Source organism: Oncorhynchus mykiss, chromosome 6 (genome assembly GCF_013265735.2).
Source record: "Oncorhynchus mykiss isolate Arlee chromosome 6, USDA_OmykA_1.1, whole genome shotgun sequence".
In the NCBI taxonomy this organism is placed as follows: domain Eukaryota; kingdom Metazoa; phylum Chordata; class Actinopteri; order Salmoniformes; family Salmonidae; genus Oncorhynchus; species Oncorhynchus mykiss.
This window is the reverse complement of record NC_048570.1, coordinates 55,329,123-55,401,211: the sequence shown is the minus strand read 5'-3', so window position 1 is coordinate 55,401,211 and position 72,089 is coordinate 55,329,123. Positions and strand designations below refer to the sequence as shown.

The window sequence follows — 72,089 nt, the reverse complement described above, 5'->3', positions numbered from 1 at the left end:
GAGCTCTGAAGATAGATGGGGGCAATCAGTTCACATATGGTGTCCAGAGCACAGCTGGGGGCAGAGGGTGGTCTATAGCAGGTGGCAACAGTGAGACTTGTTTTTAGAGAGGTGGATTTTTTGAAGTAGAAGTTCAAATTGTTTGGGTACAGACCTGGACAGTAGGACAGAACTCTGCAGGCTCTCTCTGCAGTAGATTGCAACACAGCCCCCTTTGGCCGTTCTATCTTGTCTGAAAATTCAGCTAGAACATCCGGGTTGGCAGAGTGTGCTAAAGCAGTGAATAAAACAAGCTTAGGGAGGAGGCTTCTAATGTTAACATGCATTAAACCAAGGCTATTACGGTTACAGAAGTCATCAAAAGAGAGCGCCTCTGGAATAGGAGTGGAGCTAGGCACTGCAGGGCCTGGATTAACCTCTATCTCACCAGAGGAACAGAGGAGGAGTAGGATAAGGGTACGACTAAAAGCTATGAGAATTGGTAATTTAGAACGTCAGGAACAGAGAGTAAAAGGAGGTTTCTGGGGGCGATAAAATAGCTTCAAGGTATAATGTACAGACAAAGGTATGGTAGGATGTGAATACAGTGGAGGTAAACCTAGGTATTGAGTGATGAGAGAGATATTGTCTCTAGAAACATCATTGAAACCTGGTGATGTCATCGCGTTGGTGGTGGAACTGAAAGGTTGGATAAGGTATAATTGTTAGGGCTAGAGGCTCTACAGTGAAATAAACCAATAAACACTAACCAGAACAGCAATGGACAAGGCATATATATTGACATTAAGGAGAGGCATGCTTTGTCGAGTGATCATAAGGGTCCAGTTAGTAGTGAGGTTGGTTGGGGGTAACGGCGATTCAGACAGCTAGCCGGGCCATCGGTAGCAAGCTAGCGTATGACGGTGTTCGGTTTTTAGCCACTTTGTGCGTATCCGTTAGTAGATTAGTGGGGTTCCGTGTGGTAGAGGGGATCAATCCAATTGGCAAAATAGATATAGTAATAGTGACCCAAGAAAAATAGAGACCTATTCAGATAGCAGCCGATAAGACAGCTAACGATTAGCGGGCCGCAGATAGCCGTTCAGGTAACGTTGCGGAGGAGCCAGTTGGATAACTCCCTCGTGCAGATAACGGTCGGTAGTATAGTCGTGAAGGCCCGGTGGTAAAACGGGTCCGGATAGGTGATTGTAGCCCAGGAGTGGTTGATGGAACTCTTCAGCTGACTAGCTCCGTAATAATTTAAGTTTGCTCCGGGACCGACATAAGCCAATAGTCACACGGATAGCAGCTAGCTAGCTGCGAGATCCAGGTGTAAATGTTCAGAGCTTTCGGTTGAAATCCGGAGATATGGAGAGAAAAATAGGTCCGGTATATTCTGGTCTGAGTCGCGTTGTACAAAACTGGCGATAGCTTTTCGAGTTAAAGGATGATGATGACCATCAACCGTGTTTGGCTAAATACTAACGTTAGCCAGTAAACTGCCTAGCTCCTGGCTAGCTTCTATTGTGGATTTCAGATTTGAGGTAAATGATACTTGAATTTTTTTTTTAATTGGTGAGGTGGGTTGCAGGAGAGTGTTTTGATTGAGTTTTTGGAAAAAATTATATATATATAAAAGATATGCTATGCGAAGAAAGATGTAAATATATATACACGGGACATGACAAAATGAGGACAAAGGACGTCTGACTGCTATGCCATCTTGGACATAAGACCTTAAGACCACTTAAGACCTGTACCATAAGGCAGTATAGAATAGACCTTTCTACGCCACAGACAGTAAACCCTTACAACCAACAGAGTAAGGGAAGGCCAGAGAGACTAGTAAACAAGGTCTGAGGTTCAATAGCAGATTAAGTGGCTGATAAGTTTGAATCAAACCATAAAAGGTGATAAGGCATGGGTCAGATCAGATTTGTTTCCTGTGTATTAGTGGTTTCCAGTGTTATAGTGGTTACAGTGGTTTGGGCGGCAGAAAGCCTAGTGGTTAAGAGTGTTGGGTCAGTAACCGAAAGGTTGCTAGATCGAATCCCCGAACTGACAAGGTAAAAATCTGTCGTTCTGCCCCTGAACAAGGCAGTTAACCCACTGTTCCTAGGCCATCATTGTAAATAAGAATTTGTTCTTAACTGACTTGCCTAGTTAAATAAAGGTTAAATAAAATAAAATTCAAGAACCATAATCTCATTACAGAGACAAGTCTACATTAGAGACAAGTCAAAACAATTACAGTGCCTTGCGAAAGTATTCGGCCCCCTTGAACTTTGCGACCTTTTGCCACATTTCAGGCTTCAAACATAAAGATATAAAACTGTATTTTTTTGTGAAGAATCAACAACAAGTGGGACACAATCATGAAGTGGAACAACATTTATTGGATATTTCAAACTTTTTTAACAGATCAAAAAATGAAAAATTGGGCGTGCAAAATTATTCAGCCCCTTTACTTTCAGTGCAACAAACTCTCTCCAGAAGTTCAGTGAGGATCTCTGAATGATCCAATGTTGACCTAAATGACTAATGATGATAAATACAATCCACCTGTGTGTAATCAAGTCTCCGTATAAATGCACCTGCACTGTGATGGTCTCAGAGGTCCGTTAAAAGCGCAGAGAGCATCATGAAGAACAAGGAACACACAGGCAGGTCCGAGATACTGTTGTGAAGAAGTTTAAAGCCGGATTTGGATACAAAAAAGATTTCCCAAGCTTTAAACATCCCAAGGAGCACTGTGCAAGCGATAATATTGAAATGGAAGGAGTATCAGACCACTGCAAATCTACCAAGACCTGGCCGTCCCTCTAAACTTTCAGCTCATACAAGGAGAAGACTGATCAGAGATGCAGCCAAGAGGCCCATGATCACTCTGGATGAACTGCAGAGATCTACAGCTGAGGTGGGAGACTCTGTCCATAGGACAACAATCAGTCGTATATTGCACAAATCTGGCCTTTATGGAAGAGTGGCAAGAAGAAAGCCATTTCTTAAAGATATCCATTAAAAGTGTTGTTTAAAGTTTGCCACAAGCCACCTGGGAGACACACCAAACATGTGGAAGAAGGTGATCTGGTCAGATGAAACCAAAATTGAACTTTTTGGCAACAATGCAAAACGTTATGTTTGGCGTAAAAGCAACACAGCTGAACACACCATCCCCACTGTCAAACATGGTGGTGGCAGCATCATGGTTTGGGCCTGCTTTTCTTCAGCAGGGACAGGGAAGATGGTTAAAATTGATGGGAAGATGGATGGAGCCAAATACAGGACCATTCTGGAAGAAAACCTGATGGAGTCTGCAAAAGACCTGAGACTGGGACGGAGATTTGTCTTCCAACAAGACAATGATCCAAAACATAAAGCAAAATCTACAATGGAATGGTTCAAAAATAAACATATCCAGGTGTTAGAATGGCCAAGTCAAAGTCCAGACCTGAATCCAATCGAGAATCTGTGGAAAGAACTGAAAACTGCTGTTCACAAATGCTCTCCATCCAACCTCACTGAGCTCGAGCTGTTTTGCAAGGAGGAATGGGAAAAAATGTCAGTCTCTCGATGTGCAAAACTGATAGAGACATACCCCAAGCGACTTACAGCTGTAATCGCAGCAAAAGGTGGCGCTAGAAAGTATTAACTTAAGGGGGCTGAATAATTTTGCACGCCCAATTTTTCAGTTTTTGATTTGTTAAAAAAGTTTGAAATATCCAATAAATGTCGTTCCACTTCATGATTGTGTCCCACTTGTTGTTGATTCTTCACAAAAAAATACAGTTTTATATCTTTATGTTTGAAGCCTGAAATGTGGCAAAAGGTCGCAAAGTTCAAGGGGGCCGAATACTTTCGCAAGGCACTGTACAGTGGGACACATGGTGTGGTGTTACAGAGTGAACCAGGAAGTCAAAACATTTTGCTTGGCCTAGAAGTAAGTGAGAATGTGTATGAAAGAGAGAATGTGCTAAAGTGTGAGAATGTGCAAACCTGTGTGTGTGTGTGTGCACGCGCGTGCAGGAGATCTCAGGTGTGTGAGTTGGTCTCACTTTAAGTAGCTTAGACCCCCTGGATTTGTCTTTCAGACTATTTTGTGCCTAATAGAAATTAATAGTAAATAATGTAGTGCCGTTTGAGTCACTATTATTGTAAATAAGAATAGAATATGTTTCTAAGCAGTTTGTAAATGTGGGTGCTACCATGATTACGGTAGTCCTGAATGAATCGTGAATAATGATGAGTGAGAAAGTTAGACGCACAAATATCATTCACACAAATTTGTCACTTCAAGCACAAATGTATGATACTTTGACTAAAACTATGACTTTTTGACTTAAATCATTGTGCAACACGGGTAAGCTCTGGCCGTCATCTTTCAGCTTGAAAAAGTGGATTTCTACTGGTGTGGGCGTTTAAGCAGCTTACAGGAGAAAATGTGCCACACTTCACTTTATGGCTTTAGGTAAAGGCTTTAACTCGGTCACCCCACACCCAAATATGGTATTCGAGGCCGTCTGAAATAGGGCTGGGCATATTCGAATAGCTGAACAGACGTTAGTATTTGATTACTTGTGAGTATTCATTTAAAAAAATAATAATAAGTATGTCTATTTTAACAATGAAAATACTTTTTCTAAATACAATAAACATATCCATGTGACATTGTTACTTACAAGGATATAACCATGTCATTACAAATACTTAATTTAATAAAACAAACTTTTGAATGTAGTTTTTATGACACGCACCCCTTAAAATGACCGGTAGCCTTCTTTCTGTAGCTTGTTTTTGTCAGCCAATCAAAGCAGCACCACAGTCAAAGGCTCAATGTGTAACAAAAAGTGAGAGTTCACTAATGCAATGCAAAATGGAATTACAAGTTAGCTGAGTTAAATGAGAAAGAATAGGCTACAACGAGCAACCAACAGGTAGGATGTTGTTTATCAATCCCTGAATGGGGTTGGGGAGAAAGCACAGCATGTAGCCTGCAAATTAGCTTAGGTAATTAGCTAGTTTCTCTAGGCTACTCCAGTCAAGACAGGCACTGTTATATGGGATGATAAATAACATTGTGGCTGCTACAAGTTAGCTAGTCTTGGCTGTAGCTGAGTTGGCTTTCTTCCTCACATCCGCTCCACTCCCAGCTCCTACACACCAACCCCACCCATTGCTCCAGCAATAGAGCACAGGGTCTCTACCTCGCGCAGCAGTGCTCAGGTTAAAAACTGTGCAATAAAATAAACTGGATATCCAAAAACATTTCATGATACTATTTGAATAGTGACATTATGATAACACTGATCCATCCCTAGTCTGAGTCAAAGAGAGGGGAGGAGGGGGAGTCAGGGAGAAAGAAAGAACGTGGGGGGAGGATGTGAGAGAAACAGGCAGTGCGCAGTCGGCAGAAAGCCTCAATCTTAACTCTTGGACTAGCCCACAATGCACTACACACGCCCTTTTCATCTTTCTCAACTGGGCTATTTCAGAGCTAAATTACAGTGACACAGCAGGGAGGGACAGGCACACACACGCTTAATAACAGGTTAGAGGGTGGACCATCCCTGCCAGTGTGGCCAACACACCACTGATGTCACGCCACTAAAGATGAGGTTTGAGAGGAAGACGATGGGTGGAGAGGCAGCTAGACAGCCAGAGGGTGGAGAGAGAGAAAAGGGACAGAGGGAGGCTGTTGAGAAACAGTGAAGGGGGAAAAAGGGCTAGGGAGTGTGACAGAGAGGAAAGAAGAGTGCCAAAATCCCACAAGAGAGAACCCTGAGGTTCTGCCTCCTCCCCCTCTTCCGGTCTCTGTGCTCCGTCCCTGGTTGGCCTGTAACATGTTTCACTCTCAACCCGTTACAGCACATGGTTCGACCTTACAGACAAACAGGCGTGTGGAAAACCAACTTGCCCTTGCAGCCTTTTTCAACATATGTGACACACTTGTTCCTTCCTCTCATGGCTGTTCACATGCCAAGACAACTCCCACTCAAACAAACTGGTGATTAACGCACACAGGCCAGACTTAACTGCATATACTGTAGGTCTACACCATGAGCTCATGGCCAGAGGGGACTATGTGAACAACAACTGCAAAGCAGCACTGAGTGGCACACGAAACAGGGAATATATCAATCTCCAAGGTTTGTCTGGGCATCTACCATGGTAACAGTCAGGCTCACGAGATACTCACAAACTACATATTTCTGACTGACACACACACGGACATGGCTTAGTGCTGAGAGAGGGACCTTGGGCTGTTGGGTAGGGACTGTGTGACTAGCACCCATTGTCTCCCTCTCCTCCCTGCTGCTGCGACCACCACAGAACATCATGTGAAAAGCCATGAGAGGAAGGAACAAGTGTGTTTATCGAGCCGTCAGTGCTGCTGAAGCTGCAACATAATTACATCCATTTCTGACTGAAAAGTAATGTTACCGAAATCCCTTGTTTGTTTAGGAAAAACATTCCCTATTCCCTCAACAAAAATGCTCTCTTTACGTGAAATGTATGCATCAAATGCACGTGACCAATAGGGCCTGACCTGTAGCCTTTCATAATCGCATCAATAAATAAGTTATAACCAACTCAGAAAATCAAAACACATTGACAGAAACATTTATGCAGAGGACATGACAAATCAACTCCAAAACAAGGGAATGTTTACTGGTTGCTCAGGAGGTAAATGGGGAAGTCAGATGCGTGGAATAAATTTGACTAGTTGTAGAAAATACTGGAGATCAAGAAAAAGAAGGTAAGAAGCAAGCGCTGCATGCATATTATGTCTGTAATCTAACAGCACCTGTTTGGCAATCACATTTTGGAACCATGTAAATAGGGTTGCAAAGGGTAAGACTCCATCAAATCATCAGCGCTCCCTCCATTTCAATTCGAGGTGAAAATGATGAATCAGACACCTTATCGATAGCAACAGATCATAGTCCTTCTGGAATCAGGTTTTTTTGACTCAATGGAGGAACATAGTCAAATAAATGCTGATGAACGTCTTGCTCGAGCTGTGTATGCAACTGGTTCAACTCTGATGCTCATAGGCAATGAGTATTGGAATAGATTTCTGACTGTTCTTCGCCCAGCATACACCCCTCCAACCAGACATGATTTATCTACTAAATTAGCTGGATGCAGAGTTCAACATAGTTTAAGTGAAGGTCAAGCAAATCATAGAGAAAGCAGACTGTATTGCAATCACCTCTGATATGTGATCAAATGTTTGTGGGCAAGGAATAATTAACTACATCTCCACCCCTCAACCAGTGTTCTTCAAGAGCACAGACAAGACACACTGGTCTCTACATTGCAGATGAGCTGAAGGCAGTCAATGACCTTGTACCACAGAAGGTATTTGCACTTATGACAGACAAAGCCGTGAACATGAAGGCTGCTTGGTCTAGTGGAGGAGCCATACCCACACAGCACACCCATTGGCTGTGCTGCTCATGCATTGAATCTGCTCCTCAAGGACATCATGGTACTGAAAACAATGGATACACTCTACAAGCGAGCCAAGGAAATGGTTAGGTATGTGAAGGGCCATCAAGTTGTAGCAGCAATCTATCTCACCAAGCAAAGTGAGAAGAATAAAGGTATCACATTGAAGCTGCCCAGCAACACTCGTTGGGGGTGGAGTTGTCATCATGTTTGACAGTCTACTGGAGGGGAGGAGTCTCTCCAAGATATGGCCATATCACAGTCTGCCGATATGCACAGCCCCATCAAGAGGATCCTCCTGGATGATGTATTTTGGGAGAGAGTGGTAAGCAGCCTGAAACTCTTGAAACCTATAGCAGTAGCCATTGCACGGATTGAGGGAGACAATGCCATCCTGTCTGATGTTCAGACTCTGCTTGCAGATGTAAGAGTTGCCTCGTCACTGCTGACGTTGAGACTGGTGTTTTGCGGGTACTATTTAATGAAGCTGCCAGTTAAGGACTTGTGAGGCTTCCGTTTCTCAAACTAGACACTCTAATGCACTTGTCCTCTTGATCAGTTGTGCACCGAGGCCTCCCACTCCTCTTTCTATTCTGGTTAGAGCCAGTTTGCGCTGTTCTGTGAAGGGAGTAGTACACATCAGTGTACGAGATCCAGTTTCTTGGCAATTTCTCACATGGAACAGCCTTCATTTCTCAGAACAAGAATAGACTGATGAGTTTCAGAAGAATGGTCTTTTGTCTGGCCATTTTGAGCCTGTATTCAAACCCACAAATGCTGATGCTCCAGCTACTCAACTAATCTAAAAGGCAGACAGTTTTATTGCTTCTTTAATAAGGACAACAGTTTTCAGCTGTGCTAACATAATTGCAAAAGGCTTTTCTAGTGATCAATTAGCCTTTCAAAATGATCAACTTGGATTAGCTAACACAATGTGCCATTGGAACACAGGAGTGATGGTTGCTGATAAATGGGCCTCCGTACACCTATGTAGATATCCATTAAATATTTTTTTTAAGCAGTTTACAGCCACAAGTAATTTACAACAATAATGTCTACACTTTATTTCTGATCAATTTAATCTTATTTTAAATGGACAAATAAATGTGTTTTTCTTTCAAAAACAAGGACATTTCTAAGTGACCCTAAACTTTTGAACGATAGTGTACATACAGTACCAGTCAAGTTTGGACAAACCTACTCATTCAAGGGTTTTTCTTTCTTTATTTTGACTATTTTCTACATTGTATAATAATTGTGAAGACATCAACACTAATGAAATAACACATGGAATCATGTAGTAACCAACAAAGTGATACATCTAAATAGTTTTTAATATTTGAGATTCTTCAAAGTAGCCACCTTTGACAGCTTTGCACACTCTTGACATTCTGTCAACCAGCTTCACCTGGAATGCTTTTCAAACAGTCTTGAAGGAGTTCCCACATATGCTGAGCACTTGTTGGCTGCTTTTCCTTCACTCTGCGGTCCATCTCATCCCAAACCATCTCAATGAAGTGAAATAAAAGATCCCAGAAATGTTTTATACAGAAAAAAAGCTTATTTCTCTAAAATGTTATGCACAAATTTGTTTACATCCCTGCTAGTGAGCATTTCTCCATTGCCAAAACAATCCATCCTTCTGACAAGTGTGGCATACCAAGAAGCGGATTAAACAGTGTGATCGTTACACAGGTGCACCTTGTGCTGGGGACAATAAAAGGCCAGTCTAAAATGTGCAGTTTTGTCACAACAGATGTCTCATGTTCAGGGAGTGTGCAATTGGAATGCTAACTGCAGGAATGTCGACCTGAGAATTTTCAAGATAAAGCTCCTTTTCTCACACATTTCAAAACAGAGCTCAAAAACAAAGAATAAATAATTAGAACTTATTTTTATGAGCACAAGCTCTTCTTTAACTTCTTATGGCTGCAGGGGCAGTATTGAGTAGCTTGGACGAAAGGTGCCCAGAGTCAACGGCCTGCTCCTCAGTCCCAGTTGCTAATATATGCATATTATTAGTAGTATTGGATAAAAAAAACTCAAAAGTTTCTAAAACTGTTTGAATGATGTCTGTGAGTATAACAGAACTCATATGCAGGCAAACACCTGAGAAGAAACCCAAACAGGAAGTGGAAAATCTGAGGTTGGTCGATTTTCAACCCAGCCCCTATTGAATACACAGTGGGATATGGATAAAGTTGCACTTCCGAGGGCTTCCACTAGATGTCAACTGTCTTTAGAAACTTTAATGAGGCTTCTACTGTGTTGTGGAGCCGGATGGGAGCTGTTTGAGTCAGTGGTCTGGCAGAGAGCCAGGTTCTGGTCACACGCATTACACATGATAGCGACCTGCGTTCCATGGCTTCTCTACAGACATAGGAATTCTCCGGTTGGAACTTTAGTGAAGATTTATGATAACATCCTAAAGATTGATTCTATACTTAGTTTGACAAGTTTCTTCGACCTGTAATATAACTTTCTGAAGTTTTCGTCCGACGTTCAGATGGACCTGCACGAGCGTTTGGATTTGTGTGCTAAACGCGCTAACAAAAGTAGCTACTTGGACATAAAAAATGGACATTATCGAACAAATCAAGCATTTATTGTGGAACTAGGATTCCTGCATTCTGATGAAGATCATCAAAGGTAAGGGAATATTTATAATGTGAATTCTGATTTGTTGACTCCAACATGGCAGATCATTTTATTAATTTTCTGAGCGCCGTCACAGATTATTACTTAGTTTGCTTTTTCCGTAAAGTTTTTTTGAAATCTGACACAGCGGTTGCATTAAGGAGAGGTATATCTATATTTCCATGTCTAACAATTGTATTTATCGACATTTATAATGAGTATTTCTGTAAAATGATGTGGCTCTCTGCAATATCACCGGATGTTTTTGGAACTAGTGAACGTAACGCGCCAATGCATACTGAGGTTTTTGTATATTAACTTTATCAAACAAAACATACATGTATTGTGTAACATGAAGTCCTATGAGTGTTATCTGATGAAGATCAAAGGTTAGTGATTCATTTTCTCTCTATTTGTGCTTTTGGTCACTCCTCTCTTTGGCTGAAAAAATGGCTGGGTTTTTCTGTGAGTTGGTGGTCACCTAACAATTGTTTGTGGTGCTTTCGCTGTAAAGCCTATTTGAAATTGGGCACTGTGGTGGGATTAACAACAAGATGACCTTTAAAACAGTATAAAATACATGTATGTTTGAGGAATTTTAATTATGAGATTTCTGTTTTGAATTTGGCGCCCTGCACTTTCACTGTTGTCATATCATCCCGTTAACGGGATTGCAGCCCTAAGTTTTAATATGACACCACATTCATCTCAATAAGAAAAACTAAGTCTTCCATTGTGTAAAGACACTCACTATCAAAAACAATTAAAAAACCCTAGAATATTTAAATTGTAGTACACTTGCCTAAATTATTCAATGTACCAAGTATAACATTATAGTTCTAAATATTATTTACATATAATTAATACAAATATTATCCAAAATGTGACCAATGGACAATATTCAGAAAGTATTTTAAAACCCACAAAGTAGGCTATTTGATTAACAACGATTCTTACTTCTGTAATAACTATTCAGCGACTATTTAAAAAATGTAGATAACCTCAATTAAATTTAGTACAGACTAGGTCTGACAAAATGTAGAAAGAGTAGCCTACTTTGACAATTGAGTAAATTGGATTTGGTGTTAAACACCAATCTGAAGAAAGTAAAAAAAAAATAGACTGCTACCACTTTTAATAACAACTCCTAAACCCCTGGAACTGTACACTTTGGACCCAGACTCTGTGGTACAAGAGTGAATGGTGGGACTCCATGGAAATGTAGGCTCCCTCTCGGCTGTGCTTTCACTCTGCTTCCTCCTCTTCATGTTCCCTCGCTCCATTTCTATCCCTCCTATCTCTAAACTCCTCTTCCTCCCTGCTGCTGAGCCCCGACTCTCCACATCAATTCCCTCGCTTTTACTGACCTTGAGGAACAGACTAACAGAGGGAGAGAGAGCAACAAATAGGATACAATTGTGGTCAGGAACATCATCCCTCTCACTCGCTCTCTTTATGTCAACCATACACACACTCTTCCTAATAGTTACTTATTTTCCATAATAAATTGTGTTACACACCTCCAATTCCACCCCACACAGTATCATCATGATGCTATAGAGCACTTACAATCAAAATAACTTTATGAAGCCCTTAGTTAGTAACCAGATTGTTTCCCAGTTCATGTTGTGCATATGCACAGTCTGGCATATGCGTATGCCAGACTGATGGATAACCAGACAGGATAGAGCACACAAAAAGACGTTCATGAATAGATGGATCATATTCTAACCAAAAAGGCTATATACGGTAGAGGTCGAGCGATTATGATTTTTCAACGCCGATACAGATTGGATGACCAAAAAAAAGCCGATACAGATTTTAAAAAAAAAATATATATATATATATATATATATATATATCTCAATTTAAAAAAAAAAAAAAAAAAAAAAAAAATAAGAAAAAAAATCTGCCATTTTTATTTATATATTTATTTGTAATAATGACAATTACAACAATACTGAATGAACAATGAACGCTATTTTAACTTAATATAATACAGAAATAAAATCTATTTGTTCTCAAATAAATAATGAAACATGCTCAATTTGGTTTAAATAATGCAAAAAGTGTTGGAGAAGAAAGTAAGTGCAATATGTGCCATGTAAAAAAGCTAACATTTAAGTTCCTTGCTCAGAACTTATGAAAGCTGGTGGTTCAATATTCCCAGTTAAGAAGTTTAAGAAGTTATTTTTGTAGTTATTATAGGAATTATGACGCGTCGACTATTTCTCTCTAAACCATTTGAATTTCATATACCTTTGACTATTGGATGTTCTAATAGGCACTTTAGTATTGCCAGCCTAATCTCAGGAGTTGAAAGGCTTGAAGTCATAAACAGCGCATTGCAAAGAGCTGCTGGTGAATGCAGTAAAGTTTGAATGAATGCTTACGAGCCTGCTGCCTCCTACGACCGCTCAGTCAGACTGCTCTATCAAATCATAGACCTAATTATAATAAACACAGTAATATGAGCCTTTGGTCATTAATATGGTCAAATCCAGAAACTATCATTTTGAAAACAAAACGTTTATTCTTTCAGTGAAATACATAACGGTTCTGTATTTTATGGAATGGGTGGCAACCCTAAGTCTAAATAATCCTGTTACATTGCACAACCTTCAATGTTATGTCATAACGATGTACATTTCAAATTAGTTTGCAACGAGCCAGACGGCCCAAACTGCTGCATATACCCCGACTCTGCGTGCAATGAATGCAAGAGAAGTGAACATTTCCCTAGCTAATATTGCCAGCTAACATGAATTTATTTTAACTAAATGTGCAGGTTTAAAAATATATACTTGTGTATTGATTTTAAGAAAGGAATTGATGTGTATGGTTAGGTACATTCGTGCAGCGATGGCGCTTTTTTCGCAAATGCGCTTTTGTTAAATCATCCCCAATTTGGTGAAGTAGACTGAGTCAATGATAAATTAACATTGATTATATGCAACGCAGGACAAGCTAGTTAACCTAGTAATATCAGTGATTATGTGAAGATTGATTGTTTTTTATGAGATAAGTTTAATGCTAGCTAGCAACTGTCAGCCGGCCACACAGTTTCCTCATGGAATGCAATGTAATCGGCGTCCGAAAATGCAGATTGTTATGAAAACTTTAAAATCGGTCAACCTTTAACAGTACACACTTCAAGCACCAAGGTCAGGATACTTTTCACAGATGGTAAGAAGTCAAAGTATGTACCAACAGTTTACAGATTCAACACAACTATTGTTTATTTATTTAGGTTGTTGAAAGTAAAATATTACAAAGATGACACTGTGCAATTTAGCCAAACAGGTTTAGAATAATTCTTCATCTATTTTGATGGGGATAGTTAGCTGGTTGTCTTTATAGGGAGGGAGTGAGTCGATCAAGTGACAGCATCACAAGCGAAGCACAATGTGGCCCCCCAACTCTTGTTTTCTTGCCTGACAGACTAACTACAAATGTTGCCAATGTTAGCTGATAAGTTATGAAACTGGGACAGTTTCCAAATTAATTGCATCGGTGGAAACAGGTTAGCTGGCTATGTAAACTAATATCACTACAACTCAATAACATATGAGCTCCACTGAGCGGGCATCTACCTTAACACTACAGCTAAGCTGTCAGATAATAGGAAAACAAAACGATGTACAGTGCACTCAGAAAGTATTCAGACCCCTTCCCAACATTGTTTTTAAGTTACAGTTATTTTAAAATTGATTTTATTTTTTTCTCATCAATCTACACACAATATCCCATAATGACAAATGCAAATGTATTAAAATAAAAAAACAGAAATACCTTATATACATAAGTATTCAGACCGTTTGCTATGATACTCAATTGAGCTCAGGTGCATCGTTTCCATTGATCATCCTTCAGATGTTTTACAACTTGATTGGAGTCCACCTGTGGTAAATTCAATTGATTGGACATGATTTGGAAAGGCACACACCTGTCTATATAAGGTCCCACAGTTGACAGTGCATGTCAGAGCAAAAACCAAGACATGAGGTCGAAGGAATTGTCCGTAGAGCTCCGAGACAGGATTGTGTTGAGGCACAGAACTGGGGAATATAACCAAAAATGTTCTGCGGCATTGAAGGTCCCCAAGAACACAGTGGCCATTCTTAAATGAAAGAAGTTTGGAACCACCAAGACTCTTCCTAGAGCTGGCCACCCAGGCCAAACTAAGCAATCGGGGAAGAATGGCCTTGGTCAGGGAGGTGACCAAGAACCCAATGGCCACTCTGACAGAGCTTCAGAGTTCCTCTGTGGAGATGGGAGAACCTTCCAGAAGAACAACCATCTCTGCAGAACTCCACCAATCAAGCCTTTATGGTAGACTGGCCAGATGGAAGCCACTCCTCAGTAAAAGGAACATGACAGTCCGTGTGGAGTTTGCCAAACGGCATCTAAAGGACTCTGACCATGAAAAACAAGATTGAACTCTTTGGCCTGAATGCTAAACGAAACCTGGCACCATCCCTACTGTGAAGCATGGTGGTGGCAGCATCATCCCTTCTGTGAAGCAAGGTGGTGGCAGCATCATACTGTGGGGATGTTTTTCAGCGACAGGGAGACTAGTTAGGATCGAGGCAAAGATGAACGGAGCAAAGTACAGAGATCCTTGCTGAAAACCTGCTCCAGAGCACTCAGGACCTTAGACTGGGGCGAAGGGTCACCTTCCAACAGGACAATGACCCTAAGCACACAGCCAACACAATGCAGGATGGCTTCGGGACAAGTCTCTGAATATCCTGGTGTGGCCCAGCCACAGCCCGGACTTGAACCCGATCTAACATCTCTGGAGAGACCTGAAAATAGCTGTGCAGCGACACTCCCCATCCAACCTGACAGAGCTTGAGAGGATCTGCAGAGAACAATGGGAGAAACTCCCCAAACACAGGTGTGCCAAACTTGTAGCATCATACCAAAGAAGACATAAGGCTGTAATTGCTGCCAAAGAAGCTTCAACAATGTACTGAGTAAAGGGTCTGAATTCTTATTGTAAATGTGATATTTCAGTTTAATTTGAATAGATTTTCTCAAATTTCTAAAACACACTATAAATGGTATACATAAATGGTGTAAATCAATTTTAGAAAAGCTAACAAAATGTTGAAAAACTCAAGGGGTTTGAATACTTTCCGAATGCACTATTTAGTGCTCAATATGTTTGGAACATCAAATAGCAACAACAAAAAAAAAACACATTATCGAATCGCAATACATACAGATGAAGTCGGAAGTTTACATGCACTTAGGTTGGAGTCATTTAAACTCGTTTTTCAACCACTCCACAAATTTCTTGTTAACAAACTATAGATTTGGCAAGTCAGTTAGGACATCTACTTTTTCCAACAATTGTTTAGAAAGATTTTTTAACTTATAATTATTTTTAAAAATGTAGACCTCCACAAGTCTGGTTCATCATTGGGAGCAATTTCCAAACGCCTGAAGGTACCACGTTCATCTGTACAAACAATAGTATGCAAGTATAAACACCATGGGACCATGCCTCCGTCATACCGCTCAGGAAGGAGACGCGTTCTGTCTCCTAGAGATGAACGTACTTTGGTGCGAAAAGCACAAATCAATCCTAGAACAACAGCAAAGGACCTTGTGAAGATGCTGGAGGAAACAGGTACAAAAGTATCTATATCCACAGTAAAACGAGTCCTATATCGACTTAACCTGAAAGGCCGCTGAGCAAGGAAGAAGCCACTGCTCCAAAACCGCCATAAAAAAGCCAGACTACGGTTTGCCACTCCACATGGGAACAAAGATCGTACTTTTTGGAGAAATGTCCTCTGGTCTGATGAAACAAAAATAGAACTGTTTGGTCATAATGACCATCATTATGTTTGGAGGAAAAAGGGGGAGGCTTGCAAGCCGAAGAACACCATCTCAACCGTGAAGCATGTGGGTGGCAGCATCATGTTGTGGGGGTGCTTTGCTGCAGGAGGGACTGGTGCACTTCACAAAATAGATTGCATCATGAGGATGGAAAATTATGTGGCTATATTGAAGCAACACCTCAAGACATTAGTCAGGAAGTTAAAGCTTGGTTGCAAATGGGTCTTCCAAATGGACAATGACCCCAAGCACACTTCCAAAGCTGTGGCAAAATGGCTTAAGGGCAACAAAGTCAAGGTATTGGAGTGGCCATCACAAAGCCCTGACCTCAATTCCATATAAAATGTGTGGGCAGAACTGAAAAAGCGTGTGTGAGCAAGGAGGCCAACAAACCTGACTCAGTTACACCAGCTCTGTCAGGAGGAATGGGCCAAAATTCACCCAACTTATTGTGGGAAGCTTGTAGAAGGCTACCCAAAACATTTGTCCCAAGTTAAACAATTTAAAGGAAATGCTACCAAATACTAATTGAGTGTATGTAAACTTCTGACCCACTGGGAATGTGATGAAAGAAATAAAAGCTGAAATAAATCATTCTCTCTACTATTATTCTGACATTTCACATTCTTAAAATAAAATGGTGACCCTAACTGACCTAAAACAGGGAATATTTACTAGGATTAAATGTCAGGAATTGTGAAAAACTCAGTTTAAATGTATTTGTCTAAAGTGTATGTAAACTTCCGACTTCAACTGTATATAGTATCATATCGCAATATTATTTTGGTCGATATTATTGCAATACTTTGACTCCAAATATCGATTTGTAAAAAATGCTACGTTGGATGTACCTGCGGGGCTTGGCTAGAAGGGATATAACTTTTGTCAAATTAACCTTAAATTGAATTTTGGGAAATTCTGGCTAACCCTATTCTGTGCGTTGCCATTCCTCCAAACTCATGTCATTGTCACACCTCCCTTGGAGGTCTGGAGAATTTTGTTTTGCCAGAAGTGTGCTCTATACACAAAATTAACATACATTAACATCTTTTGATGGGGTTTTAAGCTACGATTTCCTGGCCATCCACACGCACTGTTGCGCCTACAACACTAGTTAGTACTATTGGAGCTGCCCCCAAGAAAGGCAATTTATTGATGAGTTGCGAGGCGTCAATGATTTACACTGGGTTCCCACCCCTATTTAGCTATCTTTCTACCATGGACTTCGCCAGGCTTCCCATTTTAGGGAAGCCTGTCATTACGAGACTAACCCTTTTCCTAATCTTAACTTACATTTTCCCAACCTGCTACATTAATTATCCTAACCTGCTACGTAAGTTCTGCTAACCTGCTACAAAAAAAGTCAAATCTGACAAAAGCTGAATCCCATCTAGTCAAAAGCGTACCTGCTCCAGAACTACAGTATTTTTCATGCTGCAGCTTGTTCTCCATCTTTTTAGTGAGCCAGCATGTTTTTCTCACTTTTATTTCCATGACTGATCAAAACGAAATTCTTATGCTCTCTCGTCTAGTGCGTAATATGTTTGGAATATCAAATCGCAAAAGATGAATACAATCGCAATACATATAGAATTGGGAGAATCACAATACATATCGTATCAGGAGGTCCCTGGCAATTCCCAGCCCCGACACACACGTCTCCCGTCTCCTCGCCTCAGAACACAGCCTGTCTCTCCACACTTTCACTCTCTAACCTACTGCTTGTGATTCCTCGCGGAAAGGCTAGGCAAGGAAAATCAAATCAAAGCGCCGAATACAACAGTTGTCGACGTTACAGTTAAGCCCTTCCCAATGATAAGGATTATATACGGAACAGAAATATAAAAACAACAATTTCTCTGACTTACAGTTCATGCAAGGAAATCAGTAAATTTATTAGGCCCTAATCTATTTCATATGGACTGGGCAGGGACTCAGCCATGGGTGGGCATAGGCCCACCCATTGGGGAGCCAGGCTCAGCCAATCAGAATGAGTTTTTCCCCCACTAAAAGGCTTAATTACAGAGAGAAATACTACTCTGTTTCATCAGCTGTCCTGGTGGCTGGTCTCAGACGATCCCGCAGGTGAAGAAGCCAGATGGAGGTCCTGGGCTGGCATGGTTACACATGGTCTGCGGTTGTGAGGCCGGTTGGACATACTGCTAAATTCTCTAAAATGACATTGGAGGCGGCTTATGGTAGAGAAATCAACATTAAATTGTCTGGCAACATCTCTGGTGGACATTCCTGCAGTCAGCATGCCAACCGCACGCTCCCTCAACATGTGGCATTGTGTTGTGTGACAAAACTGCACATTTTAGAGTGTCCTTTTATTGCTCCCAGCACAAGGTGCACGTGTAATGACTAATGATCATTATTTTTCATTAGCTTATTGATATGCCAAACCTGCCAGGTGTCTGGATTATCTTAGCAAGAAAGGCTCAAACAGGGATGTAAACACATTTCTGGGTTCTTTTATTTCAGACCATGAAACATGGGATCAAAACATTACATTACTAACACACGATATAGTTGGTGAACATATCGGAATCGGCCGATGTCTAGTTTAACACCCGATGTGCAAAACCGATGTCAAAGCTGACGTGCATAACCATATAACAAAGATACCGGATGTAATTACGCCACGTAAAATGTTGCGCTATATGTGAAACACAGCATTCCTAAACTAGCCCACAATGTCTGCTGTATGGATTGAGCAGTCAACAAGTAAAGCAGTCATTTGAAAGAGTAACAAAATTTCAGCGAGACAACTCAAAGGCAAAATCCATTAAAGCCAAGATAATGGAATTCATTACCCTTGACAATCAACCGTTCTCTGTCGTGGGTGATATTGGTGTTCGCCGACTGGTTGAGTACCGGTTAACACTACCAAGTGCGCTATTTTTCTGATGTTGCCCTACCGGAGTTAGACAGTAATAGCGTCACTGCTATTAGCTTCACGACATACATACTATGGAACGCCGTTTGGGTCTTTGCGTGTCAAAAATGATACAGTAGCACTGTCAAAGCTGTACAAAACAGTCTGCAAACACGATGTGAAAGATGTGAATGAATGTGATCAATTGTGATGTTGTGATGTGCAGTCATTCAGGTCCATATTGGTCAAATAGTGTTATTTGACACGTCAAATAGTGTTAAATAATACCTTTTTTTGACACGCAAAGACCTAAACGGCGTTCCATAGAAATCCTGGTTGAGAATGAAACGACTGACCAACGAAACAGCACAGCAAGTAAGTGAAATAGGTTTTGATTATGTTCTACTGGTAATTGGGATATACGTAAATGCCCAAAAAATAATGTTTTGGTCAGTGTGGTGTGTGTGTGTGTGTGTAACCTTTATTTAACTAGTAAAGTCAGTTAAGAATAAATTCCCCGGCCAAACCCGGTCGACGCTGGGCCGCCCTACGTGACTCCCAATCACGGCCAGATGTGATACAGCCTGGATTCGAACCAGCGACTGTAGTGATACCTCTTGCACTTAGATGCAGTGCCTTAACACACGCACACACACACACATGGACACAGCGGTCTAACTATTCAACTGTTCTAGAATGCTTAAAAGGCAGCAAAATGTTAAATATCGGTATTGTTTTTTTTGCCAAGGAAAATCAGATATCGGTATCGGCCAAAAATGTAATATCGGTGCATCACTACTTTACATGTTGCGATTATATTTTTGTTGAGTATAACAAAAAAGAAAAATAGTAACAAGATAATTAAAATACAAGAATGGAGCTATATTCAGGGAGTACCACTACCAGATCACTGTGCAGGGATATAAAAATATAAAGTGAATAGGCATCAGGATATATAATAAGAGTCAGAGTAGTAAGAATAAGAGTAGCAGCAGCATATGATGAGTGTAAAAGTGTATGTGTGTGCACGTATGTAGTGTATGTGTGTGGGTTTTGTTTCAGTGTAATTGAGCGTGTATATAGTGCAGGGGTCTAGGACTCATTTTGCATGGGGTCTTCAACAAGGTCTTCAACAAGGTCCGGAGGGCCGCAATGAAAATGGGTTACATTTGCTCGTTGTCAAAATGTACGAAAGAATTGTCCTCTAGCTATCGTTTTTGGAATTTGAGACACTCACTGTCATTTTAAAAGTATATTGAGTTTGTTCCACCCCCAAAACAAACTTTTAAATGTATTTACTCAAACCACCCGCAGGCCGTATGTTTGACACCCCTGATATAGTGTAATGTTCTAACCCATGCTCACACTTAAAATAGCCTAGCCATTTTCTTACTGTGTCTTTTAGCCATTATCATGCAGAATGAAGTTAGGCAGTAATCCACTGTGGGCAACATGGCATGAACATTTCCTAATATAAAATCTACCTCTCTTTCATACACAGTTTAATTGGGCCAGATTAGCTACAGCTGAACTGAGGCTCTGCTGTCGTTTCCACATCTTCTCTTGTTCAGAATCTAATCCGATTTAACAGTTGTGTTGAAATGACCATGAGACTAAGTAGGATGAAGTTGTCAGTTTCCCTAGATCAGGGGTGTCAAACTAATTTTGACACAGGGGCCGCATTCAGTCTTCAATGAGGTCCGGAGGGCCGCATTGAAAATTGGTTGCATTTCCTCACCATCAAAATGTGCAACAAATAAAATAGTACTTAATCCATCGTTTTTGAATTGCAGATGCTCCCTGAAAAAGTATATTTCACTCAACAAAAAAAAACACCCAGGGGCCGGATTGGACCCCCTCGTGGTCAGTTTTGTGATTCACCTCATAACGAATTGTGGGAAGATAAACTGATCCTAGATCTGTGCCAAAGGGTAACTTCTAACCTGAGCATGCCATCCATGTAGGCTAACCAACATCAGTGCCAAGAGATTGTAGTCCATCTATGTGACAGACACTGCAGCAAACAGCACCACCTACTGGTTATCTGGTAATGTTCACATTCTATAATAATATGCTTCCAATCAGAGCAGTTACATAATGCCTGAATGCATGGAGAAGTCACAACATGCCATCCTTTATATGATGAAAGGGAAAAAAAGTGGTTCACACGCCCCACTCCCTAACCTCATCTCCACTACCGCAGCAAAACAAGTCAAACCATCCAGGACTTATTTAACAAACAGCCTACAATAGAGCACCAAACCAGATACTGACTGTGATCCAAACAAACACTATCCTCATGTGTGAGCTCACGCACTTTTGTGCAAACAGAGACATGGCACGTTTCGGAACAGATTTCCCTATACAGTGTCTTGGGCAAATATTTTATGGAATACATTGTCTGATGTGTAGCTAGTAGCTACGCACGCACACACACACACACACGGTTGGAGCTACATAATCACTCTGCATGACATGTAATTTCCACGAGTAGTCTCTTATTCTCTTTACAGCCTGTGACTCAACCAGCCCATCGTCCGGAAACCACACAGACTGTGTGTGTGTCTGCTCCCTGTCTCCACACCCTCCCAAGCTACACTGGTGTCTTGTCCAACTATAGCTTGCTTGGGGGACCAGGATTATTATTTTAAAAAATAATGATTTAACTAGGCAAGTCAGTTAAGAACAAATTCTTATTTACAATGATGGCCTACCAAAAGGCAAAAGGCCTCCTGTGTGGACAGAGGCTGGGATTAAAAATGCATATAAATTAAATAAAAATATAGGACAAAACACATCACGACAAGAGAGACAACACAACATAAAGAGAGACCTAAAACAACAACATAGGTACAAACATTATTGGGCACAGACAACAGCAAAGAGTAAAGACAACAAAACATTAAACAAAGCAGCCACAACTGTCAGTAAGAGTGTCTATGATTGAGTCTTTGAATGAAGAGATGGAGATAAAACTGTCCAGTTTGAGTGTTTGTTGCAGCTCATTCCAGTCGCTAGCTGCAGCGAACTGAAAAGAAGAGCGACCCAGGGATGTGTGCGCTTTGGGGACCTTTGACAGAATGTGACTGGCAGAACAGGTGTTGTATGTGGAGGATGAGGGCAGCAGTAGATATCTCAGATAGGGGGGAGTGAGGCCTAAGTTCTAGAGGGGGGCAGAATTGTGTCTCCATCTATGGGAGTACAACATAACATATGAACTGTCTAAGCAGTTCCCACAATAACAGTCCGAACAGCTAGAGACTTAGCCGACATGCCCTGACCATCTTCCCTCACATCAACATGAAATTGAATTAAAGCTGCATAATTTTTCTCAGCTATGCAGGTCTAACAGAGAGGGGTAGGGTCAATTTGTTCTGCTCGTGACTCCTGCCTCTGGAATGCCATGCCAGTGATGACGTGAGGAGTGGTACTGTTGGGAACATTGAGAATAAAATGGAATGTCCCTGTACTCCCTGTGCGTGTGTGCTCTAGCGGTATGTATTTTACAAACACAGCCCCCTCTGGTGCAGTAACAACTGGGAGGGCTTTTAAAAACAGTGGTCTGTCAAAATAAGACCACCCCACATTGAGCTATTACATTTTCTAACAGTAAGAGGGGAAGGATGTTACACAGACTTACAGTTATTCCTGAAGCAAGATTTGTAACAATCAACAGGCTCTCCATTACCCAGCGTGTAGAAAATCTGCTCCGATGCCAAATCAAGATTGCTATTCCTGACACTTGTCTGTAATTGTTTTTAAGGATAACTCATAAATCATCTAAAAATATCCATTCATTGGCACGGTCTGTAAAGATGACGAGACACACCCTGGTCTCTCTCAACAAACAGAAATAACTAAATTACATACGTACTAGCTCAGGTGCATACGGTTTCCATCCTTGAGATGTTTCTACAACTTTATTGGAGTCCACCTGTGGCAAATTCAATTGATTGGACTTGATTTGGAAAGGCACACACCTGTCTATATAAAGGTCCCACAGTTGACTGTGCATATCAGAGCAAAACCCAAGCCATGAGGTTAAAGGAATTGTCAGGCAAGCTCCGACGAGACAGGATTGTGTCGAGGCACAGATCTGGGGAAGGGTACCAACACATTTCTGCAGAATTGAAGGTACCAAACTGGAAGAAGTTTGGAACCACCAAGACTCTTCCTAGACCTGGCTGTCTGGCCAAACTGCGCAATTGGGGGAGAAGGACCTTAGTCACCTCCCTGACCAAGAATCCGGTGGTCACTCTGAAAAACCTCCAGATTTCCTTTATTGAGATGGGAGAAACTTCCAGAAGGACAACCATCTCGGCAGCACTCCACCAATCAGGCCTTTATGGTGGAGTGGCCAGACTCAAGTCACTCCTCAGTAAAAGGCACGACAGTCTGCGTGGAGTTTGCCAAAAGGCACGTAAAGGACTGACTGAGAAACAAGATTCTCTGGAGGAAACCTGGGACCATCCCTGGGACTAAACACATCCCTCTGCAACTGGATCCTGGACTTCTTGACAGGCTACCCCTAGGTGTTAACGGTAGGCAACAACACATCTCCCACACTGATCCTCAAAACTGGGGCCCCTCAGAGGTGTGTACTTAGTCCCCTCCTGTACTCCCAGTTCACCCACGACTGCGTGGACACAACAGTGGCAGGCCTGATCACTGACAATGATGAGATAGCCTATAGGGAGGTCAGAGAACTGGCAGTGTGGTGCCAGGACAACAACCTTTCCCTCAAACTGAGCAAGACAAAGGAGCTGATTGTAGGCCCCCATGATCATCAACAGGGCTGTAGTGGAGCGGTCGAGATTTTCAAGTTCCTTGGTGTCCACATCACCAAAGAAGTATCATGGTCCAAACACACCAAGACAGTCGTGAAGAAGGCACGACAAAACCTTTTCCCCCTCAGGACACTGAAAATATTTGGCATGGGTCTCCAGATGCTCAAAAAGTATTACAGCTGCACCGTCGAGAGCATCCTGACCTGTTGCATTACCGCCTGGAATGGAAACTGCTGGGCATCTGACCATAAGGCGCCACAGAGGGTAGTGCATACAGCCCAGTACATCACTGGTGCCAAGCCTCCTGCCATCCAGGACCAATATAATAGGCAATTTCAGAGTTAAGCCCATTCAATTGTCAGAGACCCAAGTCATAGACTGCTTTCTCTGCTACCGCACGGCAAGCAGTACCAGAGCGCCACATCTAGGACCAAAAGGCTTCTTAAGAGCTTCTACCCCCAAGCCATAAAACTGCTGAACAATTAATCAAATGGCCACCGGACTACTTACATTGACACTCCCCTCCATTTGTTTTGTACACTGCTGCTACTCGCTGTGTATCTATGCATAGTCCCTTCACCCCTACCTACATGTACAAATTACCTCAACTAACCTGTACTGCCACATATTGACTCTGTACTGGTATCCCCTGTATATAGCCTCGGTATTGTTACGTTATTGTGATAGTTTATTTTTTTACTTTAGTTTATTTGGTCAATATTTTCTTAACTGTTCTTGAACTGCACTTTTGGTTAAGGGCTTGTAAGTAAGAATTTCACAGTAAGGTCTACACTTGCTGTATTCGGCACGTGACAAATAAAGTTTGATTTGATTTACTCCAGAGTGCTCAAGACCCCAGACTCTGCAAAGCTGTTATAAAGGCAAAGGGTGGCTACTTTGAAGAATCTCAAATATATTTTTGGTTACTACATGATTCCATGTGCCATTTCAGTTTGTCTTCACTATTATTCTACAATGTAGAAAATAGTAAAATAAAGAAAAACCCTTGAATGAGTAGGTGTGTCCCAACTTTGACTGGTTACTGTACATAAATGTGATTTCAGTTTTTTTTATAAATTAGGGGGAAAAAAATTATATAAACCTGATATTTGTCATTGTGTATAGATCGATAAGGGAAAATACTACTGAATCAATTATAGAATTAGGCTGTAACAAAATGTGGAAAATGTCAAGGGGTCTGAATACTTTCTGAAGACACTGTGTGTGTGTAATGTGTGATATATATTTTATATGAGTGGGCGCGCACACACACACACTAACCCCGTGCACTGTCCCACAGCTCAGCACTGAAATGAAAACGCTGGGAACATTTGTTTGACAGAAGAGGGAGGCTTTTTGACAAGCGTGGAAACGTCTGGAATGGTGTGAACCACGGGTGTTTTCAGTGAATTGGATGTGCCCCGTTGCCATTTTCTGTAAACACCGAAAACAAAACGAGGCAATTTGATAATGTGGCTTTGGGCTGTAGTCTAGGGCGCCTTGCCAAGTAGCCTAATATTGATAGTCAATATCACTAATTAAACAGCACGACCACAGTGTGCAACTCGCGGTTTGAAAAAATTGTTAATGCAAACCAACATTATTTTGACAAGGCAACTACAACTTATTGTGTAAACAAAAACGCGTGTGCAAATTTGACAAACAATTTACTATAAATTGCGAAATGGAAAGCAAACAATGTGCTAGAAGAAAGGAAAATAGTGCAAAGTTTGTAACTCTTACCTCTCGGTCCAACACGCGAAACCTCGCCTTGTTATTTTATCCGTAAATTTCCCGAATTGACGAAATAAATCAACCTCACATCAAGAGTCTCAATCAAAAAGCGGTTGGACTGTGTTGTAGAGTCCAAAACCCCGAAGTAGCCTATCCAGAGTTCAGTGGAGCAAATATTTCCGTTAAGTTTTTTTTTTTTCCGGCTACGGCCGAAAGTCAAGTCTCCTCGCGATTTGGAGTGGAATTCACCAGCTGACAGCGCTTCAGAGACCGTGACGTAGGTCAGACATTGTCGCGTTCAAACCAACTCGGAAATCTCAGACTTCTGACTTTAGTGCGTTCAAGACAACTATGTACTCGGGGAAAAGACAAGCTCAGAATGGGAAAAATAGTTTTGAACGGTCATCCACGTCGGAATTCCAAGTCGGGAACTTGGACATCTTTCGAGAGAGCTTCAACTTTCCCAATGACCGAGGTCATGATTTGACCAAGGTTATTTTCGAGTTCCCAGTTGTCTTGAAAGCACCAAAAGAGAGAGACTTTTGACAGATGTTTAACCCGTTGACCAATCTCACACAACAGTTTGGAGTAAATAGCTTAACGTTATACTCGTTTATCCAAGAGAAATACTTGAAGAAGCAGAATGCAGTTACAGTATATACACACTAACCTAACATTACAGGCATAAATACACGCCTGAAACTAGATTCCCTACACATACTGGTCTTGACGTAAGAAGAACTAAACTGGGGGGGAACGGTTATATTCTGCTCTGTTCCACCAATCCAGTGGATGCGGAGTTAAACTGGAGTAACGCTTTGCTAACGTTCAAAAGCGGAAGTCGTGTCACAGGCTCTCGTTCCATTTCACCTGAAAACCGGAACATCTGGTTGTTGTGGACTCGAAAATGATATTTGTCAACAGAATATATTTTCCATCAGCTTGTTCCCTTGACTTTCTCATTGGTCCAAAAAACTACAGCACAATGAATGCATTTTTTTTTTTTTACTAATCTGCACTGTGGTTTACTCACGCTAATGTCCTGTTTAGCAGACCAGTCAAAAGCTCAAAACTTAAGCAAAACAGTTGTCACTATGCTCTGAAACGTCTTAATTACCAACCAGTGGTCTTAATGCAAATCATGAGAGCATTAAAGATGTATATCAAATAATCACTTTGTCGCCTTTAGTTTACCACAGCTCTGATCTATAGCGGCTGGCAGACTGGCAGTAGGATGCAGGTGGACAATCTCTTTCTCTCTCTTTACCCAATCTTCATTAAGCCAATATTTTTTATTATTTACGAGTTACTTACACATAATGCATTCACCCGCATACCTATAACAATATTAAGCAAATCATCTATAAAACATTCCTCTTATTCATTGTCAAAAATCAATCTGAATCTAACAAGGGAGCTTACGTATCCAGTTGTATTCAGCTGTTGGTTCCAAATATATTATTTTAAACAATATATATATATATATATATATATATATATATATATATATATATATACAGTTGAAGTCGGAAGTTTACATACACTTAGGTTGTAGTCATTAAAACTTGTTTTTCAACCACCCAAAATTTCTTGTTAACAAACTATAGTTTTGGCAAGTCGGTTAGGACATCTACTTTGTGCATGACACAAGTGATTTTTCCAGCAATTGTTTACAGACAGATTATTTCACTTATAATTCACTGTATCACAATTCCAGTGGGTCAGAAGTTCACATACACTAAGTTGACTGTGCCTTTAAACAGCTTGGAAAATTCCAGAAAATTATGTCATGGCTTTAGAAGCTTCTGATAGGCTAATTGACATAATTTCAGTCAATTGGAGGTGTACCTCAAATCAAATCAAATTTTATTTGTCACATACACATGGTTAGCAGATGTTAATGCGAGTGTAGCGAAATGCTTGTGCTTCTAGTTCCGACAATGCAGTAATAACCAACAAGTAATCTAGCTAACAATTCCAAAACTACTACCTTATACACACAAGTGTAAGGGGATAAAAAATATGTACATAAAGATATATGAGTGAGTGATGGTACAGAGCGGCATAGGCAAGATACAGTAGATGGTATTGAGTGCAGTATATACATATGAGATGAGTATGTAAACAAAGTGGCATAGTTAAAGTGGCTAGTGATACATGTATTACATAAAGATGCAGTAGATGATATAGAGTACAGTATATACATATGAGATGAATAATGTAGGGTATGTAAACATTATATTAGGTAGCATTGTTTAAAGTGGCTAGTGATATATTTTACATAATTTCCCATCAATTCCCATTATTAAAGTGGCTGGAGTTGAGTCAGTGTGTTGGCAGCAGCCACTCAATGTTAGTGGTGGCTGTTTAACAGTCTGATGGCCTTGAGATAGAAGCTGTTTTTCAGTCTCTCGGTCCCAGCTTTGATGCACCTGTACTGACCTCGCCTTCTGGATGATAGCGGGGTGAACAGGCAGTGGCTCGGGTGGTTGTTGTCCTTGATGATCTTTATGGCCTTCCTATGACATCGGGTGGTGTAGGTGTCCTGGAGGGCAGGTAGTTTGCCCCCGGTGATGCGTTGTGCAGACCTCACTACCCTCTGGAGAGCCTTACGGTTGTGGGCGGAGCAGTTGCCGTACCAGGCGGTGATACAGCCCGACAGGATGCTCTCGATTGTGCATCTGTAGAAGTTTGTGAGTGCTTTTGGTGACAAGCCAAATTTCTTCAGCCTCCTGAGGTTGAAGAGGCGCTGCTGCGCCTTCTTCACGGTGCTGTCTGTGTGGGTGGACTAATTCAGTTTGTCTGTGATGTGTACGCCGAGGAACTTAAAACGTACTACCCTCTCCACTACTGTTCCATCAATGTGGATAGGGGGGTGTTCCCTCTGCTGTTTCCTGAAGTCCACAATCATCTCCTTAGTTTTGTTGACTTTGAGTGTGAGGTTATTTTCCTGACACCACACTCCAAGGGCCCTCACCTCCTCCCTGTAGGCCATCTCATCGTTGTTGGTAATCAAGCCTACCACTGTTGTGTCGTCCGCAAACTTGATGATTGAGTTGGAGGCGTGCGTGGCCACGCAGTCGTGGGTGAACAGGGAGTACAGGAGAGGGCTCAGAACGCACCCTTGTGGGGCCCCAGTGTTGAGGATCAGCGGGGTGGAAATGTTGTTGCCTACCCTCACCACCTGGGGGCGGCCCGTCAGGAAGTCCAGTACCCAGTTGCACAAGGCAGGGTCGAGACCCAGGGTCTCGAGCTTGATGACGAGCTTGGAGGGCACTATGGTGTTAAATGCCGAGCTGTAGTCGATGAACAGCATTCTCACGTAGGTATTCCTCTTGTCCAGATGGGTTAGGGCAGTGTGCAGTGTGGTTGAGATTGCATCGTCTGTGGACCTATTTGGGCGGTAAGCAAATTGGAGTGGGTCTAGGGTGTCAGGTAGGGTGGAGGTGATATGGTCCTTGACTAGTCTCTCAAAGCACTTCATGATGACGGAAGTGAGTGCTACGGGGCGGTAGTCGTTTAGCTCAGTTACTTTAGCTTTCTTGGGAACAGGAACAATGGTGGCCCTCTTGAAGCATGTGGGAACAACAGACTGGGATAGGGATTGATTGAATATGTCCGTAAACACACCAGCCAGCTGGTCTGCGCATGCTCTGAGGGCGCGGCTGGGGATGCCGTCTGGGCCTGCAGCCTTGCGAGGGTTGACACGTTTAAATGTTTTCCTCACGTCGGCTGCAGTGAAGGAGAGTCCGCATGTTTTAGTTGCGGGCCGTGTCAGTGGTACTGTATTGACCTCAAAGCGGGAAAAAAAGTTATTTAGTCTGCCTGGGAGCAAGACATCCTGGTCCGTGACTGGGCTGGTTTTCTTTTTGTAATCCGTGATTGACTGTAGACCCTGCCACATACCTCGTGTCTGAGCCGTTGAATTGAGATTCTACTTTGTCTCTATACTGACTTACAGTGCCTTGCGAAAGTATTCGGCCCCCTTGAACTTTGTGACCTTTTGCCACATTTCAGGCTTCAAACATAAAGATATAAAACTGTATTTTTTTGTGAAGAATCAACAACAAGTGGGACACAATCATGAAGTGTAACGACATTTATTGGATATTTCAAACTTTTTTAACAAATCAAAAACTGAAAAGTTGGGTGTGCAAAATTATTCAGCCCCCTTAAGTTAATACTTTGTAGCGCCACCTTTTGCTGCGATTACAGCTGTAAGTCGCTTGGGGTATGTCTCTATCAGTTTTGCACATTGAGAGACTGAACATTTTTCCCATTCCTCCTTGCAAAACAGCTCGAGCTCAGTGAGGTTGGATGGAGAGCATTTGTGAACAGCAGTTTTCAGTTCTTTCCACAGATTCTCGATTGGATTCAGGTCTGGACTTTGACTTGGCCATTCTAACACCTGGATATGTTTATTTTTGAACCATTCCATTGTAGATTTTGCTTTATGTTTTGGATCATTGTCTTGTTGGAAGACAAATCTCCGTCCCAGTCTCAGGTCTTTTGCAGACTCCATCAGGTTTTCTTCCAGAATGGTCCTGTATTTGGCTCCATCCATCTTCCCATCAATTTTAACCATCTTCCCTGTCCCTGCTGAAGAAAAGCCACCACCATGTTTGACAGTGGGGATAGTGTTATCAGGGTGATGAGCTGTGTTGCTTTTACGCCAAACATAACGTTTTGCATTGTTGCCAAAAGGTTCAATTTTGGTGTCATCTGACCAGAGCACCTTCTTCCACATGTTTGGTGTGTCTCCCAGGTGGCTTGTGGCAAACTTTAAACAACACTTTTTATGGATATCTTTAAGAAATGGCTTTCTTCTTGCCACTCTTCCATAAAGGCCAGATTTGTGCAATACACGACTGAGTGTTGTCCTATGGACAGAGTCTCCCACCTCAGCTGTAGATCTCTGCAGTTCATCCAGAGTGATCATGGGCCTCTTGGCTGCATCTCTGATCAGTCTTCTCCTTGTATGAGCTGAAAGTTTAGAGGGACGGCCAGGTCTTGGTAGATTTGCAGTGGTCTGATACTCCTTCCATTTCAATATTATCTCTTGCACAGTGCTCCTTGGGATGTTTAAAGCTTGGGAAATCTTTTTGTATCCAAATCCGGCTTAAAACTTCTTCACAACAGTATCTCGGACCTGCCTGGTGTGTTCCTTGTTCTTCATGATGCTCTCTGCTCTTTTAACGGACCTCTGAGACTATCACAGTGCAGGTGCATTTATACGGAGACTTGATTACACACAGGTGGATTGTATTTATCATCATTAGTCATTTAGGTCAACATTGGATCATTCAGAGATCCTCACTGAACTTCTGGAGAGCGTTTGCTGCACTGAAAGTAAAGGGGCTGAATAATTTTGCACGCCCAATTTTTCAGTTTTTGATTTGTTAAAAAAGTTTTAAATATCCAATAAATGTCGTTCCACTTCATGATTGTGTCCCACTTGTTGTTGATTCTTCACAAAAAAATACAGTTTTATATCTTTACGTTTGAAGCCTGAAATGTGGCAAAAGGTCGCAAAGTTCAAGGGGGCCGAATACTTTCGCAAGGCACTGTAGCTTGTTTGATTGCCTTGCGGAGGGAATAGTTACACTGTTTGTATTCGGTCATTCTTTCCCTTATTAAAAGCAGTGGTTCGAGCTTTCAGTTTCACGCGAATGCTGCCATCAATCCACGGTTTCTGGTTTGGGAATGTTTTAATCGTTGCTATGGGAACGACATCTTCAACGCACGTTCTAATGAACTCGCTCACCGAATCAGCGTATTCGTCAATGTTGTTGTCTGACGCAATACGAAACATATCCCAGTCCACGTGATGGAAGCAGTCTTGGAGTGTGGAATCAGATTGGTCGGACCAGTGTTGAACAGACCTCAGCGCGGGAGCTTCTTGTTTTAGTTTCTGTCTGTAGGCAGGGATCAACAAAATGGAGTCGTGGTCAGCTTTTCCGAAAGGAGGACGGGGCAGGGCCTTATATGCGTTGTGGAAGTTAGAATAGCAGTGATCCAAGGTTTTTCCACCCCTGGTTGCGCAATCGATATGCTGATAAAATTTAGGGAGCCTTGTTTTCAGATTAGCCTTGTTAAAATCCCCAGCTACAATGAATGCAGCCTCCGGATAAATAGATTCCAGTTTGCAAAGAGTCAAATAAAGTTTGTTCAGAGCCATCGATGTGTCTGCTTGGGGGGGAATATATACGGCTGTGATTATAATCGAAGAGAATTCCCTTGGTAGATAATGCGGTCGACATTTGATTGTGAGGAATTCTAAATCAGGTGAACAGAAGGACTTGAGTACCTGTATGTTGTTATCATCACACCACGTCACGTTAACCATGAAGCATATGCCTCCGCCCCTCTTCTTACCAGAAAGATGTTTGTTTCTGTCTGCGCGATGCGTGGAGAAACCAGCTGGCTGCACCGATTCCGATAGCGTCTCTCCAGTGAGCCATGTTTCCGTGAAGCAAAGAACGTTACAGTCTCTGATGTCCCTCTGGAATGCTACCCTTGCTCGGATTTCATCAACCTTGTTGTCAAGAGACTGGACATTGGCGAGAAGAATGCTAGGGAGTGGTGCACGATGCGCCCGTCTCCGGAGTCTGACCAGAAGACCGCTCCGTTTCCCACTTTTACGAAGTCGTTTTTTTGGGTCGCCGGCTGGGATCCATTCCGTTGTCCTTGCGTGAAAGGCAAGGACTGATGGTGAGTTGACGCTGCTCTTATGTTCAGTAGTTCTTCTCGACTGTATGTAATGAAACCTAAGATGACCTGGGGTACTAATGTAAGAAATAACACGTAAAAAAACAAAAAACTGCATAGTTTCCTAGGAACGCGAAGCGAGGCGGCCATCTCTGTCGGCGCCGGAAGTCCTTGGTAGAGTTATGGATGTATTTCAAGGCCTACCTTCAAACTCAGTGTCTCTTTGCTTGACATCATGGGAAAATCAAAAGAAATCAGCAAAGACCTCAGAAAAAAAATTGTAGACCTCCACAAGTCTGGTTCATCCTTGGAAGCAATTTCCAAATGCCCAAAGGTACCACGTTCATCTGTACAAACAATAGTACCCAAGTATAAACATCATGGGACAACGCAGCCATCATACCGCTCAGGAAGGAGACACGTTCTGTCTCTTCGAGATGAACGTACTTTGGTGCGAAAAGTGCAAATCAATCCCAGAACAACAGCAAAGGACCTTGAGAAGATGCTGGAGGAAACAGGTACAACAGTATCTATATCCACAGTAAAACGAGGTCGATATCGACATAACCTGAAAAGCTGCTCAGCAAGGAAGAAGCCACTGCTCCAAAACCGCCATAAAAAAGCCAGACAGCGGTTTGCAACTGCACATGGGGACAAATATCGTACTTTTTGGAGATATGTCCTCTGGTCTGATGAAACAAAAATAGAACTGTTTGGCCATAATGACCATCCTTATTTTTGGAGGGGGAGGCTTGCAAGCCAAAGAACACCATCTCAACCGTGAAGCACGTGGGTTGCAGCATCATGTTGTAGGGATGCTTTGCTGCAGGAGGGACTGGTGCACTTCACAAAATAGATGGCATCAGGGGGTTTGAAAATTATGTGGATATATTGAAGCAACATCAAGACATCAGTCAGGAAGTTAAAGCTTGGTCGCAAATGTGTCTTCCAAAGGGACAATGACCCCAAGCATACTTCCAAAGCTGTGACAAAATAGCTTAAGGACAACACGTCAAGGCATTGGAGTGGCCATCACAAAGCCCTGAACTCAATCCTATAGAAAATGTGTGGGCAGAACTGAAAACGTGTGTGTGAGCAAGGACGCCTACAAACCTGACTCAGTTACACCACCTCTGTCAGGAGGAATGGGCCAAAATTCACCAAATTTATTGTGGAAGGCTACCCGAAACGTTTGACCCAAGTTAAACAATTTAAAGGCAATACTACCGAATACTAATTGAGTGTATGTAAACTTCTGACCAACTGGGATTGTGACGAAATAAATAAAAGCTGAAATAAATCATTCTCTCTACTATTATTCTGACATTTCACATTCTTAAAATAAAGTGGTGATCCTAACTGACCTAAAACAGGGAATTTTTACTAGGATTAAATGTCAGGAATTGTGAAACTGGGTTTAAATGTATTTGGCTAAGGTGTATGTAAACATCCAACTTCAACTGTGTTTGTGTGTGTGTGTGTGTGTATATATATATATATATATATATGTGTCTTCCAAATGGACAATGACCCAAGCATACTTCCAAAGCTGTGACAAAATAGCTTAAGGACAACACGTCAAGGTATTGGAGTGGCCATCACAAATATATATATAGAGCTTTCATTTCCAAAATGGTTCAATGTGTCTGATACTTTTTCAGTTGAAAATGACACCAAAAGCACATCCAGTCGACTGAACCATATCCATGTTAAAAACAGTCTCATAAAAACATGAACTATGGGCATGATCCCTGAGTGTTTCACTTAAGGGCTGGATTCAATCCGTATCCCGGAAGTATCTAGGAAGATCTGCGTTAAAATGTAAAGGTCATTTTTGATTGAGCCGACATATACCGTGAATCTAGTATCCGAGAATGCGGGAACATTGCCTTGAAATTGAAATCAAGCTATAATGCAGATCTTCTGCAATTTCCTACTTCTCCGATAGGGATTTAATCTAGCCCTAAATCTTCTAGTAGCACCTAGGCGTCTATGCCATGGTGTTTAAAAATAACCCACTCTGACAACCCACTGTGTCTACGACCTTAGGTCACTGATAGATATGGGAAGGGGTTGTAAAGTTAACTTGAACTTAAGTTAAAACGTGACTCCTACCACAAGTATGCACACACACCCACAGCCTAAGATGTAGCACAATGTTGGACAGAGGTTAGTTCTGAGGCTTGCTCAGCATTGTTTTATTCCCGCCTTTTTTTATTCTGCCTTTTCCCGTTTGGTTGAGACGGACACAATGAACACTTCCTCTGGCTTTCTGCACCTCTTCCTGCTCATACACACTCATTTCCACATCTTACACACACACACACACACACACACACACACACTCATTTCCACATCTTACACACACACACACACCTCGAAACTCAGTAACTCAGTAAAATCATTGAAACCCATTTGTGCTCCTGCTGTGTCAGACAGGAGGACACATGGCAACGACCCTGAATTAGTCAATCAGATATCGACCTGTGTGATGCATCACGGCGCCATGGAAACCAACACAGGACCACTCACTCTCAGAGTTCAGATAAGAAAATGTTTTTTTCCCATATTCCTCAGATAAGAGAAACAGATGTTTTCCCAACAATTAAATGCTAAGCATTCTTTTAGAGTGAAAGACTAGTGTTCACTCTTGTGGCACAGACTACAAAAGAAAATGGCCTCTCTTTTAAAAAGGAATGGCTAAAGAAATATAGAAACCAGCAACGTCTAGGTTTGGTTAAGGCCATATTGCCTCTGTCACAGGTCCTTGGGGAGAATGGCAGTACATAGAAGCTGGAAGCAGTAGCAGACCTGGAGCTAAGCCCCCTGGGTAATGGAGTTCTATAACCATAAAGGCTCCTTAGGTTTATGAAGCATCAATAAGGTTGCTACATACATTTTTGGACATATAAATTAATGATATGTACCCATTGATTCTTGAAGAATATAACTTAGAAATGTCTCATGAGTTTAGTTCAACTGTCGTACCATTTCACAACCCCAAATATAAGCTTGTTTTACTTCAATGTTTATCAGCAAAGTAAACGTAAACAAACGCTATATAGCCTCAAAAGAAGCATAACACTACATTTTGATATCATGGATGGTAATTTTATTGATAGTGGTCACATTTCTTCAGCCCCATCCCTCAGCTTTTTACCGAAACAGGGGCGGAAGTACACTTTCTTATTGTTTCAACTGCTAATTGCCACTAAGGTACTAAAACGTATTTAACACACACAACATCAGTGAGACGATGAGGGAGTGAGGGACAGAAGGGGTACACAGAATATCCCAGAATATTAAAGGATAACTCTGTAAAGGGAACTTTTCCGAGGGGGACATATGTCATGTTCACGTCTTGTTGGAAACTCCAAAATTTCCGACTTGCTTTTTTTTAACCATTTCGGTCTGAAATCTCAATGTCAATATATACCAAGAAGAGCATAGAAGAGTAGTGGTGGACCACAACATTTCTTCCCCTTCTCTTTCTGTCTATTTCCTTTTCAGTCTCCTTCTCCATCTCCTCCTCTTCATCTCCAGGCTTCTGCTCGACAGACAGGAGCTCCTCGCTTTTGTGACGGCATGTCATGAGGATGAGCATCATGCTGTCGGTCGTCTCGGGAAACCGCATCTTCGTCATCCTCGACGCGAGGATGTGTAGGGGGGATGGGGGAGCGACGGTGCACCCATCGGGGAGGGAGGAGGTATGGGGAGTCCAGAGGACTGGGGGGAGAGGGGGTTGGGTGTGAGAGAGAGAGAACAAAGATTGATTTCAGACCCATTTTTAATCCACCCACAAAAAGAGAGAGCGAGAGAGAGAGAGTAAGAGGGAGGGTGTGAGAAGGGAGAGAAGGGACAGACACAGAGGTAGCTGTTTATGACACTAGGTGTGTGCATGTAAATGCATGCGTGTACTATTTACCTCAGTCTCAGTAGGTTTGTAGCCCTCTTTCAGCTTGGCAAAGGTGCCCTTAATGCCTGCCTGCTCTGTAACCACCAGGGCTGCTTTCAACAGCTTGGGGGTCTCTGGCCTGTCTGGGATCACCTCGGCAGTCTCCTTCGCCTCTGCCTTTTCCTCTGGCTTCTTATTCTTAGTCAGAATTTTCCTAGAATGGGAGAGAGGTAGGGAAAAGTTGTGGTCAGGTCAGTCAGACTGAAGTGAACCTTTTAGATAGGGTCTCACTGTGCATATACACTGTGTACATTGATGTATTTTGTGGGCTTGAAACATTTAGGCACACACACACACACACACACACACACGCCCTGTCCTCACTCATGAGGTAAATTGATGCCACGGATGAGTTAGAGTAGGTCATGAGACTGTCTGTTTATCCGGATCTGATTCCCTCTGAACTTCTGCCTGCCTCTCACTTAAACCAATAATACTTCATCAGGAGCTCAAACTCCTCTTAACCATTATCAAAGAGAGAGAGAGAGAATTACAGCAGAGAGGGAAAGAGATCGAGATAAAGAATGGATGAACAGATAGAGGGAGAGGGATACAGATGGATGAAGAGATGAAGCGGAGAGATAGAGGCTTGGTAAAGTGAGAGAAAGAGAGAGAGCGCACCTTTTGCCTCGCCATCACGTGAGCAATCACAAGATCGGTGTACAATATGTAGTGGGATATGTGTTGGCTGTGTGTAGGTTATCCATCCCCTCCACCCTTCCCTTCTCCAAGACTCATATCCCACAACCCAGCCTTTCCATTTGACCTCCCTCCTCGGGCCTTTTGGATGTGTCCTGGGTAAGAAGAGAGGGATAGGGGAAGTGGAAAAGGTAGGAAAGTTGGATTCGAGAGGTCACCCCCTCACTTTGTTTCTGGGACTCGGGGTAGTGCACCAGGATGTCTGAGAGGTCCCTCTTATCCAGGATGAAGAGGTTAGCGAATCCGTGAGCCATCACACGTTGGCCGTGCGTCTGTTCCCCCCGCCCCCTGCCAACAAGCTGTCCAATCGGAGGACATATATGGGTTATACGCCAAACAAACACTAAACACATGCTTCATGCTTAGAGACATGCTAGAGGCAAGCTAGAGGCATAGCATGCACATTGTTTCACGCATGAGCGCTGAAACAGGTTCATTGGGATTGTGTACAATGTACAGCCCTTAGATATTCCAAAACATGATACTGTATATGAGGAAAAGATTTGGACCAGGGATTAAGGGGGAGCTCTCACCTGATTTCTCCAAACACAGAGCCGGCCCTGATTGTTACAAACACAGTTTTCAAATCAGGTCCTCCCACCACCTGAACCGCCCCCTGCTTGATGATATACATCTCCCTGCCGATCTCACCCTGCCCACACTGGACACACAGCACATTATAGCAGATCACGCACAGGTGCAATTAGAGGTATCGTTTACAGAGGGAGAATGGACCATGTGCAAGTGATTTAGGCTAAGCTTGGGGTAAAGCTGTGATGAGAGGGTGAGGGCATCACTCCACAGGTCTACCTTTTTTACAGACAAAGTCCCCAGGCAGGTATACCACAGACTCGAGCCTCATCAACATGTCAAATATCATCTGTCTGTCACAGCCCTGGAATAGAGAGAGAGAGAGAGAGAGAGAAAGAGAGAGAGAGAAAGAGGGAAGGGGGGGGGGCAGATATAGAGGCAGGGAATAGAGAGACATGAAAGAGGGAGTTTAGTACAATTGGAGAAATAAAAAAAACACGAGAGAGAGAGAAGAAAGAGTACAGTATGTATTATTGAAGATTTGACAAAGATGAGGACTGCAATGTCTGAGTGTCTGCATTAGACTCCTTCCCTCCCCTTACCGGGAACAGGGCCACTTTACTGACAATGTAGTAGTGAACATCCACAGCCATGTCCACCCTCATCTTATCTGGCAGCTGGATCAACAGCTCCTGCTCCTCTGTAGGGAGAGAGAGAGACAGAGAGAGAGGTATAAAGGTAAGTAGGGAGACAGATGGACAGAGAGAAGGAGAGAGATAGGGGGTGAGTGAGCAGCTAGGCCCATAACAGAAACAGCCTCTTTGTAACGTTTTCACATGCAGCACTTTCACAACATTTAGCCAACGTTCCTCACCCAGCATGCCCTGTATCTTCCAGGTGTAGTCGTGCCAGGTCTTCACTCGGTTCTGGACCTCTTTGGGGATGTGGTAGGAGGTCATGTACTTGATGGTGTTGTCCATGCAGGCCCGGTAGTACGGGTGGCAGCCCCCGCCACATCTCTCATCTGGTACAACAGCAGAACAACAGGCCTTATGTTCAGTAGGCATGAAACGGAAGAAAACGCTCAGAAACAAGAACATACTATCTGAGCCATCAAGAAACGCTTTTTTTTATTTTTAGTTGTAAAAAGTTTTGCTACAGCGTGCCTTAATGAACCTACTTGACCCATCATATCCATCTTTCCACCTGGCTACTCCTACCCCGGTCAACAGCACTGCACCCCCCACAGCAACTCGCCCAAGCCTTCCCCATTTCTCCTTCTCCCAAATCCGTTCAGCTGATGTTCTGAAAGAGCTGCAAAATCTGGACCCCTACAAATCAGCTAGACAATCTGGACCCTTTCTTTCTAAAATTATCTGCCGAAATTGTTGCCACCCCTAATACTAGCCTGTTCAACCTCTCTTTCGTGTCGTCTGAGATTCCCAAAGATTGGAAAGCAGCTGCGGTCATCCCCCTCTTCAAAGGGGGGGACACTCTTGACCCAAACTGCTACAGACCTATATCTATCCTACCATGCCTTTCTAAGGTCTTCGAAAGCCAAGTCAACAAACAGATTACCGACCATTTCGAATCTCACCATACCTTCTCTGCTATGCAATCTGGTTTCAGAGCTGGTCATGGGTGCACCTCAGCCACGCTCAAGGTCCTAAACGATATCTTAACCGCCATCGATAAGAAACATTACTGTGCAGCCGTATTCATTGATCTGGCCAAGGCTTTCGACTCTGTCAATCACCACATCCTCATCGGCAGACTCGACAGCCTTGGTTTCTCAAATGATTGCCTCGGCTGGTTCACCAACTACTTCTCTGATAGAGTTCAGTGTGTCAAATCGGAGGGTCTGCTGTCCGGACCTCTGGCAGTCTCTATGGGGGTGCCACAGGGTTCAATTCTTGGACCGACTCTCTTCTCTGTATACATCAATGAGGTCGCTCTTGCTGCTGGTGAGTCTCTGATCCACCTCTACGCAGACGACACCATTCTGTATACTTCTGGCCCTTCTTTGGACACTGTGTTAACAACCCTCCAGGCAAGCTTCAATGCCATACAACTCTCCTTCCGTGGCCTCCAATTGCTCTTAAATAAAGTAAAACAAGTCAAACTAAATGCATGCTCTTCAACCGATCGCTACCTGCACCTGCCCGCCTGTCCAACATCACTACTCTGGACGGCTCTGACTTAGAATACGTGGACAACTACAAATACTTAGGTGTCTGGTTAGACTGTAAACTCTCCTTCCAGACCCATATCAAACATCTCCAATCCAAAGTTAAATCTAGAATTGGCTTCCTATTTCGCAACAAAGCATCCTTCACTCATGCTGCCAAACATACCCTTGTAAAACTGACCATCCTACCAATCCTCGACTTTGGCGATGTCATTTACAAAATAGCCTCCAATACCCTACTCAACAAATTGGATGCAGTCTATCACAGTGCAATCCGTTTTGTCACCAAAGCCCCATATACTACCCACCATTGCGACCTGTACGCTCTCGTTGGCTGGCCCTCGCTTCATACTCGTCGCCAAACCCACTGGCTCCATGTCATCTACAAGACCCTGCTAGGTAAAGTCCCCCCTTATCTCAGCTCGCTGGTCACCATGGCATCTCCCACCTGTAGCACACGCTCCAGCAGGTATATCTCTCTAGTCACCCCCAAAACCAATTCTTTCTTTGGCCGCCTCTCCTTCCAGTTCTCTGCTGCCAATGACTGGAATGAACTACAAAAATCTCTGAAACTGGAAACACTTATCTCCCTCACTAGCTTTAAGCACCAACTGTCAGAGCAGCTCATAGATTACTGCACATGTACATAGCCCACCTATAATTTAGCCCACACAACTACCTCTTTCCCTACTGTATTTAATTAATGTATTTATTTTGCTCCTTTGCACCCCATTATTTTTATTTCTACTTTGCACATTCTTCCATTGCAAATCTACCATTCCAGTGTTTTACTTGCTATATTGTATTTACTTTGCCACCATGGCCTTTTTTTGCCTTTACCTCCCTTATCTCACCTCATTTGCTCACATCGTATATAGACTTGTTTATACTGTATTATTGACTGTATGTTTGTTTTACTCCATGTGTAACTCTGTGTCGTTGTATGTGTCGAACTGCTTTGCTTTATCTTGGCCAGGTCGCAATTGTAAATGAGAACTTGTTCTCAACTTGCCTACCTGGTTAAATAAAGGTGAAATAAAAAAAATAAAAAATAAAAATAATGATGGAGAAAGCAAAGACACCAACAAAGTAGTTGACGAGCTGGAATGTGATCTCGAACACGGTGGTGGGGTCCGGGAGACCAAGTAGTAACACCGGATATAACTGGGCACACAGACAGACAGAGGTACAGTATACACACAGATGTCAGACAAATACATGCACACACACATCTAGGATAAATACACATTTGAAAGGTGATAGCAGAAGAGGACTTAGAAAAAGCTGTTTTGTATTGTGGTAATGTGGTTGGTATGAGCTTTTTGGCTGTTTAGTGACTGTGTAGCGGTATTCTCCTCACCTGTTCCCTCTGCAGTCGTAGACCCACTTAATGGACCCCAGCCCCTCATAGTCAGAACCCCAATAGAACAGACAGGCGTTGATGTGGAGAGAATACAACAGTTAGGAAGTGGTCAGGATCCCTCTGAGAGAGGGAGAGCTAGAGGAGGGGGAATGAGAAAAAGTTATTTGAGCTCAGTAAGGGCTACAGCACCCTCTGCTGGCTAAATATGCGTATTGTGTTTTGAGTGTGTTGGCTTAGTTTTCTCTGCTGAGTGTTTACGTGCTGAGCGAATGTCCAGTGTAGAGTATGTATGTGTGGTTGATGGTCAAAGTGTGTTCTATGTGTCCCTCTCTGGTACCTGTAGATGTAGGCTTTCTTCATTACTGCTTCCAAACGGTCGTTGAACTCAAAGAAAGCCATGTACTGAAACAGAGAGAGAGACAACAGAGAGTCATCAATAATCAAACACTAATCACTAAGATCTAAGCACTACAAAGAATGTATGTGTATGTCTGTCTACCTTCAGTAGGAGGGGGAATCTGAGGAGGGAGTTAACTCCAGTAAAGAAGTAAAATATCTCCATGGGGAACATACTGATACAATCCATCTGAAAGACAAATAATTCTATAACAAACCAACACTCCTCACGTCCATCTTAGAAATACAGAGTTACTTATCTACTAGCCTAGTCAACAAGGAGAAACAGTGGAGCTTCAGCCTCACCTTGAATCGCTCTGTTTTCATGTAGTTGTCTCTCATGTCCTTTTTGTCACTCTGTAGGAAAATATAAGAAATTAGAACATCATTTAATTTTTTTCGGACTGTGTGTATGACTGTCTGTGTTGGCATACATTTTCTAGTAATACTTGCCATAGAGGGCCTGTTTGTGTGAGGGCCTGTTTGTGTATATGTGAATCTCAGTACATGCATGTGCATATGTGGTTGCCTACAGGATACACGAGTATCCAGATCCCCTTACCACAATATCTCCTCTGTGTACAAACTCCAGGCGGGGCTGAAAGACCAGGATGTCGTTGATGTAAATAAGGTCACAGGTGTAGTCCATTAACAGCCACCAGTAGATGTTGTCTGCAGTCTGGTAGGGGAAGGCCCGGCGCACAGGGATCAGCCACACGTTCCAGTTCCACGCCATCATCACAAAGAACAGCCACACCACGTAGACCAGGTCTACAGGGAGACAATAGGCACAAACAGAGCAGAGCAGAGTCAACTACAACGTGAATATAAAAAGTCAGTGGGGGATAAAAGGCATATTATGATTTCATTACATTAGTATCAGGGCCGAAGATCAGGTTGGTAAAGATAGTTCATATTTTATTGTCAAGATCCAGTTGTGATATGAGACTGTAACAGGCGCACTCATTCGCCAGCTGGTCATGTCGGTAAAGTATTGTGTTGTATAGTTATGTATAATGGTACAGGGGTATATGGTAGTCAAATTGGTGAGGGATGCTATCCACTATTATATAGTTTGGGTCCTGGATACTGATTGGCTGAAAGCCGTGCTATATTAGATTGTATTCCACGGGTATGACGGCAAATAATTTTTTACCGATCTAATTATGTTTATAATTGCGAAAAGGCACCTCTTGGGTTTGTAGCATATGGCTAATATACCACGGCTAAGGGCTGTATGCAGGCAATCTGCGTTGCGTCGTGCCTAAGAACAGTCCTTAAACGTGGTATATTGGCAATACACCACACCCCCTAGTGCCTCATCGCTTAAATACAAAATTACTTGTTCACTGTATAATTACAGTGCTTTGCGAAAGTATTCACCGCCCTTGGCATTTTTCCTATTTTGTTTCCTTACAACCTGGAATTAAAATAGATTTTGTGGGGGTTTGTATAATTTGATTTACACAACTTTGAAGATGCAAAAATATTTTTTATTGTGAAACAAACAAGAAATAAGACAAAAAAACTGAAAACTTGAGCATGCATAACTGTTCACCCCCCAAAAGTCAATACTTTGTAGAGACACCATTTGCAGCAATAACAGCTACAAGTCTCTTGGGGTATGTCTCTATAAGCTTGGCACATCTAGCCACTGGGATTTTTGCCCATTCTTCATGGCAAAACTCCCAGTCCCTGCCGGTGAAAAACATCTTCACACCACCATGCTTCACTGTGGGGATGTTGTTCTCGGGGTGATGAGAGGTGTTGGGTTTGTGCCAGACATAGTGCTTGCCTTGATGGCCAAAAAGCTCAATTTTAGTCTCATCTGATAAGAGTACCTTCTTCCATATGTTTGGGGAGTCTCCCACATGCCTTTTGGCGAACACCAAACATGTTTGTTATTTTTTTCTTTAAGCTATGGCTTTTTTTCTGGCCACTCTTCCATAAAGCCCAGCTCTGTGGAGTGTACGGCTTAATGTGGTCCTATGGACAGATACTCCAATCTCCTCTGTGGAGCTTTGCAGCTCCTTCAGGGTTATCTTTGGTCTCTTTGTTGCCTCTCTGATTAATGCCCTCCTTGCCTAGTCCGTGAGTTTTGGTGGGCGGCGCTCTCTTGGTAGGTTTGTTGTGGTGCCATATTCTTTATATTTTTTAATAATGGATTTAATGGTGCTCAGTAGGATGTTCACTGTTTCTGATATTTTTTATAACCCATCCCGGATCTGTACTTCTCCACAACTTTGTCCCTGACCTGTTCGGAGAGCTCCTTGGTCGTCATGGTGCCGCTTGCTTGGTGGTGCCCCTTGGTTAGTGGTGTTGCAGACGCTGGGGCCTTCCAGAACGTGTGTGTGAACGTGTGTGTGTGTATATATATATATATAGGCTCCCACGCTGAGGTCTGTCCAACGCTGGTCCGACCAAGCTGACTCCACACTCCAAGACTGCTTCCACCACGTGGACTGGGACATGTTTCGTATTGCGTCAGACAACAACATTGACGAATACGCTGATTCGGTGTGTGAGTTCATTAGAACGTGCGTTGAAGATGTAGTTCCCATAGCAACGATTAAAACATTCCCTAACCAGAAACCGTGGATTGATGGCAGCATTCGCGTGAAACTGAAAGCGCGAACCACTGCTTTTAATCAGGGCAAGGTGTCTGGTAACATGACCGAATACAAACAGTGCAGCTATTCCCTCCGCAAGGCTATCAAACAAGCTAAGCGTCAGTACAGAGACAAAGTAGAATCTCAATTCAACGGCTCAGACACAAGAGGCATGTGGCAGGGTCTACAGTCAATCACGGACTACAGGAAGAAATCCAGCCCAGTCACGGACCAGGATGTCTTGCTCCCAGGCAGACTAAATAACTTTTTTGCCCGCTTTGAGGACAATACAGTGCCACTGACACGGCCTGCAACGTCTCTCCTTCACTGCAGCCGAGGTGAGTAAGACATTTAAACGTGTTAACCCTCGCAAGGCTGCAGGCCCAGACGGCATCCCCAGCCGCGCCCTCAGAGCATGCGCAGACCAGCTGGCCGGTGTGTTTACGGACATATTCAATCAATCCCTATACCAGTCTGCTGTTCCCACATGCTTCAAGAGGGCCACCATTGTTCCTGTTCCCAAGAAAGCTAAGGTAACTGAGCTAAACGACTACCGCCCCGTAGCACTCACTTCCGTCATCATGAAGTGCTTTGAGAGACTAGTCAAGGACCATATCACCTCCACCCTACCTGACACTCTAGACCCACTCCAATTTGCTTACCGCCCAAATAGGTCCACAGACGATGCAATCTCAACCACACTGCACACCGCCCTAACCCATCTGGACAAGAGGAATACCTATGTGAGAATGCTGTTCATTGACTACAGCTCGGCATTCAACACCATAGTACCCTCCAAGCTCGTCATCAAGCTCGAGACCCTGGGTCTCGACCCCGCCCTGTGCAACTGGGTACTGGACTTCCTGACGGGCCGCCCCCAGGTGGTGAGGGTAGGCAACAACATCTCCTCCCCGCTGATCCTCAACACTGGGGCCCCACAAGGGTGCGTTCTGAGCCCTCTCCTGTACTCCCTGTTCACCCACGACTGCGTGGCCACGCACGCCTCCAACTCAATCATCAAGTTTGCGGACGACACAACAGTGGTAGGCTTGATTACCAACAACGACGAGACGGCCTACAGGGAGGAGGTGAGGGCCCTCGGAGTGTGGTGTCAGGAAAATAACCTCACACTCAACGTCAACAAAACTAAGGAGATGATTGTGGACTTCAGGAAACAGCAGAGGGAACACCCCCCTATCCACATCGATGGAACAGTAGTGGAGAGGGTAGCAAGTTTTAAGTTCCTCGGCATACACATCACAGACAAACTGAATTGGTCCACCCACACAGACAGCATTGTGAAGAAGGCGCAGCAGCGCCTCTTCAACCTCAGGAGGCTGAAGAAATTCGGCTTGTCACCAAAAGCACTCACAAACTTCTACAGATGCACAATCGAGAGCATCCTGGCGGGCTGTATCACCGCCTGGTACGGCAACTGCTCCGCCCTCAACCGTAAGGCTCTCCAGAGGGTGGTGAGGTCTGCACAACGCATCACCGGGGGCAAACTACCTGCCCTCCAGGACACCTACACCACCCGATGTCACAGGAAGGCCATAAAGATCATCAAGGACATCAACCACCCGAGCCACTGCCTGTTCACCCCGCTATCATCCAGAAGGCGAGGTCAGTACAGGTGCATCAAAGCTGGGACCGAGAGACTGAAAAACAGCTTCTATCTCAAGGCCATCAGACTGTTAAACAGCCACCACTAACATTGAGTGGCTGCTGCCAACACACTGACACTGACTCAACTCCAGCCACTTTAATAATGGGAATTGATGGGAAATGATGTAAATATATCACTAGCCACTTTAAACAATGCTACCTTATATAATGTTACTTACCCTACATTATTCATCTCATATGCATACGTATATACTGTACTCTATATCATCGACTGTATCCTTATGTAATACATGTATCACTAGCCACTTTAACTATGCCACTTTGTTTACATACTCATCTCATATGTATATACTGTACTCGATACCATCTACTGTATCTTGCCTATGCTGCTCTGTACCATCACTCATTCATATATCCCTATGTACATATTCTTTATCCCCTTACACTGTGTACAAGACAGTAGTTTTGGAATTGTTAGTTAGATTACTTGTTGGTTATTACTGCATTGTCGGAACTAGAAGCACAAGCATTTCGCTACACTCGCATTAACATCTGCTAACCATGTGTATGTGACAAATAACATTTGATTTGATTTGATTTATATATGTGACCGTTCATGTGACACTTACATTGCACACAGGTGAACTTTATTTAATGAATTATGTGACTTCTGAAGGTAATTGGTTGCAGCAGATCTTATTTAGGGGCTTCGTAGCAAAGGGGGTGAATGCACCACTTTCCGTTGTAATTTTATTTGAATTTTTTTTAACAAGTTATTTTTTTAATTTCACATCACCAATCTGGACTATTTTGTGAATGTCCATTACATGAAATTTAAATTACAGGTTGTAATGCAACAAAATAGGAAAAATGGCAAGGGGGTGAATACTTTTGCAAGGCACTGCATGTTGATAACCAATTTATAATAGCAGTAATGCACCTCAGTCATTTGTGGTATATGGCCAATATACCACGGCTAAGGGGTGTACCAAGGCACTCATTGCGATGAGCATAAGAATAGCCCTTTGCCGTGGAATATTGGCCATACACAGTACCACACCTCCTCGGGCCTTAGTGCTTAAGTATAATATGTTATGACTCAACAGTATAGAGGTCGATGCTGGATGGGAAACGATAGTCCACTATAGTTTGAAGCCAACTAGGAAGTGGGAGCATTTTGGGAAGTTTGAGGATTTTGATTTGGTATCCATACAAGTCCCAGAACTCCTCCGCCTCTTCCTCCTCCACCGGGCCTGGGATGTCCTTCATATCCTCTTCTGGGGGCAGGGGAGGAGGGGGTGCCTTGGCTGGGGCTGGGAGTCAAAAGTGATAGGTTATGTGAAAAAGGATGTGGGTCAGGCTTGCATTTGTGTATTTTAGAAAATCGTATGGCAATTGTCTATTTTGCTTGTTGTAAGGTTAAGGGTCAGGGTCACAGGTTAAAGGTCATGTTTAGTGGTAGCCTAGAGGCTCGGGGGCTGTCTTCCTCAGAGTCATCAGGGTCCATCAGTTTTTCCTTCTTGTGGACCATCCTCGCCTTAAACAGCTTGACCAGTGTAGTCACTCTCTCTTGGATATTCACACTGCCAAAGCTGGCCACTGATGCTGGACGATCCCTGCAGTATATGACATCATCAGTGAGTGAGCGAGTGTGTGTGTGTGCAAGTGTAAATGCGTGTTTGCATCACAGGAGTTTGGTGGCACCTTAATTGGGGAGGACGGGCTCATAGTAATGGTATCAAATACATCAAATGCGTGGCTTCCATAACGAGGGGCGGCAGGAAGCCTAGTGGTTAGAGTGTTGGTCCAGTAACTGCAAGGTTGGTGGATCGAATCCCTGAGCTGACAAGGTAAAAATTGTTCTACCCCTGAACAAGGTAGTTAACCCACTGTTCCTAGACTGTCATTGTAAATAATAATTTGTTCTTAACTGACTTGCCTAGTTAAATAAAGGTGCAAATATATATGATTGATTCTATTTACTCTGTTCCAGCCATTGCCACAGCCTGGTTAAATAAAGGTGAAATTAAAAAATAAAAAAATTGTTAAGAGCTGTCCTCTGCGAAACAAGGTTAGGCAATAGGAGACAAAGAGAAAAGGGCAGAATAGCTGCACAAACAAAGCTGCCATAACGTACTCTGTAGCCACAGCTTTGCTGAATGTGTGAGAAAAAAAGAGAGAGTAATATTAGGGTCATCCTAGGAAAATCACTACAGAGCAAGTCTGGAACAGCTAGACTCAGCAAAAAAGAAACGTCCCTTTTTCAGGACCCTGTCTTTCAAAGATAATTCGTAAAAATCAAAATAACTTCACAGATCTTCATTGTAAAGGGTTTAAACACGGTTTCCCATGCTTACTCAATGAACTATAAACAATTAATGAACATGCACCTGTGGAACGGTCGTTACGACACTAACAGCTTACAGACGGTAGGCAATTAAGGTCACAGTTATGAAAACTTAGGACACTAAAGAGGCCTTTCTACTGACTCTGGAAAACACACAAAAGAAAGATGCCCAGGGTCCCTGCTCATCTGTGTGAACGTGCCTTAGGCATGTTGCAAGGAGGCATGAGCACTGCAGATGTGGCATGGGCAATAAATTGCAATGTCCGTACTGTGAGACTCCTAAGACAGCACTACAGGGAGACAGGACAGACAACTGATCGTCAACACCTGCACAGGATCAGTACACCCGAACATCCGAACATCACATCTGCGGGACAGGTACAGGACAGCAACAACAACTGCCCGAGTTACACCAGGAACGCACAATCCCTCCAGCAGTGCTCAGACTGTCGGCAATAGGCTGAGAGAGGCTGGACAGAGGGCTTGTAGGCCTGTTGTAAGGCAGATCCTCACCAGACATCAACAGCAACAACATTGCCTATAGGCACAAACCCACCGTCGCTGGACCAGACAAGACTGGCAAAAAGTACTCTTCACTGACGAGTCGCGGTTTTGTCTCACCAGGGGTGATGGTCGGATTGACGTTTATCGTAGAAGGAATGAGCGTTACACCAAGGCCTGTACTCTGGAGCGGGATCGATGTGGAGGTGGAGGGTCCGTCATGGTCTGGGGCGGTGTGTCACAGCACCATTGAACTGAGCTTGTTGTCATTTCAGGCAATCTCAACACTGTGCGTAACAGGGAAGACATCCTCCTCCCTCATGTGATACCCTTCCTGCAGGCTCATCCTGACATGACCCTCCAGCATGACAATGCCACCAGCCATACTGCTCGTTCTGTGCGTGATTTCCTGCAAGACAGGAATGTCAGTGTTCTGCTATGGCCAGCGAAGAGCCCGGATCTCAATCCCATTGAGCACGTCTGGGACCTGTTGGATTGGAGGGTGAGGGCTAGGGCCAATCCCCCCCAGAAATGTCTGGGAAATTGCAGGTGCCTTGGTGGAAGACTGGGGTAACATCTCACAGCAAGAACTGGCAAATCTGGTGCAGTCCATGAGGAGGAGATGCACTGCAGTACTTAATGCAGCTGGTGGCCACACCAGATACTAACTTACTTTTGATTTTGACCCCCCCTTTGCTCAGGGACACATTATTCCATTCCTGTCGATGTCACGTCTGTTGAACTTGTTCAGTTTATGTCTCTGTCTCTGTCCACATCCTCTACTTTAACTACTGGCAGCACATTCCCTCTGTCCTTACCAACGTTCTCTGAAGAACACAAAGTAGGATTCTAGAACTTTGATACACATCAACATTCCAGAACTCTCGGAGGAATCCCTGACAGATTAAAATAAATCAATAGAGAGGCTATTGTCATTGATGTGAAAGAACGACAACACAGCACGGCACAACATGACACAGCAATGCACAACACAGAACAGAACAGCACGGCACAGGACATTTCATCCTTTAGAGGGTTCGGTTCACCTTAGCAGTGAGTGGATGGCTGCTGCTCTTCTCGATGAAGCAGGGGGGAATGTAGAGAGCATGATGGCAGAGATGTGGAGGTCGGGGGTCAAGGGGTCAGGGGTGAGGATGGGTTCAGGATGGGGTCGGGAAGTCTCAGGATAGGTGAAACTTGATTTGGTGCTCTGAGGAGAAGGTTGATCTAATTTGACACTCATTTTATGAATCTAACTACAGGTCTGCAGGGAGGGGAAGGCGTTGGGACAGGGGATGGGAGTGCTACTCCTTGGAGGCATCCTCCTGGGGTTGGGGTTGGGACACTGTGTTTGGGTTAAGTCTGTTGAGGATAATTTGGCAGTACTGTTGTGCCTGCTTGAGTAGCTTGGACATGTCATGTTTTAGCAGGGTTAGCTTTTCTGTCAGGGCGAGCATGGACAGTTTAGGAGGGGTCAGGTTGTCATAGCGTAGCAACTGGGTGAGACTGTCGAGGCACTGGCAGGCGTGGGGGATATGCACAAGCAGGCTCCTGATTGGAGAGCAACTGGAGGGCACTGGGTGGTGACACCGTCAGACAGCCAATCAGATAAAAACAATCGAGCAAAACTGGAAGTCATGATAAGATCGAAAATGTTAGAGTAGTAGTTATTAGTAGTAGTTTTAATGTCTGGTAGTTGTGCCGTCATATAAACTATACATACAAAGGTATGTGGACACCCTTTCAAATTAGTCGATTCGGCTCTTTCAGCCATACCCGTTTGCTGACAGGTGTATAAAATCAAGCACACAGCCATGTAATTTTAAGATTCATAGACAAACATTGGCAGTAGAATGGCCTTAATAAAGAGCTTAGTGACCTTCAACGTGGCACCATCATACAGTAGGATGTCACCTTTCCAACAATTCAGTTCGTCAGATTTCTGCCCTGCTAGAGCTGCCCCGGTCAACTGTCAACTATTGTGAAGTGGAAATGTCTAGGAGCAATAACAGCTCAACCACAAAGTTTTAGGCAACACAAGCTCACAGAGCGGGACCGTTGAGTGCCGAAGCGCATAGCGTGCCTGTCCTCGGTTGCAACACTCACTACCGAGTTCCAAACTGCCTCTGGAAGCAACGTCAGCACAAGAGCAGTGGAAACACGTTCCCTGGAGTGATGTATCACGCTTCACCATCTGGCATGCCAGGAGAATGCTACCTGCCCCAATGCGTAGTGCCATCTGTAAAGTTTGGTGGAGGAGGAATAATGGTTTGGGCTGTTTTTCATTGTCAGAGCTACGCCCATTAGTTCTGGTGAAGAAAATGTTAGCGCTACAGCATACAATGACATTCTATACGATTCTTTGCTTCCAACAATGTGGCAACAGTTTGGGGCAGGCTTTTTCCTGTTTCAGCATGACAATGCCCCCGTGCACAAAGCGAAGTCAATACAGAAATTATTTGTCGAGATTGGTGTGGAAGAACTTGACAGGCCTGTACAGAGTCCTGACCTCAACCCCATTGAATACTTTTGGGATGAATTACAACGCAGACTGTGAGCCAGACCTAATCGCCCAACATCAGTGCCCGACCTCACTAATGCTCTTGTGGCTAAATGGAAGCAAGTCCCTGCAGCAATGTTCCAACATCTAGTGGAAATCCGGGGTTGAGGTCAAGCCCCATATACTACCCACCACTGCGACCTGTATGCTCTAGTTGGCTGGCCCTCGATACATATTTTTTGCCAGACCCACTGGCTCCAGGTCATCTATAAGTATTTTCTAGGTAAAGCCCCGCCTTATCTCAGCTCACTGGTCACCATAGCAACACCCACCCATAGCACAGACTCGAGCAGGTATATTTCACTGCTCATCCACAAAGCCAACACCCCATTTGGCTGCCTTTCCTTCCAGTTCTCTGCTGCCAATGACTGGAACGAATTGCAAAAATCACTGAAGCTGGAGACTTCTATCTCCCTCTCTAACTTTAAGCATCAGCTGTCAGAGCAGCTTACCAATCACTGTACCTGTACACAGCCCATCTGTAAATAGTTCACCCAACTACGTCATCCCCATATTGTTATTTTTTTGGTTGTTGATCTTTTGCACCCCAGTATCTCTTCTTGCACATCATCATCTGCACATCTATCACTCCAGTGTTAATGCTAAATTGTAATTATTTCGCCACTATGGCCTATTTATTGCCTTACCTCCATAATCTTACTACATCTTACTACATTTGTACACACTGAACATAGATTTTTCTATTGTGTTATTGACTGTACGCTTGTTTATCCCATGTGTAACTCTGTGTTGTTGTTTTTGTCGCACTGCTTTGCTTTATCTTGGCCAGGTAGCAGTTGTAAATGAGAACTTGTTCTCAACTGGCCTACCTGGTTAAATAAAGGTGAAATTAAAATAAATAAATAACAAGCCTTCCCAGAAGAGTGGAGACTTATAGCAGCAAAGGGGAGACCAACTCCATATTAGTGCCCGTGACTTTTGGAATGAGATGTTCGATGAGCAGGTGTCCAAAACTTTTGTCCATGTAGCATATGTGCACTACTGTTCAGCATTGATGAATATTCTCATATTACATGAAGCAGGAAGACTCACCTTCACACCCTCCTTCGTCAGCACCTTCCTCTTTCTGTAATGAGAGCAGTGAACAGAAAAAAAATATTCTCCAAAGTAATAGCATTGGTAACACACATGTAACTACAGTGTAATAACAAGGTTACCTGTTGACAGTTAAAATGTTCCCTACCTGAGGAGTGGCAGTAGGCTGAGCCTTCTGGTTGGCTGGTTCTGGCTGGTCGGTCATTGCCGGGGCCTTTGCCGCTGGGGGAGACTTTCTTTGTCGCTTCTGGCTCTGGTTCAGGGGAAGACTCTCTGGGGGTAGACACTGGGAGACTTGGATCGACTGGCTTTGCCTCTGCCTCAACCTCAGGAAACTCCTCAGCTGGACAGACATCCACCAGGCACCTGGAGAGGGAGTGTGGTCCAATCAGTGCAGCTTTACTGCGTGAGATAGCCAATAGGAGTAGCGTTAAACACTGAGAGAACCTATCAATACAGTCTTAGTGCTGGAAGTGAAGCAGAGAAAATAATCAGGACAAACACACATCCACCTAGCTCTGGTTCAGGGCGTTAGAGCTGCTTGCTAGAAGGATCAGCGTTAACATAGGCATATGCACTCTGGGCATCCAGGGTAAGAAAATGTCTCACAATTGCAGATAATTAATTCTCTACTGGTAAGGAAATGATTTATATCTGTCACTGAAACAGATACAGCCATAACTCAACAACAATGTCGACAGATTGTTCCCTGTTACACAACTCACTCTGAACCCATTGGAAAATCTCTCTTAAGTTCTCTAAAGCCTATGTGGTCTCCTTCTTCCGTGACTGTTTGCCACTTAATTGTGGCAAACACAATGTAATATACAGTGTGTGGTCTCACCTTCACAACAAATAATCCTCAACTCTAATCCTGGAGATTAACGGTTGGTTTGGAGGAAAAACGTCTGAGTTTGATATGAACTATGACTGCCCAGACAATCACAAACTCAGGATAAATTGTCAAGACAACCATCGACAACAAGATTAGACAGATACGAATGGAAGGATTTAGAACAATGTTGCCATAGCAGCATTGAATTATCAAGATAATATTTGTCAATCGGGAGTGTGAGGATGGATACTGGGGAGAGGATTATACTTCCGTATTGTTTTTGAATTGGTCTGTTTGACATTGGGTAAGATCTCCACTATGTTTACATGAATGAAACAATTGTTTTGTGTAGAAAAAAAATGACTAAATTTAACATATCCCAGACTAGTCATCCTTAGCCTCGCTGTCGACCCTCCAATGAGAATCCAGTATCTGGCTCGCGAGACTAAGTCATTCTTAATGGTCTAAATTTGATTTTAGAACCTACCTTTTCAGGTCCGCTCTGATTCAATGAGGAATTGGTGGCACAAGACAATACAAGATACATGTCCAACTGAAGCTGTAATAGTGTAAACAATGTTGTACATACAGTGCCTTCACACCCCTTGACTTTTTCAATTGGTTTTGTGTTACAGCCTGAATTCAAAATACATTAAAATTAGATTTTGTGTCACTGACCTAAACACAATACCCCATAATGTCAAAGCGGAATTGTTTAATTTTTATTTTTTTTACAAATTAATAAAAAATGAAAAGCTGAAATGTCTAGCGACAATAAGTATTCAACCTGTTTGTTAACTAATTTCAGGAGTAAAACATTTCTACTAAGCTAACATGTGAAATATCTTTTGAAATTTAGGACCCCTTTAAATAAATATATATATTTTATTACAAATTATTTGATAAAATATTGAATTTGGCTATACTATACTATAGCTAATAGAAAAGAATTGAATACACATTCATAAATGGCAAAAAAGATAGTTAATTTTTTTAATGATAAGTGATAAGGTTTTGAAGTGTCTGTCCTATATCTAGGAGATATAAGACAGCTCAGGAAATATATATTTTTTGGATACATATATAACAGCTTATTTTGGTTGGCACAAAGCTACCTTCCATTCATTTGTATGGGTTACGAGTCCTGAGACACTTGTGGGGATCATAGAGCATAAACGGAGCATCATGTGTCATCGTGTTCATGAGAGTTTCCCCTTTCCACAGTGGTGTCATATTAGTTTGTAGGCCAAACGGTTCAGATTTGGCACATCACCATTACAGACTTCAAATGCGTCCCTTCATATTTTCAAGCATGGTGGTGGCTGCATCATGTTATGGGTATGCTTGTCATCGGCAAGGACTAGGGATTTTCTTTGTTGTAAAAAGAAACAGAATAGAGCTAAGCACAGGCACAATCCTAGAGGAAAACCATGTTAAGTCTGCTTTCCAACAGACACTGGGAGACAAAGTCTCCTTTCAGCCGGACAATCAACTAAAACACAAGGCCAAATATACACTAAACTTGCTCATCTCACATTCCCACGAACTTCAAAGTGTTTCCTTTCAAATGGTATCAATAATATGCATATCCTTGCTTCAGGTCCTGAGCTACAGGCAGTTAAAATTGGGCGTGTCATTTTAGGTGAAAATTGTATCTTTTTAACTAAAATAAGGAATGTTTGCTAAAAAAAAGACACCAGGAATATATAGACCTAGAACTATGAACACTTAAAAAACAAGAGTCGGGATTAGTGCTTTGTGTATATTATTGGTTATCCTGACCTGGATGCATGTATTATTGTCTCTAAAAGGATTTTTTTTAAATATATTTTTTATTTCACCTTTATTTAACCAGGTAGGCATATGACCACCTTTTCTTGCGCATGTCATTTTCCTTCCATAATGCATCCTTTTAGAGAGAAAATTTAAACAGCGACAGTTTAAACAGTTTAAATTATATGAGCAAAAAATATTCAATTTTATTTGGAATGGCAAGCCAGACAAAATGAAAATGGCCTATTGTCTCACCCCATGTTCAAGAATGGCCTTTTCCCCTTGATTCAGATTACAACCGTTCACTTTCTGATATTTGAAAACGAAATAATCTCCAAAATATCATTATTTTTTTAAACAAGGACTTGAAAGTGAGATTGTGAACTCTGCAAACAATGTTTCCAGTCCGAGAATGGTAAATTAATACATTCATTCAATACATTGGAATACAAAATAAGCCATCCATCCACCCATTATGGGCTATTAGCAGGACAATGGACACTTGCAAAGAAGGAGGGTAGGGGGGGGGTGATTGTATCGTCAATTTCTCAAGCCAAAACATCTTGATGGCTTTCACCAGTTCATCTGCTTGTACTGTAGGCTTGGCAGAGTTAGGGATGAATGTTTTCACTTGATGCCAAACAAGTTAGATCGGGTTTAAATCAGGAGATAACTTTTTTTTTTTTTTTAGATATACTGTAGGTGTTGTAGGTCTTTTATTTATTTTATTTAACCTTTATTTTACTAAATAAAAGTCTACTTACTCTGCTGGAGTCTTGACCCAGTTTATGCCCTGATTTGCAATGAGGACGTAACGGTCTTCTTTGGGTGAAGTAGAGGCAGACCAAAATGCGGCGTGGTGGTTATTCATGTTTTTAATAAAGGAAAACTATACATGAATAAACTACAAAACAATGAAATGTGAAAACCCAAAACAGCCCTATCTGGTGCAAAACACAGAGACAGGAACAATCACCCACAAACACACAGTGAAACCCAGGCTACCTAAGTATGATTCTCAATCAGAGACAACTAAAGACACCTGCCTCTGATTGAGAACCATACTAGGCCGAAACATAGAAATCCCAAATCATAGAAAATCAAACATAGACTGCCCACCCAACTCACGCCCTGACCATACTAAATAAATACAAAACCAAGGAAATAAAAGGTCAGAACGTGACAGAGGACCCGTATTTAGGCCCTTTTCCGGCTTACAGACATAATTTTCATCAAGCCAGCTTCTTTCTATGGTGCTACCCGTTCCAGGTAACCCTGGACTGTAACCACCAGAGGACCAGAGGACCACCAGAGGACTTGAAAATTAGCCAGAGCTGATAGGATCACCAAAACTAAAAGTATTTGCGTTTCCTTGCTTTAAAAAAATAGTTTATATAGCCTATCAATGTGTAGGTATACAGTCCTGTGTAATAAAACAGATCATTGTGTACTAAAAATGTGAATGTGTTTTTGCAGAGCATACAACCGTGCGGACATCCATCCGTGGAGATCAGTGGACAAAGGGCTGAGCCGCACCGAAAAAATACATGGTTCCACGGAATACCAACGGGGATGGATCCCAATTCAAATGTGGCTTCTTCATCAACATCTCTATGCTTTCGTTAATAAAATAATGATAAAAATACTGTTTAAAAATGCAGATGTTTATTTCGTTATGGATCCATAACGAATTACTATGGGAATAAATATGACTGTATGACACAAAGTCAACCTGCCTAAATGACTACAGACCTGTAGCACTCACGTCCGTAGCCATGAAGTGCTTTGAAAGGCTGGTAATGGCTCACATCAACACCATTATCCCAGAAACCCTAGACCCACTCCAATTTGCATACCGCCCAAACAGATCCACAGATGATGCAATCTCTATTGCACACCACACTGCTCTATCCCACCTGGACAAAAGGAACACCTACAGTATGTGAGAATGCTGTTCATTGACTTCAGCTCAGCATTCAACACCATAGTACCCTCAAAGCTCATCACCAAGTTAAGGATCCTGGGACTAAACACCTCCCTCTGCAACTAGATCCTGGACTTCCTGACAGGCCACCCCCAGGTGGTGAGGGTAGGTAGCAACCCATCTGCCACGCTGATCCTCAACACTGGAGCTCCCCAGGTAGTGGAAATTTCCTGTATTACCAAATCATGAGAGCAAACCACACACAAGTCAGAGTTATCATAAAGTCCATCTTTAATTATACGAGCTCCATCACAACCCTGTGACTCTCAGATTAATTCAGTGTCTATAAATGAATTCTCTGAGAGTGCTTACACATTGCAACTGAGATCCTTTATAGCAAAGACACACATAGCCAGACAGCATTGGCTATAAATTATCATTCAGCGTTGTCTCCTAAACTATGTTCTTATCTCACTCTTGGTTCCACTCAGGACCAAAAACAAGCAAATATCAAATACACCCCTCCTGGACAAGATCACAGAGACACAGTGACTGGCACACAGACATTGTGGAGCCAAGAGATAACTGGTTCCCCCTCAATCATCCCTTCACATGGTTTAAAAGATATGTTAACATATGAAGACAAGCTTGACCTCTCCCCTCTCTGCGGCCCAAGTAACTGAACCCTGACAGAGAACAGATAACTGCAACCGGCCAACAGTATTATCCAAAAATAGACATTCTAATGACATATCTCATATAAGCATGCAATAAAAATAAATAAAACATTTTATTTATAAATGTTACCTAAATAATTCTGATTCTGCCACGACAGTGCGCAGTCTCCTCCTGTACTCCCTGTTCACCCACGACTGCATGGCCAGGCATGACTCCAATACCATCATTAAGTTTGCTGACGACACAACAGGGGTAGGCCTGATCACCGACAACAACGAGACAGCCTATAGGGAGGAGGTCAGAGACCTGGCCGGGTGGTGCCAGAATAACAACCTATCCCTCAACGTGACCAAGACTAAGGAGATGATTGTGGACTACAGGAAAAGGAGCACCGAGCATGTACCCATTCTCATCGACGGGCTGTAGTGGAGCAGGTTGAGAACTTCTTATTCCTTGGTGTCCACATAAACAACAAACTAGATTGGTCCAAACACACCAAGACAGTCGTGAAGAGGGCACGACAAAGCCTATTCCCCCTCAGGAAACTAAAAAGATTTGACATGGGTCCTGAGATCCTCAAAACGTTCTACAGCTGCAACATCGAGAGCATCCTGACCGATTGCATCACTGCCTGGTACGGCATTTGCTCGGCCTCCGACCGCAAGGCACTTCAGAGGGTAGTGCGTACAGCCTAGTACATCACTGGGGCATAGCTGCCTGCCATCCAGGACCTCTACACCAGGCAGTGTCAGAGGAAGGCCCTAGAAATTGTCAAAGACCCCAGCCACCCCAGTCATAGACTGTTCTCTCTACTACTGCATGGCAAGCGATACCGGAGTGCCAAGTCTAGGACCAAAAGGCTTCTCAACAGTTTTTACCTCCAAGCCATAAGACTCTTTAACAGGTAACCAAATGGCTACCCGGACTATTTGCATTGTGTGCCCCATCCAACCCCTCTTTTACGCTACTATTCTCTGTTTATCTTATATGCATAGTCACTTTAACTATACATTCATGTACATACTACCTAAATTGGCCCGACCAACTAGTGCTCCCACACATTGGCTAACCGGGCTATCTGCATTGTGTCCCACCACCCGCCAACCCCTCTTTTTACGCTTCTGCTACTCTCTGTTCATCATATATGCATTGTCACTTTAACGATACCTACAGTACATACTACCTCAATAAGCCTGACTAACAAGTGTCTGTATATAGCCTTGCTACTCTTTTTTCAAATGTATTTTTACTGTTGCTTTATTCCTACACACACACACAAATACATTTTTTTCCTTTTTTTTCTTTTTTTCTCCGCACTATTGGTTAGAGCCTGTAAGTAAGCATTTCACTGTAAGGTCTACTACACCTGTTGTATTCGGCGCACGTGACAAATAAACTTTGATTTGATTTGAAATATTGGAATAAAGTAGGCTAATGAAGGTAAACTAATTGTTGCTTACTGAAACACCCAAAGTCATCCAATCTGAACTGGTTCTCTAGCAAATTAGTAAGTATGTCTCACCCCATGTTCAAGAATGGCCTGTTTTCCCTTTATTCAGATTATAACCGCTCACTTTCGGTTATTTGAAAACGAAACAATCTCGGAAATATCGTTATTTTTTAACAAGCCACAAATTGTTGGTTGCAATTTCAGTTTAATCTACCAGAAAAGACAACACAAATAACACAACAAATATTGTGGTTAAACTCAAATATACTAATTGATAAAACAACTTAAAAAAAAAAAAAAAAAAAAAAAAAAAAAAAAGTATAATCTTTGTAAATGATATCATAAATACGACTGGTGGAGTTATGTCACACATGCAGCTAACACAACTATATGGAAATGTCTGCTTTACCCAAAATGGAAGAAGCAAGTGGAAGGGGGAAAAAGTTTTCAAACACTTATTTTTCACAAGGGCTATTAGCAGGACAATAGACACGACGTGGTCCCCAAAACATCTCTCTGTCATAGGGTCCAGCATATCTCTTGATGACATCATTGAATGTCTCGCCAGCTTTGATCCATGCCTAGGCCTGCAGAATGTGAAGTTCTCATTGAATAATACAATGTGTGTTGCAAGTTTTATTTTTCCTTATTTTATGGCTGACAAATTCTGGCATTCTGATGAATAGGGGCTCTATGACATCAGCTTCTATATTGTTAGCTCTATGTGTGTAACAACTGGATGGTTTGCATGATCTGAATGGTGACCTAAATATTGGAATAAAGTAGGCTAATGAAAGCAACTAATTGTTGCTTACGGAAACTCCCAAAGTCATACAATTGTTATAATAGGATTTGAAGCAATAGCCTACCCAGGTGTGGTCAACTATTTCAGTACCGTTTTGTGCTGCTCTGAGACAAACATGGGGACTGGTCTTGATAAATCAATTACATTTTTACTTTCAATTAATCTCCATTTGGGTATTGGTTAGCCTACAATTAAGGTGTGGAAATGTTAGGATTATTTTGCTCTTCGCTCGTCAGTAGCTCCAAGGCTCTCATTCCGATGCGCTTCCTATATGATCAGCCACACATACAAATACTGTACATGCGTTTGTCCCCAGAGAATCTAGAACAGCCCCGCTTTGTTTTACCATGGGATTTCATGAGCTATGTCAAATGTAGACAACAGTCCGCAATGACTAAAATGGTTGCACATTGATAGTCATAATCATATCTAAAACATATTTATGCAGTGTTTGGTGACATGCATCTCCGACATCTAATAAAGATTAATTCCTCAACTGAATAATGAGGAAATGAGCAAATGGTGCACTGCATTATTATTTCATGTTAAAGACATGGCAGCGTATTGTAATGGAGTGAATGTATTGTAATATGGTGAATTACAATACAATGGTCATGTTGTACAGCGCCATATTTTCCTAATGGAAAACCAGTTTTTTCTTCTTGGAATAAAACCCCCATAATATTAATCAAATTTATTAAGCAACATTTCTTAAAATCAATCCCATATACTATATTCTTACAAGAAAAAATGTTTAAAATTCTCTAGTACAGCCTGTATTAAAGACTGTCAAATGCTTCTCAAAGATGCCCTCTGATGGTCAAACTAGCGCTAACTAGCATTAATGACAACAATGTCTGACACTTAAATAACGTGCCATATAATTCTGCGGCAGCCCGCAAGGTGTGCTGCAGTATGATGCAACTTTTAAAGGAAGAACCACTGTACACACTACATAGATGAAGTTTCCATACATACGGATTGTGCATGTAATATGGAAAATGATGAAAGTGTTTTTGTTAAGAGAAGGATGTGATTTGAGAAGTTATAAGAGATACATGTTTTCCATAACTTTGCACAGTGAGGAATCCCCTCAGGGAGCATGCCAGCCTGCCGGGACCACCCCTTTCGAGCAAAAGGTATAAATGATGGGTTAGGAAATTAAAACATGGGACCAGAAAAAGCGTGAAGCGGCAGCTGCGTGTTTAAAATAGTTAGAACTTTGAATCTCAACACAAGGTGGAAACGATAAACTCACCTCCTGGACAATCACTGGTATGGCTGATTAGCTGTCCTTAGTAAAGTATCTCCGAAAGCAATTTTAAGTAGGACCATCCTGTTACTCAGCTCAAACAATCCTATTATGCTACTTCCATCATCCGACTGGGGAACCATCCATACAGCTGGCTAGCCTATCTCCAAAGAACCATCTTCAAGAGCTAGTGGAAGGGTAATCAACTCTGTAGTTTTCTTCAGGACTACACTACAAGTCACCAGACAACTAAGAAGAAGGACAACAGGAAAAGGGTTGTTGGAACCATTTCGGACAATCAGAGCCTTATAAGCATGCCGCGAAAAGGTCCAACCCCCTTTCCAAGGCTGCCCTGCTCACCGAGAGGTCCCCGGCGGACCCAGGCATTTCACATAAATACATTAATGATTTCTTGCTCAAAGCAGCCGCGGTTCATGTGCAAAATATTTGGTTATTGTAGGTGAGAGTAGTTTCTGAATGTGGCAATGTTAAGTGTCTCTGTCCCTCTCTTCTTTAACAAATATCCATGTTGTTGTCATTCCGCTATGGACCTGTTTTCAGCGTATTACGTCTCCAGTCAATAACCAGTGTAGTGTGTTTATCCTGTTTTCCCATTTAATTAACTAGTAAAAAAATAATGAAACCAATTTATGTAGTACTGAATCATAAGTAAGGCTCTGGTCTTTGCAGATGCAATGAGGTTACGACTGTTCAGAATGGTGATATGATACGTGGTTATGATTAATAAGGTGACTGTTTATAGATGTAATAGGAGAAGATCTTTTAGATTTTCATACGAAAGATGGTGACTCTTTAAAGAACCGCTCTCGTGGTGCTCCAGATCCTAATGAGTTAGTTGTTACATGATTGATTTAATTGGGTAACAATTGAACATAGTTTGTTAATTAGATAAATAACAGTCTTCAGATTAATGTTAAAGTCCAGTCAGACAACATACTAACTGCCTTTAAAGGGAAATGTCACAATTTTTCAACTTCATATTCATGATCTCCAGTACCACCCCAACATCAATGTACCGTATGTGAAAATGGCATGTTTCTATGTTTTGTAGGAACAAAGATAGAGGAAGATAAGTCTTTCCAATGACATAATCAGTGCGCATCATGTGCTTTTAACCAATTATGAGTTGGCATTGCATACTAATGGTCTACTGATTGGCTGATAATGTCATTAGAAACACTTATCTTCCTCTTATCTTTTTTTTTCTTGTCCCGGGTTTGTGGCTGACTAGATCCCTGCTGTTGGTTGTTTTCAATCTTCCCTGTGACCTGCCCTGTCTGGATCTTCGAGGACTGGAATAACAACGTAACCGACGTTGCTAGCTACCATGACAAAGACCAAAGCTGGAGGGAGTACCATTGAGGACAGTGATGTCTCTCTATCACAGGTGAAGGGTCTTTTTTAATAAACCAAAAAAAATAGTTCCACAAGCATTTGTTTAACCTTTATTTAACTAGGCAAGTCAGTTAAGAAAACACGTCTTATTTACAATGATGGCCAAACCCTAACGACGAAGCTGTGAGTCACTACACAGTTGATAATGATATTAATTGAAATGCTAATCCTTTGCACATGAATGCTTTCTCATTCGGGAATAATTGCAATCAATATATATTTATGCCCAGAGTGTCGTCGTGATCTCTGTTGGAATCGTCAGTCCTTCTGTTGGAGAGTCGGTTCATCATCGTCTCTCCCTCTGCTTCCCTGAAGATCAGTCTTTCCGTGGTTAGAATGAATACTTCAGAGTACCATTCAGAAATATTCAATTAGAATAGATGTTTCGGCGGTTATCGGCATTCGCAATCCCGGGTTTACATAATTTCTAGCTGCAGACTAGTAATTAGTATCTAAGATTTGCTCTTATTCTGTAGGGATTGATAGTCTGAGAGTTGAACAATTTCCAGCCGTGTAGCCAATGCTCCACGTGGTATGGTTAGGAATTCAATAACTATTCACAATCACAGCTCACGCTGTGGGTTTGCTTAGTCCCTACGCAAACCTTTGCCCCCTCACTTGACCAATATTCGTGTGGTCTGAAGAGGATTTCCTCAGAAGGTTTTTTTTATTTGTAACAGTAGAAAGGGCTGTTCCATGACGCCAGATCATGTCTGTGCTCACGGGGGCAGGCCAATCACTTAAACTTTAAAGGGAATACAATTCTCTTAACCCCATAATTGAGAAATGCACATATTCAGAGATATGTCATGTGTGTTTTCTGCCCTCTCTGCGGTCACCAAATGAAACGCACTCGTCATACCCATCCCTTAAGTGTCCACGGACCATTCCCACCTTCTCACAAGTGGACATTTTGTATCAAATCCTCATCCGCAAATATATCAATACCACAGGAGTCCTCTTCATTTGGAAACTTTACAGTTCTATTGATTAAAAATAATGAATAGGTAGGTTCTCTCTCACTAACTAAGATCAACAACTAATGTTAGCCAGAGCGAGATAAGCTATAATCTAACCGGGCAAGAGCAAATAAACACTCTCAAACTTTTTCAGCTTGTAGTTGACTGTCAAAATTGCACTGATAAATGATGGGGAATAGTAGCCTGCTCGTCCTTCTGCAGCTTACCAATCTATGTATGCTTGTCACAACCCACGTTGTGTTATGTGGGCTCAATGGCATTCCGCTATAGGATACCAGAAGTCCAGCCTTAGTGATGTCACTGCCTACGTCATTATCTTTTACTCATGAGACCAACACCATGCCGACTCAACACTAAAACTCTTGTTTATATAGCTATCTAAAAGCTTAGCAGTAAATGTCCAAGTTGATTTATAGTGGAATGTCTGACTAATCTCTTATCTCTTACACTCCCCTGCAGAGTTCTGTCTTCACAGTCACATATTACTCAAAGTGGTCTCTTTATAAGAGGCAAAGAGACCAGAACACAACTGTGGAACAATACTAAACCTCTACAATGAATACATATATTGTTAATCTGTAGTCTGGGACCCTATAAATGTAAGGAGGGCGAGGTCGTATAACCCCTACCCTCCTATAATACAACATAAGCATAATCAATTATTTAATACATCAAACATTTGGAACAGCCCCTATCATGACCCCTAGGTGAACCCCTTTCAGAGTACTTTAGGTACCATTTGGCAAACTCCAAGTGGGCTGTCATGTGCCTTTTACTGAGGAGTGGCTTCCGTCTGGCCACTCTACCATAAAGGCTTGATTGGTGGAGTGCTGCAGAGATTGTTGTCCTTCTGGAATGTCCCCGCATATTCACATAGGAACTCTGGAGCTCTGTCACCTCCCTGACCAAGGCCCTACTCCCCTGATTGCTCAGTTTAATGGAGTGGCTAGTTCTAGGAAGAGTCTTGGTGGTTCCAAACTTCTTCCATTTAAGAATGATGGAGGCCACTGTGTTCTTGTGGACCTTCAATGCTGCAGACATTTTTTGGTACCCTTCCACAGATACACTGTATGTGCCTCGACACAATCCTGTCTCTGAGCTCTACGGACAATTCCTTCAATCTTGGTATTTGCTCTGACATTCACTGTCAACTGTGGGACCTTGTATGGACAGGTGTGTGCCTTTCCAACTCATGTCCAATCAACTGAATTTACCATAGGTGGACTCCAATCAAGTTGTAGAAACATCTCAAGGATGATCAATGGAAACAGGATGCACCTGAGCTCAATTTCGAGACTCATATTAAAGGGTTTGAATACCTAAATAAGGTACTTCTGTATTTGTTTTCTTTCTCTCACAAATGTCTTAAAACCCATTTTCACTTTGTCATGATGGGGTATTGTGTGTAGATTGATGAGGACGTTTTTTATTTAACCCATTTTAGAACAAGGAACGCATCAAAATGTGGAAAAAGCCAAGGGGTCTGAATACTTTCCGACCGCACTGCAACTTATAAATTGCCTCAAGAGCTTAGTTCAACTGTTGTACGCCATCAGAACCCCAAATATGAAAATGTTTGTAATTGTTTCAACAGCTGATTGCCACTTTAAAGTATTTGAGTATATGCGAGTCAATCTGGGCACGCAGCCAGACACCTGCTGTGCTGTCTGTCTATTTTTCTAACCCTCTATCTCCTTACCCTACCTCTGCTATTCCTCTCTATCCTGCTATTAGCTTGTTAACCTGCCTGTCCCTGTCCTGCTGGACTGTTTGTCTCTCCATCTAACCCTTCCTTATCTCTTTGCTGTACTTCTCCTGTAATTTCCTCCCCTCCTTTCTTAGCTTGTTAACATTTCTGTCTAATCTACTGTATGTCCTGGATAGGGTCCTGCCACCTGAGCATGGTAGGATAGAGGGGTGTTTGCGGCCATGTTTGGTAAGGAGCTCTTAACACACTACTCTAAATGGCTCACAAGACAGTCTTGATGTTTACTTTCGGGAAAACACCCACACTCCAAGAACCACAGAATGTGAAAAAATTGCCATAATACAGTAGTTAAACCAATCACAGCTTTATTGATTTAATATGCAGATTAATCTGTCATAGGCCTACAAGTATTGTAGAGTTTGTGAAGACTTTTCTCTACATAATGGAGGCCCGTGAGAGTACAATTCCCTACATATGGTGGTGCCCCATGTGAGGAGATAATCCCCTACAGCAGTGCTTCTTAAACTTTTCACGCCGTAAATTCCAAATATTTTTAATGGTCCCCCCCAGCGTGAGTTTTTTTTAATGTGCTTTATGTCAGAATGCGCTCACTGTTCAAAAATGTGATTGTTATGCAACAGGACAGTTAACCTGCACTGCCCTCACACATGGCAATTATTTATAGGCTGTGTTTCAGTTCGTACATTTCAAATGAGCTAGAATAACTAGATGAGCCTGACAAACTTCTCTTGTCGATGAGAGCTCAAGCACTCCCCTGGTGTCTCCCCAGGTCAAGTATGCAGACATTTGTGCATCTCCAGTCAGAACAGAACCTTCCCAAACTCCCCTGCCCCTGGCACATCTTCCTGCTGGCGCCTGCATTGCCTTTCGTTGTTGTTTTCCTTACAAATAATTACTATCAAAGTAACTGCCTTATTACGTTATCATAATAGTTTCTGTACATTGTGTTGGGTCATTTCTACTGTAGTACACCGTATGTAGTTGTGTATGTAGCATCATGTATTCTGTGTGTATTCCTGTATAACTGCAGACACGCAAGGTACTCATTTCATAACCTGTGCTTATGTAGCTACACTCTTCTATTAGCTTTGTAAAACAATGCTAATGGCATCAGATAAGTATTTGCTTGTGTCGTGTCTTTTTAAGCTGCCCTGGTCTTACCATGAGCATGGCCTGTGGATTCATTTGGCCTGTTAAACCCTAATAATAAATAAAAACACGATTGCGTTGAAAATATCCATTAACATAGCTCTCTGCTCTGTTCTGCCCCCTTGTGGAGCTCTTGTGGAGCACTTCAGTTACTGCTTCTTAATGTTTCTTGTGTGGGGCCTATATCATTCATAATTGTGATGTTGTCAATGGAACTTATTAATTTTTATTTGCAATATTGTTTTAGTGCTTTATCTGTCACGCCCTGACCTTAGAGAGCTTTTTATGTCTCTATTTTGGTTTGGTCAGGGTGTGATTTGGGTGGGCATTCTATGTTCTTTTTTTCTGTTTTTTTGTATTTCTTTGTTTTGGCTGGGTATGGTTCTCAATCAGGGACAGCTGACTATCGTTGTCTCTGATTGGGAACCATACTTAGCTTTTAGCTTTTTCCCACCCATGTTTTGTGGGTAGTTGTTTTCTGTTTAGTGTTCTTCACCTGACAGGACTGTTTCGGTTTCATTTATTCACCTTGTTATTTTGTCTCAGTGTTCAGTCCAATAAAAGTCATGAACACTTACCACGCTGCGCTTTGGTCCGATTTATCCTCATCCGACGACGACACCCGTTACATTATCCGGATATTGTATTCTAATGATTCATTGTTATGCTCTTCTTTTTTTTCTGTACTTTCAGAAATCACACACATAAACAGTACTGAACATTATTTGCCAACATCATGACTGGACATCTTTCTTGCGGCCAGTATTTGTATGCTAGCAGCATCCCACTGGGCATGGCGTTGAAATGACGTACTTGATGGAAAAAACAGCAAGAAAATACATATATGTAATGGTTGTCTATTTCATTACAGTTGTAGTAGTGGTTGAAGAACAAAAACGAGTTTTAGTAGAGGAAGAAAACTACAAGACTGACAACTGACATTTCATTTCAATATTCACGTCGTGATTGAACAACAAACACTGCATTCCCACCCTTCACCCATAAAAGGCATAGTGTCGTGAAAGGTCACCCGTCAAGTCAGTCGCTCAGTAGTTGCTGCAGATGTGCTCAATAGTGCTTGAGCGTGTGCTACTCCCCAAAGCATGGCGCAATACACAGGGGTGTGTCACAAGCTAAACACATGCATTTTGACAACTTCCTCTGCTTCCTGCTCCTGGTGCTGGACAGGCAGACGTTGCAGTGCCTCCATATGTGACTCAATTCAGGAAACTAGGCATGTGTCGCAGGTCACGACTTCACAGGAGAGGCGTTTTTTGGCAGAAATGCCTTTCTCGAACATGTGAACATTCATGTGCCTTAATATCAAACTTGTATGCCATCTGTAAATATTAATACAATTGTCAACTTTTTAGGGATAGGGGGCAGCCTTTTCACTTTGGATGAATTGCGTGCCCATAGTGAACTGCCTCCTACTCTGTCCCAGATGCTAATATATGCATAGTATTATTACTATTGGATAGAAAACACTCTGAAGTTTCTAAAACGGTTTGAATTATGTCTGTGAGTATAACAGAACTCAGCAGGCAAACTTCCAAACAGGAAGTGGAAATTCTGGGGCTGGTTGATTTTCAACTCATCGCTTATTCACATCCCAGTAAGATATGGATCTGTTCGCACTTCCTACGCCTTCCACTAGATGTCAACAGTCAGTAGAACGTGGAATGAGGCCTCTAGTTGTAACGGGATTCTTCCTTCGAAGGCGGACCAAAACGCAGCGTGGTAAATGTCCATGGTTTTAATAGGAAAACTCAACATGAACACCGTTGGCAGCTATTTGAGTCAGTGGTCTGGCAGAATGCCAGTTCCTGGTCAGGCACATTTCTCATGATATCGCCATGCGTTCCATTACTCTGTAGACAAAAACAAATGCTCCGGTTGGAACGTTATTGGATATATATGATAACAACATCCTGAAGATTGATTCTCTACTTAATTTGACCAGTTTATTCGACCTGGAATATAACTTTTTGAAGTTTTCGTCCGAGTTCGCCTGGACTGGCGCCAGCGTTTGGACATGTGAACTAAACGTGCTAGCAAAAGTAGTTAATTGGACACTAGTAATGGACATTATCGAACAAAACAACAATTTATTGCGGAACTAGGATTCCTGGCACTGCATTCTGATGAAAGATCATCAAAGGTAAGGGGATATTTATCATGTAATTTCGTATTTCTGTTGACTCCAACATGGCGGAGAAATGTTGTGTACCTCTGAGCGCCGTCTCAGATTATTGCATGGTATGCTTTTTCCGTAAAGTTAAAAAACAATCTGACACAGCGGTTGCATTAAGAACAAGTGTATCTTTAATCATATGTAAAACATTTATATTTCATCAAAGTTTATGATGAGTATTTCTGTTATATGACGAGGCTCTCTGTAATTACTCCGGATATTTTGGAGGCATTTCTGAACATGGCGCCAATGTAAACCGAGATTTGTGGATATAAATATGCACATTATCGAACAAAACATAAATGTATTGTGTAACATGATGTCCTATGAGTGTCATCTGATGAAGATTATCAAAGGTTAGTGATTAATTTTATCTCTACTTCTGCTTTTGTGACTCTATCTTTGGCTGGGAAAAATGTCTGTGTGTTTTGGGGGATTTGGTGGTGATCTAATATAAATTTATGTTGTGTTTTCGCTAAAAAACATTTGAAAAATCGGACACGATGGGTAGATTAACAAGATGTTTATCTTTCATTTGCTGTATTGGACTTGTTAATGTGTGAAAGTTAAATATTTCACCCAAAAAATTGTAATATCCTGCGCTGCCTTTTCAGCGGAATGTTGGGGGGGGGATTCCGCTAGCGGAACGTGTGTCCTAGGCAGGTTAAATTATGAGTTGGTTTAGCCACAGAAAAAGGCAGCAACCTTCCCGCTAGCCATGATTTGCTGAGATAATGAGTGGGCTGGACATGCCGGGAGATGGGTTTGGATTGGTCTGCGGTGTAGCATCTTGTGTCTATAAAATGAGCTGATCGTAATGCGTAGACAATCCTTTCTACTGCAGTTTTTTTGAAAGATATAACATTAGCCATGGAGAACTAGAAATATGTTGCTACTCTGAAATTATCAGGCGCTATCGACAAAGGTCCGTGGGAAAAAGATGTGATGGACTACTTTCTGGAGGACGATCGTGCCATGCTGACTCTCTCTGACTCTGAAAATGAATCAGACGATGAGGAAATCCCTGATTTAGGTAATAACATTTTCATTGAAGACGACATTGTAGAGTCTTCTGATGACAGTGACAGAGAAGAAACGGTGAAAATCAGTGTTGTTGTCACGGAAGAAGTTGACCGAGTTTTGAAATCAGTTTAATGTCCGGTAGAAGCAGAATATGATAAGGAGATGAATAGAATTTTGGCGTTTGATTGCAAATGCATAGGGAGTCGAAAAGGCTGTTGTATAAAACACATGTCTCCAGATTACATCTTCAAACTAAGGGCAACCATGGCATCGGTGACAGAGAGGGAGAAAGATCTGATGATTCTTATGGCAATGCACACTGTCAGTGTGAACCAGAGTGACTTGACACAACGGGTCAAACAAGCTGATCAAACTATACGGAAATGACATAGAACGTCTTATTTAATAAAAGGGGTTGCAGTCTGCAACAGAATCTAACATTGAATCTATTTGCTTAACTTTATCTATGTCAATCGGTTTGTATTGCTAGTTAAAGCTTGCCAGCTGGAGTTCGATGGCTGGCTTGCTAACGTTACTCTATGGATTGGGATCTCAAGTTAACCCTTGCTGTTAGCAAAGTTAGCGGAGGTGAGATGGCTGGCTTGCTAGCTAACAATAACTTACATGTATGAAGCAGTGGTGGGCCGTCAGGGCCAGCAAGGCTTTCTCTGCTGGCCTAAACATCATCAGAAGATAATTAAAAAATATATATATTTTCCCACAAATATGTATGAAATTATTCCCCAGAGTAAGAGTTATACTCTTCATTTCATAGCTTTCCTCTTGGTTGCACTGCTTCCAGCCCCAGGTTGAGATTTGGAGGGCTGGTCTTTATGTTAGATCTTTTATCCATTCATATTCAGCCATCATGTGTTGCCAGGGGTCTAAAATCTGCCCTCAGGCCTACAGAATCAACAGTGCGGGCGCTTGTAGCTTAAAGTGAATGGAAATTAAAATGTAGTGTCAACAAATCAGCTTTAGAGTTATTGTACGCCAGCTAGCAGGCGTAGTGCCTGCACGTCTTTTGATTGGATTTTGATTGGCAGGCCCTATATGGGCAGGTCTATGCAGAACCTCAGAACTAGGAAACTGAATTTGATAAACAGATTCATTTGCGTACTACTAGGCTGTTTTTTCAACCCACAATGGCGGAAGGAGAAGATATCGATTTGGTCGAGGATATAATTATAACGCCATTCTCAAGACAACATTTTCAAGAAAAGTTAGACATTGTCAGGAGAGGTCGACGCCGACGCTACAAAGCCTGTCACAGGCGGGAAAGGGGTTAGTTCGCCACTTTCAAAGTTCCAACTACGAGCGCTATCAATGGCTCACAGGCTCCGAGAAGCACTGCAAACTGTACTGCTGGGAATGCCTATTATTTGCAAGTGATCGATTTGGTGTTTGGAGCCACACTGGCTTTGCAAACTTGAGTTGTCTAACCAAGGCAGCAACGAGACACCAAAGTACGGCTGGGCACTTACAAGCAATGATGCTTTTGAAAACTTTTGGGGACACCCGAGTGGATCTACAGCTCAACGAACAAGCGCGCAGGGCAACGAAGCTGCACAATGAAAAGGTATTGTACTCTTCCCCTGCAATTCTCTGAATAAAAATGTCAAATTCAAGGTGACGCAACGCCTGGTTATACTGCGTTTCTGTCTAAATGTATAGTGTCTAGAGCCATGGCATCATAATGATGGTAATAAGAGGTGGATTAATTCGGGTGGGACTGTTCAGGACTTCACTGAAGGCCCAGGCCCACGGCACGCCACTGGTATGAAGTGTGTGTAACGTCAGTATCTGGAATTTGTTTTTCAGCATCAGTAGGACATGCCTGACTCTCCTCCACCAGTCATACAAGGAGAATGGTCTAATGCCTCTCATCAAAAAGAAGGCTGACTTGGTGGAAAGCTATGGCTGGCAAAAACACCTGACTCCATACTTCAGGCTGCTGTCACAGGTCTAGCAGTATCAGCACTTCAGGTGAATATCATTTTCATTGCATTGTATGAGGTTATTCTTCTTATCTAAACTTGGGAGATGAATTTATGTTGTGCAAGGTTGTAATGTCTTTATTTGTTATTTCCTGTTTTCCAGCTTCGATGCTCTGGAGCCTGGCTCTGGAGCCTGAGTGTTCGGACTCAATCGGGACCAGGTATCAGCTGCTGCTCAAAGCTGACATCCTTCCACCCATAAAAGCACCACCTGGACTGGACACAGCTAGACAAACAAATATTTTTAAGAAGATCAGGGAGTTTTGCGACTAAGAGTCTATGGACATCACATGCCCTGCACCAATGTCAAGGACAGGACAGAATCATGCTCTCCGTATATAGATTCCCTTGTCCATGTGTGGTTCAGATGGACCAGTCATCGGCACTATATGCAGTGCCTCTTTTCAAATGACTCTCTCAAATGACTCTCTCAAATGACTCTCTCATGCTGCTACTATTTTTTAGGTGGACCCTGTGTAGGCTCCAATGTCCTGTATTCACATCACCTTGTGGAGGGAATGTATTGACGGAACGCCAGTCTACCCTGCCCTAAAACCAGGGACTCATCAATACATAGGTCCTTGTATGGCACAAAGACCTGACAAAATGCTGATGTCTGGCTAGTAAGAATAGGTCTTATTTTCTGTAAGGGATAATTTAGGTTGGCAGTGACATTGTTGATGGAACGCAGGCATCGCCGCAGAACTAAAAACAGTCTTGGGAAAAGAGAGTGGCAAAGAAGGGAGTTGCCGACATAGGATCTGTGCTCCAGTATTCCCCTAGGGAGATCATCTTCACTATTCCCCTGAGAAAGACTGTCAGCAGGAAGGTATACATTTCACTAATTGTGGTTGTCACCCATTTAGCGAGCTTCCCTCTCACTCCTGTCTCTTTCTTCTCCTGTATTTCCAAGGCATAGCGATTGATCTCCTCCACTATCTCCCACCAGCTCCTATGTCAGAAACAGCTTGAAGCACTCTGATTCAGAGGAAGATGGAAAGGGTCTTTGCAATCCAGACGGGGACTCA

At 42.5% G+C, this 72,089-nt stretch overlaps 1 protein-coding gene and 1 pseudogene across 4 annotated transcripts in view; both read right to left on the bottom strand.

Moving 5' to 3' along the window:
* The window catches only part of LOC110526163 (kinesin-like protein KIFC3), a 73,041-nt gene extending 46,925 nt beyond the window's left edge, over window positions 1-26,116 (bottom strand). The window contains exons 1-2 of one of the 4 annotated variants that reach the window (XM_036980447.1): window positions 25,327-26,116; window positions 24,865-25,017 (exon numbers count right to left, since the gene is read on the bottom strand). In XM_036980447.1, coding sequence (XP_036836342.1) covers window positions 24,865-25,014 — 150 coding nt within the window. In that variant the 5' untranslated portion in view covers window positions 25,015-25,017; window positions 25,327-26,116. Of the gene's footprint in view, window positions 1-22,436; window positions 22,667-24,864; window positions 25,018-25,326 lie in introns of those variants that run through there. The other 3 variants (XM_036980448.1, XM_021606829.2, XM_021606828.2) reach the window with 3 other exon arrangements.
* A 10,353-nt stretch (window positions 26,117-36,469) lies between these two features.
* Window positions 36,470-49,483, bottom strand: LOC110526930 (annotated as a pseudogene).
* Window positions 49,484-72,089: the final 22,606 nt, after the last annotated feature.